The 72,089-nt window shown below is 38.3% G+C and overlaps 1 long non-coding RNA gene and 1 pseudogene across 3 annotated transcripts; one reads left to right on the top strand and one right to left on the bottom strand.

Annotated features, from left to right (window-relative positions):
- Window positions 1-4,483: 4,483 nt before the first annotated feature.
- Window positions 4,484-4,561, top strand: LOC148006629 (U4 spliceosomal RNA; annotated as a pseudogene).
- A 35,313-nt stretch (window positions 4,562-39,874) lies between these two features.
- Window positions 39,875-65,620, bottom strand: LOC120100662 (uncharacterized). Of its 3 annotated transcripts, XR_015670240.1 has the most exons (10): window positions 65,414-65,604; window positions 62,573-62,661; window positions 60,898-60,915; window positions 60,665-60,780; window positions 59,671-59,714; window positions 59,307-59,554; window positions 57,462-57,504; window positions 54,100-54,183; window positions 42,134-42,274; window positions 39,875-40,118 (listed from the first exon to the last, which is right to left on the bottom strand). It is a non-coding gene; the product is annotated as an uncharacterized LOC120100662 (long non-coding RNA). The 3 variants fall into 3 exon arrangements; XR_015670241.1 differs by lacking the exon at window positions 57,462-57,504 and having other exon boundaries at window positions 65,414-65,620; XR_015670239.1 differs by lacking the exons at window positions 59,307-59,554; window positions 59,671-59,714; window positions 60,665-60,780; ... (1 more) ...; window positions 62,573-62,661; window positions 65,414-65,604 and having other exon boundaries at window positions 57,462-57,654.
- Between the last annotated feature and the right edge of the window lie 6,469 nt (window positions 65,621-72,089).

The raw sequence follows: 72,089 nt of genomic DNA, 5'->3' as shown, positions 1-72,089 counted from the left end.
TGGATCAAGGATCACCACATGAAACCAGATACACTGAATCTAAAGGAAGAAAAAGTGGAAAAGACCTTTGAACTCATTGACACAAGGGGAAATTTCCTAAACAGAACTCCAATGGCTCAAGCTCTGAGATCAAAAACTGATAGATGGGACCTCATGAAACTAGAAAGCTTCTGTAAGGTAAAGGACATAGTCAATAAGACAAATCAGCAACCTACAGATTGGGGGGAAAAAAAACTTCACTAACCCTACACCTGATAAAGGACTAATATCCAAACTGTAGAAAGAACTCAAGAAGCTCACCACCACGAAAAAAAAATCAAAAACTGGGGTATAGAACTAAAGAGAGACTTACCACAGTGGAATATCAAATGGTTGAGAAGAACCTAAAGAAATGTTCAAAGTCCTTAGCGATCAGAGAAATGCAAATCAAAACAATGCTGAGATTCCACCTCTCACCAGTCAGAATGGTTAAGAACCTCAGAGGACAACACATGTTGGCAAGGATGTGGAGAAAGAGGAATACTCCTTTGTTGCTGGTGTGATTGCAAACTGGTACAACCACTCTGGAAATCAATTTGGAAATAATTCTACTTAAATACCTAGCAATACCACTCTGGGGAATATACCCAAAAGATGCCCCACAAGGCCACAGATGCAAGTGTTCTACTATGTTCATAGCAGCCTTGTTTGTGATAGTCAGAAGCTGGAACCAACCCAAATGTTCCACATCAAAAAAAAATGGATACAGAAAATGTGATTCATTTACACAATAGAATACTACTCAGCTATTAAGAGCAAGGACATCTTGAGTTTTGCAGGCAAATGGATGGAGCCAGAAAATTTTATCCTGAGTGAGGTAACAAGAACCCAAAAGGACATGCATGGTATACATTCTCTAATAAGTGGATATTAGCCAAAAATGTACAGAATACCTAAAATACAGTCCACAGAGCTCAAAAAGGTCAACAAGCTCAAGGGCCCAATTGTGGATGCCTCAGCCCCTCCTGGGATGGAGAAGAAAGCAATCACAAGGGGGAGGGAGGCATACGGAAAGGAAAAGGGACAAGGGAGTTGAGAAGGGAACATCATTTGGTATTGGGTAGTGGGAAGGGCCTTTAGCCCTGAGGGCCAGCAGTAAGAATATAAACAAGTGACCTCATCAGGTACAAGGTTGGGAGGACCCTTCAGACTATACCAGAGACCTGGAGGCTAAGAGACTCTCAGGATTCAAAAGGGAGTAGGCAGGAAAAGATACAAAAAGAAAAAAATGAGTCTAGTGTGAGCTTTTGAAACTTCAAAGCCTACCTCTAATGACATACCTCCTCCAACAAGCTTATGTCTCCTCCAACAAAGCCACATCTCAACTCTTTCAAACAATTCTATTAATTAATTCTATTAATGAGACTCAAGCCTTCATGAGAGATCTTGTGTGAGACACTCTCATTCAAACCATCACAAGAAGTAAATTTAATAATTTGATTATTAATATTTTATACCTAGTTGATTATGTCTATTTCATTTAAATTTTGTAGGATTTCTAGAGAATTCATTAAGCCATTGATCACTCATATTTTTATTCTTTTCATAGTTGCTATTTCTTTTTTTCACTTGATTGCATGTTTTCCAAACAGAAATATCACCTATTATTTATTCTATTGCATACTTTTTGTTTGCCTTATGCTGAGTTTTCATCTATTTTCAATATTTTTAATAATATTTAATTGATTTGTAGAATGTATTCTATGTTAAGATACATTTAAGTCTAAATTTATTCTTGACAGCTTAAGCCCCATTATTTGATTTAAAATAATCAAAGTGTCCATTTTTCTGACTTGTGGGAAATACTATCTTAATCAGATACTGCTATGTGGGTACTGATAATGCCTTTCATTCATGTCTGAACCTTCTGCTCTCTTCTATTCATTTTTCCACATTAGTACATTGTCAATGTATTTTGGTCTTTGAAGTATCATAATTTATTTTAAAAGTTTAATAAGTTATAATCCTTTGTTTCAAATCTTTTTTGACTTATTGACGTTTACTAGTTGAATTTTAAGACCATTTTGTTTAACTCTTTACTAATGATAGTAGTTCCCTTAGACACAGAGATTACTTTTTAAAGAAAAAATGGGTAAGGAAATTCAGGGCATAAAATTAAAAGGGGGTCTGTTAGATGGAGGGGTCTGGCAAGAGGAGTTAAGGAGTAGGAAGAGTGAGAGGGGGTTGAATAAGAACCAAGTATGTTCTTAGTAACAAATGAAATGTATTATGTTGTATGGAGACTATAAGAACTGATTAAAGTCAGGTAGTGGTGGTACATGCTTGTAATCCTAGCATTCAGAAGTTAGAAGCAGGTGCATCTCTAAGAGTTTGAGGTCTAGAGGCGAATGCCAGCAGCAAACCACTGAACTGAGAATAGGTCCCCTATTGAAGGAATCAGAGAAAGAACTGGAAGAGCTTGAAGGGGCTCGAGACCCCAAAAGTACAACAATGCCAAGCAACCAGAGCTTCCAGGGACTAAGCCACTACCTAAAGACTATACATGGACTGACCCTGGACTCTGACCCCATAGGTAGCAATGAATATCCTAGTAAGAGCACCAGTGGAAGGGGAAGCCCTGGGTCCTGCTAAGACTGAACCCACAGTGAACTAGTCTATGGGGGGAGGGCGGCAATGGGGGGAGGGTTGGGATGGGAACACACATAAGGAAGGGGAGGGGGGAGGGGGATGTTTGCCCGGAAACCGGGAAAGGGAATAACACTCGAAATGTATATAAGAAATACTCAAGTTAATAAAAAAAAAAAAAAAAAAAACAAATGCACACTCACACACACACATACATGCATGCACACAAATGCACACTCACACACCCACACACACTGCAAAAAGAAAATTAAAGAGTCAGGTAAACGAAGTTTCTTCAGAAATATCTGAGGGAATAAACATGTTTGTTTGTATTACTTTTCATGTAAAAGTTACTCTGTAGGCAAAGATATAAATACCTCAGCTGTGAACAAAGACAAAGGGAGATAGTCACATAGAAATTGTAAATGGCTTATGTTTTTGAAGAATAGATAATTAGAAATATGTAGGGTAGACCAGCAGGCTTCCTTGAATATTTGTGAAAGGGATCCTCTAGTTCTTTTCCACAGGCAATAATGAGGCACATCTTTAGTTCCTCAGTGAGCCATGGGCTTTTTACTCTTTATGACATGAACAAGCCTTATGCCCACAGCTGCCATCAACACTCATGGAGGCTCACACAAGACCTGTTCCCAGGGAGAGGAAGCATGTCATTCTGTCCCCACCAGAGCCATATCAGTCTAAACCTAAAGGAGGTTTAAAAGTATTAACCTTCAGTTAAGACCATAAATATTAAACACACACACACACACACACACACACACACACACACACACAGAGAGATACACATATACCTCTAATTAAGATGGTTCAATGAAATTATGTTTTAAGGTATATATTTGCATGTGTGCCTGTGTTTGTGTGTGTATACATAATATATTATATAATATATATATATCATATGATGTATATATAATGTGTGCCCACAAATACACATACTGATAACATTGTGATTGAACTATATGTGTTTACATGCACCACTAATAAATAGATTTGCCCTAAAACAAGGGCTGTCTTGTTTTGCCTTAAAAAAAAAAAAAAAAAAAAAAAAAAAAAAAAAAAAGAGTTTGAGGTCAGCCTGGTCTACAGCAAGTTCCAGGATAGTCAAGGCTACACAGAGAAACCCTGTCATGAAAAAAATCTTTAAAGAAAGAGTAAACTGAGTTCATTAAAAACTATATTGCTTTACTTTACCCAAACTTTAACATGTTTATCTCTGGTGAAAATATTGCTCTCCAACAGTATTTTTTATATAATTTATGCCACTTTTTAGGGTCTTTTTCTTTTACATGCATTTGCTCATTGAATAATTAATACATTATATACTAGGGTCACGATAAGACTGATGTTCATGAGATATCAGTGGCTAAGCATCAGTGTCCAGTAAAAATACCATATCAGCTACATTTGTAACTGAGAACTACCCTAAAATGCAAAAGAAACATGGAATTGATTTTAATAATGTATTTTATTTTGTAAATGTTTCAAAAGCAATTTTAATATGAAATTTTTAGTCTTTTATCTATGTACTGTAATTCAATGTGTACTTCATGACTATAGAAATCTTAATTGATGTCACATTTTAATTTGACAAAAACCACATGTAGTTAATGGATTTCCTATTGACTATTGCAGGACTAGGAAATTTTGTCATCAGTATCAATTTATTAATTGAAGATTTTTTAGTGGTGTGGCATTGTAGATCTATAAATGGATCTAAAATATAATCTTAAACCAAAAATTTTAAAATAATGAATTAGAAAGTATACTACCTAACAAGAAAATAAAAAATAAGGGAGCCTAATTAAAGACTGTGAAGGGCCACTTTAAATTGTGATGGAGCTTTGCGCAGTGGCAGTATCGTAGCCAATGAGGTTTATCTGAGGCGCGATTATTGCTAATTGAAAACTTTTAAATTGTGATGGAGAATCAAAATGACTCAGAACAAAAACTCAAGAGATAGGACACGGTGGAGAGGATGTGGATCAAGGGGAACACTGCTTCATTGCTGGTGGGAGTGCAAACTTGTCTCGGCCAGTTGTCCTGTCCTGCAGGACAATCAAAGAGGGTGCAGAGGGTAACTTGAAGAGAATGGGGGACAAGAGACATGAAGAAGGACGCCAAGACAAGAGTCTGATCAAGGTGATAATTTTATTTTTTCCCAAGGCTGAATTTATACCATAACAGAGGTAACAGAGAGATGGGGAAAGTGGGAAACATTTACTCAGGCCGAGGACACAGCTCTTGTGGTCAGGCAATCGGCTGACATCAACAGGATGTCAGAAAGGTCATATCATTAGGCATCCTGACCACCACAAGTTTGTCATATCATTAGGCAACCTGACTACCAGATGTTGGTTTCTCAAAAAGGTTACAGGTTTGTCATATCATTAGTCAGCAGGATGTTGGTTTCTCAGAAAGGTTACAGGTCATATCATTGGGCATCCTGACATCAGATGTATTTCTCAGCAAGGTCACAACTTTGTCATATCATTATTCATCTTGACCACCAGATTTGTATTAGTCTTCTGCAGCTGTCTGGGGATTTTCCATGAACTCAGTCATACTTAGCTCTAGCTATACTACTAACGTCAATAATGGAGGGTTTTAAGGGCATCGCTCCCAACACAAACTTGAACAAACACTTTGGAAATCAAGTTGGCAGTTTCTCAAAAAACTAGGAATAATTCTACCTCATGACCTAGCTATACTACTCCTGGACATATGTTCCTACATCTCACAAAAACACTTGTTCAACTATGTTCACAGCAGCTTAATTTGTAATAGCTAGAAACTTGAACAATCTAGCTCACCTGAAGAATAAATAAAGAAAATATAGTATATCTACATAATTCTATTCAGCTATTAAGAACAAAAGACATTATGAATTTTGCAGACAAATGGATGAAACTTGAGAATATCATCCTGAGTATGGTAACCCAGTCCCAAAAGGATATGCATGGTATGTGCTCACTTATAAGTGGATATTAACCATAAAATACAGGAACCATGCTACATTCTCCCGAACCAAAGAGAATAAGCAAGAAGGAAGATAAAAAGGAAGATGTTTGAATCTCACTTAAAAGTGGGAAAATAGTTAAGTGAGTCAGATGGAGTAAAGGAACTGGGGGTGAGGGGCAGAAGCAATAGGGGGGATGTGGGGTTCTGATTCAGGTATGTGGAGGGAAAGGAGGGACAGCTACTTGGTCATGAAAATGAATAGAAATATGCAACCGAGAGTGGTGAGGAGGTGGGAGGCATCTCCAGGATGAGATAAAGATCTGAGATAAGGGAGGTGCCCAAGAATCATGTGGTGATCTTAGCTATGACTCACAAAATTGAGGATACAGAATTTGAAAATGCAACCTCATGTAGTCAGGTCACAGTGAAGCAATAGACACCAACCGACCCACAAAACTTTCAACCAAAATTTATCCAGTCTACTAGAAATATAGGCACAGTGGGCAGAATACAGACTTGTCCCAAAGGCAACCACCAATCCTTGACACTATTACTCATACTGTTATGATTGCTGACAGGAGCCTGTTGTCCTCTTAGAGGCTCCAGACAGCAGCTAACTCAGACAATACAGGCACTCACAAGCAGTGGATGGAGCTTGGGGACTCTTATGGAAGGAGGGAAGGAAGGATTGCAGTCCCAAAGTGGATAGGAACTCCACAGGAAGACCAACAAATGACCTATACCCTAGGGGTTCTCAGAGTCTGAACCACTAACCAAGGAACAACCATGGGCTAGGCCTCCCTTCTCATGTGTAGCAAATGTTTGGATTACGTGGGTCCTGAAACATTGGAGGTGGGGGCTATCATAAAAGTTGTTGTCTGTCTGTGGGATATGTTCTACCGGTGGGGCTGCTTTGTATGGCCTCAGTGGGAAAAGAAGTTCCTAGACTCACAGACACTTGAAGTGCCAGGTGGGGTATTATGCAGGAGGATTCATTTACTCAGAGTAGAAAGGAGGGGAAATGGGGGAAGGATTGTGGAACTGGGCTCCTGGGGTGGGAGCAGTGAACAGGATGGAAAGTAAATAAGTAAAAATTTAAATTAAATTAAAAAAAGATGTGATGGAGAAAAGAGAAATCTGAGATGTGAAGTTAAAAAGAGAGATTTGAAAAATTGGGGCTGATGGGTGAGGTGTTGCTTCTACATGAGAATGGGTTTCCAATCTTATAGAGTTGTATCTTCATAAAATACTTTTTTTCTATGAATGTTTACTTACATGCAACCAGAAGAGGGCATCAGATATCCTAGACCTGGAGTTGCATGTGTGAAGATTTCTGTGGGTGCTAAGAATGAAATGAAACCTCGGCCCAACCAATTCTCTTGACTGCTGAGACACCTATCCAGATCCTACAATTATCCCTTGAGTAAAGAAGTAGACAGGACTGAAAACAGGCAAGCATTAAAGAAATAATGATTAGATAATCACCATGTTAAATTAAATGCCTAACAAATTCAGACACCTAAGAAAATTAGTTATTATTTAATAACCTTTAACTTATTTCCAGTATTTAATTGATAGCTCCAGAAATATTTTCTATTAGCAAAATTTTGAGTACCATTTTTGTTTTATAAAAGTATACAACCCTCCTTTTTTCTCTTCTTCATCCTCCCCCCTTCATTACAAAACAGTTTTTATATAGTACCTTTTAATTATGAGTCCTCCTGGCTCAAACCTATGTAGGCCCTGTGCATACTGCCACAGTCTCTGTGAGTTCATGTGTGCATCAGTCCTATTGCATCTAGAAAACAATGTTTTCTTGGAGTCTCCTCTATTCCTGCCCTGTCTCAAGCTTCCCATGCCCTTTCTTCCCTCTTCCTCTGATCCTCCTCCCCCCTCTTATTTCCTGTCTATGTTTTAGTCACTTCTATTATACCTAAGCTCCACAAGTATTAGAGCTTCCTTTTACTCAGTATTTATTTTAGTTATTTTTGTGTTGCAGAATCAAAACACATGACATAAACAACATAAGGAAGGAAAGATTAATTTTTTGCTCATGGTTTCAGAACATTGTGCTTCCCAAGGATCCTGTGCTGATTTATTCTCTTTTCCCTTCAACTTTGTTTCTTTTTCTTTTCTATTTTTGCATACTATGAAATAGAAGGAAAACGTAACTTGCAAACAAACATAAGGGCAGAAAGTATGAGTATGGAGTTCACAAGTGAAGACATAAGATATGCATATAAGTAGAAATTGCCTCATTTGTCTTTCTTATTTTAAACCAATATTTACTACAGTGTATGTGTAATGTAATGGTTGTATTCATGCTAATGACATCTAGAAGTGAAGCAGGGACTCAAGCCTGAAAGGTGAATCTTACAGTAACATCTCTTTAGTGTTTGTCTTTCCGTTTCTGTCCCACAGGTTATTTTCCTTTTAAAAGTTTATATTCTCTATATTTTAAATAAAATTGTAATAATATGAAACTTTTAAAATTAAAACCTAAACTTCTGCTTTTGGAATTCAAATTTCTTTTATTTTAATCATTCAAAGTATTACATCACGCTTCTGGTTTCTGTGTGTGCTGATCTGGGACTGACCCTGTGCCACTGTTCTCTGGGTCTGGATTCTACCAGGAAAGAGCTGATCTTCCAGGAATGCTCACACACGTGGGAGCACAGGTGAAGCCACCACTTCTGTTCAGAGTCATGTGCCCAAAGCCCTCAAGGAGGAGTCTGCGATAGGATCCTTCCCTTTTCTGTCTATGCCTGGAGCTGACCCTGTGCTACAGCTCCCACCTGGAGAGAGCTGGTCTCCCAGGAGTGCTAACACACAGTCTTACAGGAGGGTCAAGCCACTTTCCCAGACAGCAAGACCAAATAACACTAGACATAACCAGATGGCAAGAAGCAAGTTCAAGAACTTAAGCAACAAAAACCAAGGCCACTGGGCAACTTGAGAATCCAGTTCCCAGCAAGTCTTGGATATCCCAACACACTAGAAAAGCAAGATTCTGATTTAAAATCACATCTCATGATGATGTTAGAGGACATTAAAAAGGATATAAATAACTCCCTTAAAGAAATACAGGATAACACAGGTAAACAGGTAGAAGCTCTTGAAGAGGAACCATAAAAAATCCCTTAAAGGAATCAGAGAAAGAACTGGAAGAGCTTGAAGGGGCTCGAGACCCCATATGTACAACAATGCCAAGCAACCAGAGCTTCCAGGGACTAAGCCACTACCTAAATACATGGACTGACCCTGGACTCTGACCTCATAGGTAGCAATGAATATCCTAGTAAGAGCACCAGTGGAAGGGGAAGCCCTGGGTCCTGCTAAGACTGAACCCCCAGTGAAATAGATTGTTGGGGGGAGGGCGGCAATGGGGGGAGGATGGGGAGGGGAACACCCATAAGGAAGGGGAGGGGGAGGGATTAGGGGGATGTTTGCCCGGAAACCGGAAAAGGGAATAACACTCGAAATGTATATAAGAAATACTCAAGTTAATAAAAAAAAAAGAAAGAAAAAAGAAAATTACTCAATAAAATCCCTTAAAGAATTACAGAAAAATATAACTAAAAGGTGAAGGAATTGAACAAAATCATTCAGGATCTGAACATGGAAATAGAAACAATAAAAAAAAAATCACAAAGGGAGATAATCTTGGAGATAGAAAACCTAGAAAAGAGATCAGGAGTCATAGATGAAAGGATCATCAGCAGAAAAAGAGATAGAAAAGAGAATCTCAGAGGCAGACAATACCATAGAAAACATTGAAACAAGTGTCCAAGAAAATTCAAAACGCAAAAAGATCCTAACCCAAAACATCCAAGAAATCCAGGACACAGTGAAAAGGTCAAACCGAAGGATCATAGGTATAGAAGAGAGCAAAGATTCCCAATGTAAAGAATCATTAAATATCTTCAAAAAATTTATAGAAGAAAACTTCCCTAGCCTAAAGAGACACTCACAGCAAACAAGAAGCCTACAGAACTCCAAACAGATTGAACCAGAAGAAGAAATTCCTCCTGTCATATAATGCACTAAACACTGAAGGAATATTAAAAGCAGAAAGGGAAAAACATCAAGTAATATATAAAGGCAGATCTATCAGAATTACACAAGACTTCTAAAAAGAGACGAAAAATCTCTAAGAACAAAAATAATAGGAAGTAAGAAATATTTTCCTTAATATCTCTTAGCATCAATGAACTTAATTCCCCAATAAAAAAGACTAACAGACTGCATACAGAAACAGGATCCTGTATTTTGCTGCATACAAGAAACACACCTCAGTAATAAAACCAGACACTTCTTCAGAGTAAAAGGCTGGGAAAAATTTTTCAAAGCAATTGGTCCCAAGTAATAAGCAGAAGTAGATATTCTAATGTCAAATAAAATTAATTTTCAACCACAAGTTATCGAAGAAGATAAGGGATGATACTTCACTTTTCAAGGGAAAAATCCACCAAGATGAATTCTCAATTCTGAATATCTATGCTCCAAAGGCGAGGGCAACCAAATCCATTCATAAAAGAAATGTTACTAAAGCTCAAAAAACACATTGCACTTCACACAATAATAGTGGATGACTTCAACACCACTCAGCAATGGACTGATCATGGAAAGAGAAACTAAATAGAGACACAGTGAAAATAACAGATGCTATAAACCAAATGGATTTAACAAATATGTGTGGAACATGTATTCCTCAAAAAATGCATATACATTCTCCTCAGCACCTCATGGTCCTTCTCCAAAACTGACCATATAATCAGTCACAAAACTGGCCTCAACAGATACACAATGATTGAAATAATCCCATGTATCCTATAAGATCACCATGGACTAAGGCCGGTCTTCAATAACAACAAAAATGACAGAAAGACCACCTACACATAAAAGCTGTACAACACTCTACTTCACAATAACTTGGTCAAGGAAGAAATAAAGAAAGAAATTAAAGACTTTTTAGAATTTAATGAAAATGAAGGCACAACATACCCAAACTTATGGGACACAATGAAAGCAGTGCTAAGAGGAAAAATCATACCTCTGAGTGCCTCCAAAGAGAAACTGAAGACAGCATGTACTAGCAGCTTCATAGCACATCTAAAAGCTCTAGAATAAAAAGAAGCAAATACACCCACGAGGATTAGGCAACAGAAAATAATCAAACTCAGGGCTGAAATCAACCAGGTAGAAACAGAAAGATCTATACAAAGAATCAACAAAACCAAGAGCTGGTTCTTTGAGAAAATCAACAAGATAGAAAAACCCTTGGCTAGACTAATCAGTGGGGACAGAAAGAATATCCAAATTAACAAAATCAGAAATGAAAAGGGAAATATAACAACAGAAACTGAGGAAATTAAGAAAATCATCAGATCCTACTACAAAATCCTATACTCAACAAAACTGGAAAATCTGGATGAAATGGACAATTTTCTAGAGAGATACCATGTACCAAAGTTAAATCATCTTCTGATAAACCATCTAAATAGACCCATAACCCCTAAGGAAATAGAAGAAGTCATTAAAATTCTCTCAACAAAAGAGCCCAAGACCAAATGGGTTTAGTGCTGAATTGTACCAAACCATCATAGGAGACCTATTAACAATATTTTCTAAATTATTCCACAAAATAGAAATGGAAGGAACACTACCCAATTCACCACAAAGACCCAACAAAGAAAGAGAACTTCAGAACTATTTCTCTTATGAATATCAATGCAAAAATACTCAATAAAATTCTTTCAATATGAATCTAAAAACACATCAAAATGATCAACCATCATGATCAAGTGGGCTTTATCCCAGGATGCAAAGATGTTTCAATATACAGAAATCCATCCATGTAATTCACTATACAAACAAACTCAAAGAAAAAAACCATAGGACCATCTGATTAGATGCTGAGAAAGCATTTGACACAATTCACAGTCCATCATGACAAAAGACTTAGAAAGATTTGGAATGCAGGCCCATACCTAAACATAGTACAAGCAATATACAGCAAACCAGTAGCCAACAGTAAATTAAATGGTGAGAAACTTGAAACAATCCCACTAAAATCAAGGACTAGAAGAGTTGCCCACTCTCTCCTTACCTATTTAATATAGTACTTCAAGTCCTAGCCAGAGCAATCAGACAACAAAAAGAGGTCAAAGGGATATGAATTGGAAAAAAAGAAGTCAAAATATTTGCAGATGATATGATTGTATACTTAAGTGACCCCAAAAGATCCAGTAGAGAAGATCCAGTACACTGAAACTAATAGAAGAGAAAGTGGGGAAGAGCTTGAAACACATGGGTACAAAGGAAAATTTCCTGGAAAGATTGCCAATGGCTTATGCTCTAAGATCAAGAATCGACAAATGGGACCTTATAAAATTGCAAAGCTTCTGTAAGGAGAAGAACATTGTCAATATAACAAAAGAGCAGCCAATATATTGGGGAACGATCTTTACCAATCCTATATCTGAAAGAGGGCTAATATTCAACATATACAAAAAACTCAAGAAGTTAGACTCTGGAGAATCAAATAATCCTGTTAAAAATGGGATATAGAGCTAAACAAAGAATTGTCGCTGATGAATATCGAATGGCCAAGAAACACCTAAAGAAATGTTCAACATCCTTAGACATCAGGAAAATGTCAATCAAAACAATATTGAGATTTCACCTCACACTAATCAGAATGGCTAAGATCAAAAACTCAGGTGACAGGAGATACTGGTGAGGATGTGGAGAATGAGGCACACTCCTCCATTTTTGGTGGGACTGCAAGCTGGTACAACCACTCTGGAATCAGTCTGGAGTCTCCTCAAAAAATTGGACATAATACTACCTAAGGACCTAACTGTACCACTTCTAGGCAGATACCCAAATGATGCTCCAGTATACAGCAAAGACACATGCTTCACTGTGTTCATAACAGTATCAGTTATAATAGCCATAAGATGTATAGAATCCAGATGTCCTTTAACAAAGGAATGTGTACAGAAAATGTGATACATTTACACAATAGAATACTACTTACCAAATAAAAATGACTACATGAAATTCTTAGACGAATAGATGGAACTAGAAAATATAATGCTGTACGAAGTAACCTAATCACAAAAGAACAGACATGGTATGCACTCACTAATAAGCAGACATTAGCCCCAAAACTCAGAACACCCGAGATACAATTTCCAAACCTCATGAAGCTCAAGAAGAAGGAATACCAAAGTGTGGATGCTTCAGATCTTCTTAGATGGGGGAATAAAAATACCAAAGAGGGAAATATGGAGATGAAGTATGGAGCAGAGACTAAGGAAAATGCCAATCAGAGAATGCCCCACCTGGGGATCCACCCCATAAACAGACAGCAAACCCAGACACTATTGCACTTATAAAGAAGTGCATGCTGACAAGAGCCTGATATAGCTGTTTCCTGAGAGGCTCTGCCAGAGCCTGACACCTACAATGGTGGATGCTGGCTGCCAACCATTGAATTGGGCTCCCCATATAGAGGAGTTAGAGAAAGGACTGAAGGAGATGAAGGTTTGCAACGCCATAGGAAAAACAACAATATCAACCAAGCAGACCTTACTGAGCTCCCAGGGACTACACTACCATCCCTAGAGTACACAGGGACGGATGTATGGCTCCATCTATATATGTAGCAGAGGATGTCTTTGTTGGGCATCAATGGGAGAGGCCCTTTGTCCTGTCAAGTCCTGATGCCCCAGTGTAGGGGAATATCAGGGTGTGAAGATGGGAGTGAGTGAGTGGGTAAGTGAGGGAGCACCCTCTAGAAGCAGGGGGAGCAGGGATGGGAGAGCAGGTTTCTGGAGGAGAAACTGGGAAAGGATAGCATTTAAAATGTAAATAAAAATATTCAATAAAAAGGAATGTTTAAAAAGTTATATTAAAGTACTTATTTATGATATTCAGTTATTGAAAATATGACTAACGATAACGCTAGTAGTGATGTCAATTGCCCATGGTATATTTGTACCTCGATGTATACATTGGGTCATGTAGTATGTCAAGTATTATTGCATACATAGTAGGCACTGGGCTCTATTTTCAGCTTGAGGCTTCAGTGATTTTAGCATTTGAATTGAAAATGTCTCTGTGGACTCATTTATTTAATGCTTCCCACCCTGCTGGTGACACTTTCCAGGAAGGTTTTGGAAACTTTAAGAGATAAGTCCTAGGTAAAAGAAGTAGGTGTTTGTCCTTGCCTCCTTCCTGTCTCTCTCTGCTGCTGTCTGCTATTGTTTTGAAAGTAAGTTTCTTGTGCCCAGAGTAATGCAATTTAGAGGATCAGGGCTTTGAATCCCAGAGTGGATTCTATTGCACACTCAGTTTGGAAAATGTTGAGTTAATAAAATTTTGGTCCTTTAAATGTTTGTCTTCCTCGGGTAAATCAGATTCAAACTCTGTCCTTGTCTTCTCATCAAGAACAAAAGTGCAGTAATTTTCCTCAAAATATTTGTATATTTTATATGACATTGGAGTGATAATCATGATTTGGTGACTGGTGACATGACTTTAGGTATTTCTGTCACCTGTATATTATACGTTCATTATCCTATTTGGTTATGATCTTCATATAGGGATTTCAATCTTAAGTAATTCTCCGAAGAGGCAAAAGCTGTGCTCAGCAAGCATCTCTCTCTCTCTCTCTCTGTCTCTCTCTCTCTCTCTCTCTCTCTGTCTCTCTCTCTCTTGCTCTCTCTCTCTCTCGCTCTCTCTCTCTCTGTGTGTATGTGTGTGCATGTGTGTGTGTGTGCGTGTGTGCGTGCGCATGTGCCTACGTGTATGTGTGTATATGCATGTACATATGTGTATATGCATGTACCTGTGTGTATTTCTGTGTTGTACATAATGCATGTGTGAGCATGAGCTTACGTGTGTAGATGCAACCCCGAAACAAGATTATTCAGAATGCCATATCTCTTTCAAAAACTGTTTTTAAAATAAAATCTGTTTCTTTTTTGGATATTTTTAGTTGCATTTCAAATGTTATCCCCTTTTCCAGTTTCCCATCCATAAACTCCTATCCCCTAACCCCTTCCCCTTCTTCTATGAGGATGTTCTCCCTCCCCAACCACCCACCTCTTCCTGACTCTCCACCCTGACATTACTTTACAGTGGGACACCAAGCCTTGACAGGACCAAGGGCTTCTTCTCCCATTGGTGTCCAACAAGGCCATCCTGGGCTACATATACAGCTGGATCTATGGGTCTGCCCATGTGTACTCTTTGGGTAATGGTTTAGTCCCTAGGAGTTTTGGTTGCTTGGTATTGTTGTTCATATGGGGTTGCAAACCCCTTCAGCTCCTTCAGTCCTCTCTTTAACTTTTCCAATGGGGACCCACTTCTCAGTTCAATGGTTAGCTGTAAGCATTTGCCTCTGTATTTGTTATGCTCTAGTTGAGCCTCTCAGGAGACAAATGAAAGACCTCCGGAGAGGACCTTTCCCTCATGAGGAGACCCCAAGCACCCAATGACCGAGCCGAGGCCACTCGGATGCAATCAGCAAGAGGGTTTATTGGAAAACACAGGTACCTGCGGGCACACAGTCTCTTCGGAGGACTTGCGCGCCCAGCAGCTCCAGCATGGGGCTTTTATAGGGTTTGGGGAAGCAGAAGCGGGTGTACAGAAGCAGATGCATAGTTATGGGGATTGGTGGATTTAAACGAGGCATATAGACATGTTCACATATGATTGGTTATTTCACATGATGAGGTAATAAGGTATAGCTACACACATTGGCAGGTTTGAATCATATTCGAATGAGGTTGTAACATGGTAAAAGAGTACGTGCGGGCTGGGACGTCCTGAATGTCGGGGGCTAGGGGCTTATCCCTTCCTGCCAGATCCTGTTATTCCTAGTCTGTTCTGTATTCCTTTCCTTTTATGGTCTGTTAGTTTTAACGGTGACTCGGCCCTAGGTATCTGGGCGTGCCTGGGCTCGTTCAAGCCTGTTGCAGCTCTGAGTTAAGACTCATGGGGTGGGTCTTTCACAACTATATCAGGCTGCTGTCAGCATGCACTTCTTGGCATCAGCAATATTGTCTGGATTTGGTGACTGTATATGTATGGGCTGAATCCCCAGGTGGGGCAGTCTCTGGATGGCCTTTCCTTTAGTCTCTGCTCCAAACTTTGTCTCCATATTTTCTCCTATGAATAGTTTTGTTCCCCCTTCTAAGGACTGAAGCATCCTCACTTTGGTTGTCCTTCTTCCTGAGTTTCATGTGGTCTGTGGATTGTATCTTGGGTAATCTGAGCTTTTGAGCTAATATCCATTTATCAGTGAGTACATACCGTGTGTGTATGTGTGTGTGTGTGTGTGTGTGTGTGTGTGTGTGTGCGTGTGTGTGTGTGTGTTTTGATGGCTAATATCCAATATATACAAAGAACTCAAGAAGTTAGAGTCTAGAGAGTCAAATAACCCTATTAAAAATGGGATACAGAGCTAAACAGAGTTCTCAACTGAGTAAGCTTGAATGACCGAGATGCACCTAAAGAAATGTTCAACATCCTTAGACATCAGGGAAATACAAATCCAAATCACCCCGAGATTCCACCTCACACCAGTCAGAATGGTTAAGATCAAAAACAGAGGTGACGGGAGATACTGATGAGGAGATGGAGAATGAGGGACACTCCTCCACTGTTGGTGGAACTGCAATCACTGTGGAAATCAGCCTGGAGGTTCCTCAGAAAATTGGACATAGTATTACCTGAGGACCCAGCTGTACCACTCCTGGGCATACACCCAAAAGAGGCCCCAACATATAACAAAGACACGTACTCCACTCTGTTCATAGCAGCCTTATTTATAATAGCCAGAAGCTGGAAAGAACCTAGATGCCCTTCAACAGAGGAATGGATACAGAAAATGTGGTACATCTACACAGTGGAATATTACTCAGCTATCAAAAACAATGACTTCATGACATTCATAGGCAAATGGATGGAACTAGAAAATATCATCCTGAGTGAGGTAATACAATTACCAATAAACACACATGATATAAAATCTGTTTCTTAAAAAAGTAAGTTTCAATAAGAAAAAGATTACCATTTGCTCTGTAAATTACCTAATGTGATTTCTTAAGTATAATAGATACTTAAATAGAGGTGGTTTTCTTTTTTTTTTTTTTTTCTGTGACCTCAGGCATATTTTTTAGCTGTTCACTGTCTCAATGTCTACCCCCTAAAATTCAAGAGCAATAAAGACGTGCTGTTCAATTTAACTGAACAGAATAGTTATTTTTAGGATAAAACATAAAAAGAGAGATATTGAAAAGTTTTCTCTCAACTCTGCCTAGAGGTTTGCATTATTGTCAGTGCAAGTTGTATGCACAGGAGATGTTATCCTCCAACCAAGCTTGCCAAGAGGTTAAGTAGGAAGCTGGACTCGGATACCTATTTAGGCAGAAATAGTCAGTAAGAAAGTGCGTGCTCATATGAACCCAGAAAGGTGTGTAGAGTTTATAAATGAAGGTGGGAAGAAAGGTGATGGAAAATCTTGGCCAGGAAACATTTGCAGATCCTCTGTTAACTGGACACCGATTTTAGCTATGTTTGCAAACTTTGTTTCCCCCGAATCTCCTCAAAAGTGACTCTAGTCCTGTGTAGACATACCTCACGGGATATGTGTGAGGGAGACATCTTGTGAAATTTCACATTTTTTTCTTTTCAATATGGATGGATTTGATATTTTGAGAAGACAGGTAGTAAATATGGAAAAGAAAAACACGTATCCAGTATTTGTTATAATAGAAGTTAATATATTCAATTTTTTCACTTACACTTTAGAGACAGTTACTATTCTACATTTTTTACCTATTATTTTCTTTTTTGTAAAAAAATAAAAATAATTCTTAACATCATCATATTTTGTAAAATATATTAAGTAAATTTTTAAAAAATTAAATTAACTAAACAAAAACAATTAATTATTTTTCTCATTTGTATACATTTGTTCTTTTTCTGGATCTGAAATTGAATACTGTCAACACCACCAGAGAATCATTCCTCCACATAGTTGTGTAAAGAAGCAGAAGATGGAGGGAGTAGATATAGGGGCTTTCTAGATTCAAAGCTTTATTTTATTTTACTATGTGTCATCTTGTAAAAATTCTGTATCTTAACTTTAAAAGAAAGATATTGATGCAAGATTTAGAGTGGATTGGGGGGAAAATTTGGAGAGACAGGAGGATTGGGGGAAATTTATGGCTGAAACAGACTCTGAGTGAAAATTTAGAGTACATGGCCAGCATGTGTTGTGGTTCCTTTCTTCCAGGGAGGAAATGACACTATAGATTCCCAGGGATGCTGAAACCACATGCAAAAAAGGATGGGCAAATTTGTCATTCAGAATTTATGAAGGATATTTTTTCTTCTCACTGACTAAAAAGAACAAATCAAACACTAGGTTTCCAATTCTGAAAATTAGTAGACTCTGGAGAGCCAATTAAACATTATTCCCCTATCTCGACTCTGTTTTAACATCCTTCTTTATTGCATACTGTTTCTTTCGCTCACAAGGCAGGTAGATGGTGTTATCAGGCTAATTTGGGGACAGTTATCATTATAATGTAATTTTTTGCAATTATGTGGTAGACCAGGTGGCAAGACAGCATGGCTTTGCATTGCCAAGGTGCAAAACAAATTCAGTGTTCAATCAACCTGAGAGAGAAAGGACAATTCTCATTTGCATAAACATGTAGCCACGGAAACGAGATGCACAGAGGTATAAGGGGAAAGAGACCTATTTTACATGATGTGCATAGAATATTTGACAGTTTAGATTGGAGGCGTCATTGATGTGGGTTGGAATGGTACGGTTGGTTGCCATGGATATGGTTTTCCCTACTGGCAGTGCAGAGATTGGCAGGGATGGATGCTGAAAAAAAAAAAAGAAAGAAAGAAAAAAAAAAAAGCCTAAACCACTGCACACTCTGGCAGCCTCATTCTTTTCTTTTGTTGAAAAGCTATGTATCGTTTCTGCACTAATGACAGCTCATCAAGTATGCAGTGTAATCTAGAAACACTGATATTTCTGTAATAAATCATTCATGTATAATATATATGCATTTATACATTCTATGCACATATATATGTGGTGATCTACATGTATATATTTGGAATAACATGTATGCAGATTAATAAAAGATTAGATTCAGAAAAAAATATTTACTCTTTTCTATTTAATATTAATTTGGTAACTCCTTATATCTAAGGATTTCTTAAATAAGATAAGCAATATATAAATGAACTGAATTATTCTTTTGCTTAGGGAAAGAGGATTGCACAGATGCTTTTGTGGATGTGGCAAACAATGAAAGGAGAAAGGAGTAGCTTGTCCCTGCAGCCCCGTCTCTGCTTATTTGACCCTTATAGCCACTGTATTGCTGTGTTATAATAGGAAAATGGTGTTCATCCATGAGAAAACAAGGCCATTTTTATTTCCTTTGTAGGACTTAGCACAACATTTACCATAATATAAAGCCAAACAGACCATTTATGCTGCATTTCAGAACAGCTGAAAGTACTTGGATTTCTTTTTGTGAAAGCTCACTCATTCATTATCCTTCTTTCATACACTTACTAGGAACCCTGCCTTTATTAAAGATTGCAGGGATGTCTTTTGTCTTTAAGAAGTCATTCACTAACATATTATGTGAGAAGGGTCTGAAGGCACTCGGATTGCCCAGTCCTGCAGGGTGAGAACTGAGGACCTTTGTCTGTGCTAATGGGCAGCTTTACATACAGCCATACTCGGGAGACTTGAATTCTGCTACCTGAGTTTTTATGACCTTGTGGATTTCCCCCTCAGCATCTTCCAGCCTTTGAAGGAATTTTGAGTGGCCTGGCACTTTTTTATATTGTCTGCCTGTGAAATAACTGGAAACTGAGGAGAGAGTAGCAGGCAGCAAACAGAAGGTCCCTTCTGAAGATTGTTTTCTGTGTATAATGTTTATCTTTGATATTCATACAGTCAAATTATGATAAATAATTATAAACAACTAATGTCTATTGTGTATATTTAGCAAAATAAGTAGCTGAAAGAAGAGTTAAGACAGCATTCCTTCACTTTTCAAGGCAGGTCTTTTAGACAGAAGGAAGAAAACCATATACTGAGAAGTACGGTGACCACGAATTCCAAGCTAGACTCCCTATAGTTTGACGCTCTGTACTAAGAGGAGGAAGAAAGTAGAGTGAAGAAATTTTGCATCAATATATAACTTTATTTTATACTTTTGTCGAACAGTTAACTTTTATTGCCAAAGCTATGGCATTTATATTTGTTCATTGTATTTGTTCATTCTTCTTTGTAATGTAAGACATACTAGAGGGTCAGCTCCTGCTAACAACACATGCTCCTACAATCCAAAGGTCCATGAGTGCTCTCAGATCTTCCTTATGTCTCTGAGTCATCAGCTTCATTTCTGTTATGAACTAGTCAGTGACGTTCACCTTGAGAAGACCAGCTACGGTCCCACTAGTAATCTCCATTTCTGATTTATCACTCAGGGCCACTTGTCTGTTTCCATTTGTGCATTGTAGGCATCGATAAATAGTTAAATTATTTATTAAATTTTTAAAGATAAAATAAGAAATTTACATTTGCCCTGATATGTGAATTTTTTAATCTATGGCCAAACTGTAAACAGTGAGATTCAAAATGAGTTCAGAAGAGTTTAAGGAGTACGGACCTTAATGCAGAAGTCAAGAAATGTGCAAGGTCAATGCAGCTTCTCCACAGTGTCACAGGCCCCTGCCCCCACTTTGGCATTCTTTATATTTATACTTTATTGTGATTGGGTATTTTATTTAACATACTGTGGGGTTTTTTCATTTTTAGACAGGGTGTCTTTATCTTGGCTAACTTGGTTTAAAACTTTTGATCTTTCTGCCTGCCCCATTTTCCTACTTACTGGAATTACATATGGAGCCCTCGATGCCATTTTCTAGTATTTTCTAGTTTTATTTTCCACATTTCAGCTTTGCATTTGTGTCCTAATCCTTATATTGAAGAAAAATTAAGCTAAGGTTGATGCACGTTCACCACTGCCTACCATCCTTTAGACAGTTGCAGGTCTTGAGCGTGCTTCTTTGTCTTGTGTTAAACACTGAGGTGCTGTGTATAGTACAGAGCACCTCGAATGTCATTGCAGAATACTCAGAAGGAGTCAGGATGTATCATGCAAAGAAACAAAAGGTTTATAAACCTGATTTTCATTTTGAAGGTAAAAATGTTCAGCATTAAAAATCAGTTTTTAATCCTAAGGAAATAAATAAGAGCATGGTTATTTTATGAGCAGAGACCTGATTATTTCATGCTGTGAGCGTGATTCTTCAAGTGGTCAGAGGAGACTTCTGGAGAGGTCTACTTTTCTTGGGCAAGTGCACACTTGCCTCAGTCTCACTCATAAACCAGTAGAGAGTCACGTGCACTGGGCCTTAAATGTGTTCATTTCAAATGAAGCAGGAGGCCTGACTCACATACACAATTCTCAAGATTAGCATCTCTCTACCTTCACCGCTGCACATGTAGATTGGTTTGTTTCTGACACTGTGATGATTTCAATGTTGTGTTTCTTTTACGAATTTGTTTTTGTTGATTTTCACGCTATTAAGATATATTGTCTTTTGAATTTTAGTTTAGTGAATTAATAGAATACAGATTTACACCAAGTCACCTTTTCCCTCCGAAAAGAGATGTATTCCTTTCTTGGCATACAGATATCATCACTTCCTTGAAAAAGAAATAAGGCAACTGGCTGTTGTTCTTTGTGATCAGGTTTATTAACGCATGCAGAAGGCTGGAGCTCTCATTCTAGACTTGCCATTAGGCGATTAGAGAGGGACGTTTTTTCTCTCCTCGTTATTTTCTGCACTTATAGAATTATGCGCTATGATCTTCATCGGCTCTCCTTGGTTCAGGGATGTAGTAAGTAAGGCTTTCCAACTGTGGCCAGCTACAGTCTGAGGCTTTCCTCTGTGTGCTTTGGCTCAGGTGTGGTGGCATGTAGTTAGCTGGCCATGCTAGATGTCCTCTCCTGGGGCAGGGCAAGCTGATACCCAAACAGCACCACAGCTAGAAGTCGCTGCCTTAGTGGAATGAACCAATGCATGATTCCAGGAGCTAGTGACATGCATTCGTCAGTCTGCTGAGGCTCTCTCATCCTCTCCATCCAGAATCTCACACAAGAAGGACTGCCTTCTGTTTCTCAACTTTCCCATCACACAAAATAAAAACTCCTTTTGTCTTCTGTTTGAGTCCTGTCTTCCTTGAGATGCTTTAACAGTGGCATACTGAAGGGTGGGAGGCATTTGCCATTCGAAAGGAACTCAAATTCCCAATGAAGACCTTGTTCTTTGTAAAGCTTTTTTCTTCATTCTGGTAAAACCTTACTGACACAAAACTTCTAGTCACAAACTTGTCACCTAATTTCTATAGTTCATATGACACCGTATCCCTGCCACCAAATTTGCTTTCCTTTTAGACAACTTATAGGAGAAAGAAAGAAAAAAAAACAACTTTGCATTAAAAATTACTAAAAAGGGTCATGTTTTCTTTGGTTTGGTTTCTTTTTTTCTTTCTAACGGATAACCTCAATTTTTCATTTCTTGAGTCTTCAAAATTCCACATGACATTTTCTCGCTGTATCACTGGTTCACATCACCCATGATGACATCAACCCATATGCCAATATGAACTTACCCTTATCCAGTCTGCTCCATAAGACGATGCCCTTCACCATTCACATTAAATCTGAACCCCGTGTCACTGCTCCTAAGCTGCTATTTATCAATTTTTTTCATGTTGTCCTGTAACCATGCTGTGGCTTTTTTTTAAATGTCCTTATCTCGATCATTAATTTTACCTTCTGATGTAGTGGTCCTGAGTGATATGATTTACAACTTAATAAAGTGAGTTTTTAAAACATTAGATAAACTAGTAAATCAATTTTCATAAGAGTCAGCATTCTGGCATACTGAACGTAGACTTCATTTCCCTCCTTTGCCTGATTTCATCTAGGTGAACTGAATGGCACGGACGGATGCCGTGCAACAAACAATGCAGTCATGCATAATACATGGCACTTGAATTCAATTTTGATGGTTCCTCTAATGGTGTCCAGGAGAGGACAAGGTGGGAGTGGAAACCTTGATAGGTATGTTCAGGCATCTCCTTGACTTTGAAATCTGATTCCTACTGTTTTTCGACCTATTTGTTTGAGAACAAAAAGTCTCTAGTTGAACACAAATTCTATAGCAAACAGTAACTTTTCTTGTTTTTTGAAATACAAAAATATATAAGAAGCCTACTCAGATAAACTAACAGAATTAAGTTAGCATAATAAGGAATATTGGTAAATAATTGTATTCTGTTTTCTGCCTTTAGGTGGGTACTTGGCCAAATCACCTGAGGCAATGTTCACAACAACCTAAGATGGCTACTGTGTAGACAAAGAAGTAATTTGCGTCCCCTATTCATTCAGTTGCTAATTTAAGGTACTGAGTTATTTCCAGGTTTCCCTAAGTCAATCAGTTTGGCTGTGTGACTGTATAGTGGTAGATTCCAAGAAAACAAATAAAACACAATCTAATAAAATTCACATTTTTCTGTAAGCATGTGACAGTTTGGTGATTTTTTTTTTAAATTCAGCACAGAACGAATCAATCTGAGAACTTTTTCTTGTACCTGGGCAGTCCTCTCACGAGTCTTTTTCAAGGAGAAGAAACAACACTTAGAGGTTTTTCTTGTTGCTTGAGGGTGAAAAGGTGTTGCTGATATTTGGGCAACTGGCTATGTTTCCCAGGGTTGCTTCAAGCACTCAGACTCATGAGGCATGCTTCATTCAGTAACTAGAATTACAGGCACAAGCCCCAAACTCCAAGAGAGGGATTTTAAGTAGTCTATAAGTCATAGTGGGGGAAAGCCCCACCTCCCCCCACCACCGCTTACCACCTCATGCTGTAGGCAGAGCATGTTGACCAGGTTTCTGAGCTTTTTTTTTTTCTTTTTCTAATTTTGAATGTCTAGGCAAAAATATTAAATTCAAGTAAGCATTCATTATTTCGATAAAATGAAGGAATGTAACCAATGAGCTTCACATTACACAAGAGCATGTGACCATTTTTCTTGTAGTGAAAAATTCATGGAATCTGTGCTTGTTAGGGCAGCATGCTATGAAGACACAGAACAGGGAACCAAGAAGCCGTATTCACTTTTATAAGTTCCAGGACCAACTGTGGGAATAAGGGGTCTGGATACTTTATAAATCAACAATGTCAAGAATACTTGCAGGGTCAAGAACAAACAGTTCCTGAATCTCACTAAGAACCTCATTAGCATTGACCAAAATAGGACCAAATTAATGGTCCAACTGCATTTGGACCTTTTTGTATACTGGCTTCTGGGATTTGAAAAAACAATGTCTGGCATAGATAATATATTTTTCATTTTCAAAATTCAAATCTTAGTTTCAACATAACAATTATATGCATGAAGTACTTATATTAATTATTCATAGAAGTAAAGGTATATTTGACATAAAATACAGGGAATATAAGCTGATTATCTCTTCAAATTCTGATATAACAGAACAATATCACTAAAACACGAAGAACTTAATTTCAAGATAGCTCAGCAAAACTGCATGTTATTATCCACTATGTCCAGCAAACTTCTAGATGGTATGTCATGTAAGACAGTGCAAGATATGATTCACAGGCCCAAGGACAATACTCCAGCTAGGATGCAAGAACAAAAGACAAAATAGCAAATAATGCAGAACTTAGGTTTGTGGGGGGAAAAGAATGTAGAACAGAATGAGAACCTGCTAGTATACTGTGTTTTCTCCTGGGCATATTCTGTGGAACCCAAACGAGGGAGAATCTAAGCAGCACTGAAATTTAGGTTAGTTAATGAGTCTCGACACATGTACCTCTAGATTCCAAGCAGGGACAATGCAACTAGATATGTCTCTTTCTTTTAGGACAAAATGTTGTGTCTAATATTATGTATTATGTTTTTCTATTATATCCCCAGTGTTATAATATTAATACATTTTAAAATACTAGAAGTTCTAAGGGCCAAGCAGGAAATTGCATAATTTTGCTCAATGAATTAATTCATACATTTAATTAATTAATGGTAAGATTTGTTTTCTTTCTTGGAAAGTGTATTCCTTTTGAAAACTATGGATTTAAACTCACACATGCATGCACAAGTGCACACACACACACACACACACACACACACACACATCATAGTACTAGTGTGAAAAAGAAACTGAAAATAAAAACACCAAGACTTGGTCTGTTTTGGAAACTATAAATTTCGGAATGACAATTAAGACTTTAGTTGGCCCATTTAATTTGGCTATAGACGGCTTAAAGTAATGACTGTTTTCTTAGGAACTTAGCATAGGCAATAATTTTATTGTACTTTTTATAAAATCACAGTAAAGATATGCACATAGAGTACATCCTTCAACAGCATATAATCTGATCATGCCCCTGTCCTAACGTGGTTCTGGTGTTAAATTTGTTCTTTTTTTATTTTTATTAATCATTCCATTTGTTTACATTTCAAATGATATCTCACTTCCCATTTACCCCTCCACAGACTCTCCATCCCACATCTACCCTTCCCTCCCTCCCCTTTTCTCTATGAGGGTGCTCCCCCACTCACCCATCTTCTCCCATCCCACTGCTCCAGCATCCTCCTACCCTGAGGCATCAAACCTCCACAGGACCTATGGCCTCCCCTCTCATTGATGTCAGACAAGGCATAAGTGTCTGGAACCATGGGTCTCTTTCTGCACACTCCTTGGTTGGTGGTCTAGTCCCTGGGAGAACTGGGTTGACAAGCCGGTCTATATTGTTCTTCCTATGGGATTGCAATCCCCCTCAGCTCCTCCAATCCTTCTGCCAGCTCCCCTACTGGGGTAAGCTCAGTCTCATTGTTGACTCCAAGCATCTACATCTGCATTGGTCAATTGCTTGTCAAACTTCCCAAGGAACAGCCACACCAGGTTTCTGTCAACAGGTACATCTTGTCAAGGACAACAGTATCAGGTTTGGCGTCTGCAAACAGGATGGATCCCCAGGTATGGCTGTACCAGGATGGCTCTTCCTTCAGTCTCTGCTCCATTTTTGTCCCTGTTCTTTCTTTGGACAAGAACATTTTTGGGTTAAAAACTTTGAGATGGGTGGGTGGCCCCATCCCTAGACCAGGGGTTGTGCCTGTCTACTGGAGGTGGTTTCTACAGGTTCTATCTCTACCTTCTCTGCTCATTTCGGCGACAGACATCCCTGTTGTGTCCTGGAAGCTTCTCATTTCCTTGGTGTGTGGGACCCTGCAGTGGCTATCCTCAGAGCCTCATCCCCGCCTGCTACATATTTTTTTTTTCAATTTACTGACACTCTGTACCTCTCTCCCATCCCCTCCAGTTCCTGATACCGCTCTCCTTATTTCCTCCCACTTCTGTCTCCCTCCCAGGTCCTCCTCCTTCCACCTACCGCTGTCATCCTGTTCCCCACTTAATGCAGGACCGAAGCATCTAAACCCTCGTCTTCCTCCTAAGCTCTGTATGGTCTTCAGTTTATATTATGGGCATTATGAGCTTTTGGGCTAATATCCATTTGAATTTGTTCTTGAGAGGTCAGTGTTTACTATGAGAAGATTTGACAGGAAATTAATAGTATAAACTGAGGCATGTTTGTGTAGGTCCAGTCTGTCTTTTTCAGGATAAATTATATTTCCTAAAGGCTTACTTCAGAGCAAAAAGCAAGCATAAGCACCTTAACCTTTACTGATAGCATGTTGTCTATGTCCAACACCAAGCCTTTATGAAGGTTATTGATTGAGCTCTCAAGACTGTAACTAAGATATCTGCTCACACCACTTTCTGTTGAACCCAGTCTGCTGAAGAGTCTCACAGTGTCTACATGCTTAGAGTATTTTTGAAACTTCATCATTTGCTGCTTGTATCATAATGACAAAAAGAGGCATAAGAGTAAATGTTCAAATAGAATGAAGCTGATGAAAGTTGGTATTCTTGCTCTGCTGCTGTCTCCCACTGGGAACACTTGGCAAGAGCAGTGCTCAGACTTTCATGGGATTTCACTCAGGACATTTTTATCAAATTTTGTTAAAAAGTTTGGAGATCAACCTTAAATTTTGCTTTGCTGATAAGAGCAATTATGAAGGGCACATAATTAATTATAAGTCTTGCACAGTCCTGAGAGCTTCGTAGTTTTTCTTTTTCTTTTTTTATATTCACAGCCACCCTCCTCCCTAACTTACTAATGCCACTTGTACAAATCCCTTCCCTTACTACTCCCCCCTTCTCCTCAGGGACAGGCAGCCCCCCTTTGGCACAACCTCTCCCATCAGGTCTAGGCATCCTCTCTCCCACTGAGCAGTCCAAGTAGGGGGAAGGGGATTCAGTGTCAAGGAACAGAGACTGAGACAACCCCCACCCCACTTGTCACAGGAACCACCTGAACACCAAGCTTCATGTTTGCTACAGAGGTGTATGGGGCCTAGGTCCAGCTTCTGTGTGCTCTCTGGTTGACTCAGTATGGTGTCTGGTAGAGGATGAGAGATTTCTATCAAGAATGCCTTGTTCTGTGGACTGTCCTTAATTCTCAATACAGCTAAAGAGGAATTTGTTTGGAAGAGTAGTTAATTCTCAATACAGCTAAAGAGGAATTTGTTTGGAAGAGTAGTTTAGGTGGTTTTGTTGTTATTGTTTTGTGCTTTTATTTGTTTCAGATAAGATGCTGATAATTAATTTGTTTTCAAGTTTTTAAAAACATGCAAGAAGTTATTCACAGAGAACCTGTAATTAGGGCTGCCAATTCCAACTGAGTCTTGGATTGACACATTGCCCTGGTTTGGGCCACACTGCCTAAAGCAGGTAGATCCTTGCCTAGATGAAGCTGAGAGGATTTATAGATACAAGGCTTTAAATCACTGAGCATGAGAAAGCCACTCATGGGAATGAATGGTCAGCGTATAGCAAGGGCACTCCTCAGAGAATGGCCACTTCATTTTGTTACTAATGAGGCGGCAATGCCAGGCTACTGTGGATTTTACCCAAGGTGCCGGATAGGCGCTTTTTAATGAAGTCTCAAATATATTTTGCATGCTTTTACCCAGCAGCCTAACCACGCTTCAAAGTTCCCATCATTTGATTGATCTCACTCATCCTATTTGGGGGTGCGGGTATAGAGGTGGGGGAAAACATCAATAACTGGTGGGAGGCAGATTCCACCAGAAAGCAATAAACTTCAGAATTAAATAAGAATCTATTTGATAGTGTTAATTTTTCTCATTCTATGTATACAGTGCCATGACCATAACTTCCTTTGCAACAGACCACTCATTAGCTATAGCCCACAGCAGTTAATTTCCCAGCTCTTCCTCTCAGCATTTCACTTTATTTGTTTAACTGACAGGCTTTTGAAGCAAGCCTGCTAAAGCCTGCAAGAATTCCTGGCTTTTCTCCCCTTTCGTTCTTGTTATTATTAGGAATATGGACAAGATGCCAGTGTGTATACTCCATCTGAAAATTGTGCAGGATTTTCTATCTCTTGGGAAAGAATCAAATTGCTTCTTAATCGTCCAGGACTCAATTCTGTAACTATTCACAGGCAAAATTCTTGTTAGCGCCAAGGGGAGTTTTGCCCTCATTTGAGGTTATAGGATCAAGTGGTAAAGGTATTTATAGTCACCTCATTCTCTCCAGGAAAATAAGTTAAACTTGATATGTGGAAATGGCTAAATATACTGTAGCCATCTTTCTGTTTGCTTAAACAGTTTCTGCTAAAATAATCCAGTGAAAAGATTCACAGAAAGTAGAAAATAAAGTAAGTGGCAATAAGAATTTTTACTCCTGATTGTTTTCCTCCCCATTTTGCCTAACAAAATGTAAATTTCACTTGCAGGACATGGCAAAATTTAAAAAGTTACTGATTTCACAGCCAAATGAAGAGGCCATATTTTTGTGATTTTTCTCTCCTAAAACTTTTGGAAAACTAGTATTGTTATTAGCACTTTGAAAGCCAGCCACAATCAAACAGTCCTAGTTTGACATTTGCTGTCCTTAATATTATGAGTACTTCATCTCTCTGTGGTAGTTTCTGGCTCTCTCAACAGGTTTCACTTTGCTACATTTCCTTTAAAATTTTCCTTCTAAAGTGCACATAAAATAATAAAGACCATAGTTTAAGGCAAACTCTTGGCACTTCCCCAGTTGTACAACTATCGCTCTGTGGAAATGCTTGGCTCTTTGCTCTTAATTCTCTAATTTATGACTGAGTCAGGTGAATTAGTTATTCTTTGACTTCCTCTAGATAAAAATTCTGATGAGACACACAGGCCCTAAATTTTACATAAATATTAAATTTTATCTACATAATAGTGAAACTATATAAATTAAAGCCAACCAGTACATTTCCACTTTGTATACAATTCTACGGACTTGCTTATGATTTTTTCCAGTTAATAACTAGATCAGTCCCAAGAACAAAGATTTTTTTAACTCTATAAAATGGTGTTTGGCAAATGATTCTATCTCAAGACAGAAATTTATAGTTGAATTATCAGTAAAATAGACATGCTAGTCTCTATATTGAAAGGTTGCTGGAACAGTAAAGCAAGACTTCCTACTCCTTCTCCAAACTCGCTAAAGAAATGCTAGCTCTTTAGGTTATATTACATTTAAAAGTAGAGGGCAGTGAAAAACATTTACAATGACTCAGGTCTTGGTAGACTTGGATACACCACCCACACCTTGCCCTGTCAGTAGCCTATTTTCCTTCTAGCTTTAAGATTTCAGTGTTGATATGTTCAAGAATATAATGCTGTTTTGTTTTGTCACCTAATATACAAATATCCTTTCCTTAAATGACTTTAGTAAACCTGATATTTTTCAGAAGTTTATTAATACAGTTCTAGCAAATCTCTGACTTTGCTATTAATTAGATTAGCTTTTCTTCTGGTATCTGTATTAGAGGTACATAGAATTAATTTGGTTTTTTTTTTCAAGGACAAACAAATTGATTTACATGAAGAACTAGACCCTTCAGTTTTATAGCACAAAAGTCATTAGAATGATTGCCTATGCCTTTTGTATTAATAATCAAATTTACCTCTTAGTAATTTGACTAAGGAAAACAAGAAATGAAATTTGAAAGACCTCAGTGGAGTGATAATTATTTACACACTGAAATTTCCCTTAGGTTAAGAACACTATATCATCTATTCTTCTTTTTACTAGACATTTAATGTATTTACACTTCAAATATTATTCCCTTTCCAGGTTTCCCCATCTCCCACCCCCCTCCCCCTGCTTCTATGAGGATGCAATCCCTCCTAGTCACCTACTCCCACCTCAACACCCTGTCATTCCCCTACACTGGAGAAATGAGCCTTCCCAGGACCAAGGGCCTCTCCTCCTATTGATGCCAGACAATGCCATTCTCTGTGGCATATGAGGCTGAAGCCATGGATCTTCCATGTGGACTCTATGGTTGGTGGTTTAGTCCCTGGGAGTTCTGGTTAGTTGATATTACGGCTCTTAATATGGGGTTGCAAACTCCCTCAGCTACCTCAGTCCTTTCTATAAGTCCTCCATTGGAGACAGCTATATCAGGCTCCTGTCAGAATCCACCTGTTGGCATCCCCAATAGTGACTGGGCTTGGTGACTGGATGTGGGATGAATCCCCATGTGTGACAGTCTCTGGATGGCCTTTCCTTTAGTCTCTGCTCCACACTTTGTCTCCATATTTCCTCTTGGAAGTATTTTGTTTCCCCTTTTAAGAAGTACTGAAACATCCACACTTTTGTCTATCGTCTTGAGCTACATTTGGTCTGCAAGTTTTATCTTGGATATTCAGAGCTTTTGGGCTAATATCCACTATCAGTGAGTGCATACTATATGTGTTCTTTTGTGACTGTGTTACCTCACTCAGGACAGTATTTTCTAGTTCCATCCATTTGCCTATGAATTTCATGAAGTCATTGTTTTTAATGGCTGAGTAATATTCCATTGTGTAAATGTTCCACATTTTCTGTAACCATTTGTCTGTTGAAGGGCATCTGGTTTTTTCCAGCTTCTGGCTATTATAAATAAGGCTGCTGTGAAGACAGTGGAGTATGTGTCTTTGTTATATGTTGGGGCATCTTTTGGGTATATGACCAAGAGAGGTGTAGCTGGGTCCTCAGGTAGTTCAATGTCCAATTTTCTGAGGAACCTCCAGACTGATTTCCAGAATGGTTGTACCAGTCTGCAATCCCACCAACAATGGAGGAGTGTTCCTCTTTCTCCACATCCTCGCTAGCATCTGCTGTCACCTGAGTTTTTGACCTTAGCCATTCTGACTGGTGTGAGGTGGAATCTCAGGGTTGTTTTGATTTGCATTTTCCTCATGACTAAGTATATTAAACATTTCTTTAGTTGCTTCTTTGTTTAGTTCTGTACCCCATTTTTGATAGGGTTATTTGGTTCGCTGGAGTCTAACTTTGTATTCAAGATATGTCTACAATAAATAAGTCTAACTTGATTTCTTCTTTCAGTATTGTTTTTCAAAAAAAATCCTTTTATATTTTCAAGTTCCAACTATTTTCCTTTCTTAAGTATTTACTAGGATCATGTCTCCATTGGATTCCTTCCATCAAAGGAGAGCCTGATAGAAACAATAACTGTATATGCTAATATTGATCACTTGAGTATCAATTTCAACAAAATACTTCAATGAGTTAAAGCTACTGCTTCGTGCATTCCTTCAATGTTGACAGTTACCCAGGACTACCTGTGTTGTTAGAGCTGTATGTTACAGACACAAACGTGAGACAGTTTATACAGTAACAGAAAGGTTGCAATTAACTTTACTTTTCAAACCACCAAACTATCAATGATAGTTTCAAACAAAAGCACAAATGGAAAGGAGATTAAGATGAGACTACCTCACAGATGAAAAAACATGACTGGATATATCCTGAGCCAGTTATTCTGGGCTATGGGGTTAGGCAGATGAGCGATTAGCAATCAGGCAAATAACTTAGTTGTAGAAGTTAAAATGAGTGGGTTTGCTGGATGAGAGCATGAGGATATTCTGATGGCCTGCCATGAGCACCACTGTGTGCAGAAAACTTCCAAAACTTATCTCCCATATTTGCTTTAGTTATATCTGCGATGATAAATACAATGCAAAGCAAAACAAATAGCACATTCTTTGTCTCTACTGGACCCTTTGTCTTTTCTTTCCTCACTTCCTTTTCTGATTGTCCCTTCTCCACTGAGGTCTCCACACTGAGGCCGGCTACCACTCACCCAGGAGACTTCATTGTTGGGATTTTTCATCATGAGAGACAAAGATCAAGTCCAGTATCCTGAATTTCCCTTTCCTTTGTTAAGAAAAATACCATGTCTCTCCCCTGAGAGACTCACGATGTCCGGGTGAACTTGAGTCATATTGGTTCAGTCCTGGTTTATCTTCACTCCTCAAATAACTTTCCCTAGTATTCTGTTTCTGACTGTCTCCCAATAAAAGCAGTAACACAACTCCAAATCACTCATGGACATCTGGCATCTTTATTGATTTAGGGGAATTCTATACTTTCTCTATGTTTAATTTGATTATGTGGGTTATTGTTGTTGTTGCTGTTGTTATTTTCAATGTTATTGAAGGGTTTTAGATGAAGCACATTCTATTCTATAAGTCAAGATTTAACATCACTCAGTTTCTTAATTTCTGACTCCATACAGCTATAATATTTGCTTAGGCCCTGGATGATTTAATTTGGAATCCATATTTAAGGTAAAAATAACCACAAATAAAATTTAATGGCAGTTTAAGATGTTTTTAGGAATATGTACATAAATCCATCCCATAATATATTTAATTTTAAATATAATGTCTTTATTTTAAGGTCATGCATTACTCTTACTCATGTACACTTGAAAAGTTTACTGATAATTTAGCAGCTTATGTCTTTTTATAGGTGAGTTGTGTCCATTAATATTGAGAGATATTAAATACAAATGACTCTTGATTCTTGTTATATTTGTTTTTGTAAATAGCTACACGCACTTGTGGTTTTCTCCTTTTGACTTTGTTGTGGGATGCTTAGTATCTTGCCTTTTCTTTGGCATAGATATCTTCCTTGTATTGGAGTTTTCCTTCTAGAATCCTCTGTAGGCCTCATCCCAGGTATGCAAGTTGGTTCAATATACAAAAATCCACTTACATAATCTACCATATAAACAAATGGAAAGAAAAAAATCACATAGTCATCTCCTTAGGTGCAGAAAAAGCATTTGACAAAATAAAACACCCCTTCATGTTAAAAGTATTGGAGAGATCAGGAAATCAAGGCCCACACTTAAACATATTAAAACCAATTCACTGCAAACCAACAGCAATATCAAATTAAATGGAGAGATTTTTGAAGCAATTCCACTAAAATCAGGGGCAATACAAGGATGCCCACTCTCCCCATATCTATTCTGTATAATACTTGAACTGCTAGCCAAAACAATAAGACAAAACAAAACAAAAAAACAAGGGGGTACAAATTGGCAAAGAAGAATTAAAGGTATCACTATTTGCAGATGATAGGATAGTACTCATAAGCAACCCCAAAAATTCTACCAGAGAACTTCTCCAGCTGATAAATAACTTCAGCAAAGTGGCTGGATATAAAATTAACTCAAATAAATTAGTAGCTTTCCTTTATACAAATGATAAACAGGCAGAGGAAGAAATTAGGGAAACAATGCCATTCACAATAGCCACAGAGAATATAAAATATCTTAGGATAACTTTAATCAAACAAGTGAAAAATATGCATGATAAGAACTTCAAGTCTCTCAAAAAAGAAATTTTAGAAGATCTCAGAAAATGGAGAGATCTCCCATGCTCATGGATTGGGAGAATTAGCATAGTAAAAATGGCCATCCTACCAAAAGCAATATACAGATTCAATGCAATTCCCATCAAAATCCCAACACAATTCTTCAAAGAGATAGAAAGAGCAATTCTTAAATTCATCTGGAAAGGGAAAAAACCCAGAATACCGAAAACAATTCTCAACAATAAAAGAATGGTTGGGGGAATCACCATCCCTGACCTCAAGTTATACTACAGAGCAGTAGTGATAAAAACTGCATAGTTTTGGTACAGAGACTGACAGGTTGATCAAAGGAATAGAACTGAAATCAAACCACACACTTACAACACACTTGATCTTTGACAAAGGAGCCAAAAATATATAATGAACAAAGAAAAAAGGAAAGCATCCTCAATAAATGGTGCTGGTCTAACTGTCTGTATGAAGAAAAAAAAAATAAACCCATATTTGTCACTATGCACAAAGCTCAAGTCCGAGTGGATAAAAACCAGATACCCTCAATCTAATAAAAGAGAAAATGGGAAAGAGCCTTGATCTCATTGGCACCAGGAGAAATTTCCTAAACAGAACTCCAATGGCTCAGGCTCTAAGATCAAGAATTGATAAATGGGACCTCATGAAACTGGAAAGCTTCTGTAAGACAAAGAATATAGTCAATAAGACAAATCTGCAACCTACAGATTGGGAAAAAAATCTTTATTAACCCCACATCTGATAGAGGGCTAATAGCTAAAATATATAAAGAACTCAAGAAGCTAACCACCAAAAAACCCAAACAACCCAATCAAAAAATGAAGCATAGAAGTAAAGAAAGAATTCACAACAGAGAAATCTCGAACATCTGAGGAGCACCTAAAGAACTGTTAAAGCTCCTTAGTGATCAGAGAAATGCAAATCAAAACCACTCTGAGATCCCATCTTATACCAGGTGACAACACATGTTGGCAAGGATGTGGAGAAAGAGGAACACTCCTCCATTGCTGTTGGGATTGCAGACTGGTACAACCATTCTGGAAATCAATTTGGAGGTTCCTCTGAAAATTGGAAATAGACTTACCTAAAGACCCAGAAATACCACTCTTAGGAACAAACCTAAAAGATGCCCCACCATGCCCCAGGGGCACATTTTCCACTAGTTCATAGCGGCCTTATTTGTGATAATCAGAAGCTGGAAACGACCCAGATATGCCATGACGTATACATACAGAATGGATACAGAAAATGTGGTTCATTTACACAATGAAATACTACTTAGCTGTTAAGAACAAGGACATCCTCAGTTTTGCAGGCAAATGCATGGAACTAGAAAATATCATCCTGAGTGAGGTAACTCAGACCCAAAACGACAAGCATAGTCTCTTCTCACTAATAAATATTAGCCAAGAAAAAAAAGTACTCAATACCCATGCTACAATCCACAGAATTCAAAAAGGTCAACAAACTGAAGGGCCCAAGTGAGGATGCCTCAGTCCCACTTGGGAGGGAGAAGAAAGCAGCCACAAGGGAACAGGGAGGGAGAGACAGGAGAGGGTTAGTGGATGGGGATGGGGAGGGAGAGGGAAACAAGATCAGACATTGGGTGGTGGGAAAAGTCTGAAGCATTAAGGACCAGCAGAAAGGATGGAAACAGGCCACCTCAGGAGGAAAGAGGTTGGAAGGACCCTCCATAATATACCAGAGACCTGGAAATGGAGAGGCTCTCATGACTCAAAGGGGGAACCTTAGATGAAATGCCCTACAGTGGGAAGAGGGTACTCGTTGAGCCCACCTCCAGCAGAAAGACAGGGCATCAAGTGAGCAATGAGGTTGTTATCCCACAGTCAAAACTCTGACCCATAATTCTTCCAGTCTGTAAAAAATGCAGGGATAGAAATGGAGAAGGGCCTGAAGAAAAGAAGATCCAGTGACAGGCCCAAAATGGGATCCAGCTCAAGGGAAGGCCCCAAGACCCAACACGATTATTGAGGCTATAGAGAGCTCACAAAAAGGGACCTATCATGAGTGACCTCTGAAGGACCCAGAAAGCAGCTGAAAGAGTCAGATGCAGATATGTGCACCCAACCAATGAACAGAAGTTGCTGAACCCTGTGTTGAATTAGGGAAAAGCTGAAGGAAGCTGAGGAGGAAGGCAACCCTGTAGGAGGACCAGCAATCTCAATTATGCTGGACCCCAAGATCTCTCAGACACTGGATCAGCAACTAGGCACCATACACCAGCTGAGATGAGGCCCCCAAACACATGCAGCAGAGGACTCCTGGGTCTGGGTTTAGTCAGAGAAGATACACCTCACCCTTAAGAGACTGGAGGCCCGGGGTTGGGGATTTAGCTCAGTGGTAGAGCGCTTGCCTAGGAAGCGCAAGGCCCTGGGTTCGGTCCCCAGCTCCGGAAAAAAAAGAAGCAAAAAAAAAAAAAAAAAAAAAAAAGAGAGAGAGAGACTGGAGGCCCCAGGAAGTTTAGAAGTCTGGTGGGGTGTGGGAACATCCTCCTGGATACTGTGTGGGGGTTTGTTTGGGAGGATTGTATGGGGGAACAGGGAGTAAGTATGGGATGTGGAACAGTTGGAGGGTGGACTGGGAGGGGAATAAATCTTGAGTGTGAAAGTAAATAAAAAATTTAAAAAAAAAGAGTAAGTTTCTGGCTACAGCTTAGAGAAAGGAGGCTGCGACTTTCTAATGAGTGTTTCCAAGATAGGCTTGGCAACTAATTGTGAGCTTGCCTTTGGTCAACAAGCACAGACCTGGTCCTTAAACATGCTTAACACATTTAATTGCAATCCATGGTCATAACAGTATTAAATTTTATGATCAGAAATACCAAAAGACCGTTGATCTCCCTGTCAAGTGAGTAAATGCTGGCAAATTATCAAAATCTGATCTTAATAAAATTATATTAGTCACCTTGTAAGGTGTCATCTCAGAGTTACGCTGAGATCAAAGACCTGATCTGAATGTGTCAAACCAATTGCAAGATGCAAGTGGCTGTGAGTCAGAAAGAATTGACCGGCTGAGACCCTATGAGAATTTGTTGCTAAAGGAAAAATGTATTTTTTGCCCGTTATGAGTCGAGGTCCAGGCATATCCTTCTAGCGTAGTAACTGGTCACCGAGATTCAGACCTGTGTTTTATGCTGGTGCACAATTATCAACAAATAACAGTGACAACCCAGTAAATGTTTTAGGCTACAGATTAAATTGTTGAGAACACTGACCAGGTAATCCCAATGAAGCAAAATAATCCCAAAATTATTATTAGTATCATTAAACTAATTCAAGAGACATAAAAAATTCTCTGGCCTCATATTTCTTGCTGAAATAATAAAAAATAATTACTGTCTAGTCCACAGCAAAGGATAGCTTTAAGGGCATAAATTCCCTAATGCATGATGTGTCCTATAAAATACTATTCAAATCAAATATTTATTGAACAATTATTATTATAACTGCAAAATATTACGAATGCTTTTGAGGATTCTTGTGTTAATTGAAGGGGGGGAAAAGAAGGAATTCTGTGCTCTTGCTGCTGTAGAGATGTCTCAGTCGTCACGCTCATTCATACTCTTGCACGGATCCAGATTCAGTTCTCAATCCCTCCTGGCTGCTTCCCAAAAACTGTACCTCAGTTACAAAAGCTCTGACATCTTCTGACCACTACTGGTTCCTGCACCATATCATGCATATACATAGACTCAGGGAAAAACATTAATGTAAGATAAAACAATAGAGCTAAATCTAAAACAGTGTTTAAATTTTAAAAAAAATCTGTTATGAAACCATCATATCATCACTGGAGATAGCAACAAGCAATAGTCAATATATAAACAAATCAATCAATAAACAAACTAAATAAATAGATAAATAAATATAAATGTCCTAACCATATACCAAAAGGGATTGAAGTAATGAGAAAAATAGAGGCATGTAAAATGCTACAGGTTGAAGATTATTGAAAAATTCACCAGGGATGTAAGTTAGGGATGATGATCTCCTTCTAAGAGAGTGGTGCTTGAACAATGACTGAGGGCACCAAAGATGCAAAATGCTGCAAGACTAAGGGACTGTCCCAAGGTAGAAAAAAATGGTAGGGTTTAGATACAGGAGTTACACATTTTTGACTGTTACTTTAAAATCTATTTAACTATTTTTCTAAAACTAGAGTGAAATGGCAAGAAATGCACAAATCCAGCAGAAGGTGGTTACAGCAATGTTACTGAGGATTGTAACTGGGTCCAGGATTACAGCAGTACAGGTACCTGGAAGTAATCCTTTCTGAGGTATATCTCCTAGTATAGACAGCAGGATCTTCTAGTGTGTTAAATGCAGAGTATATAAACAAGAGAAACCAGGATCACTTGTAGGTTTAGGGCTTGATTCATTGGGAGAGGGTGTAGATTTGGGGCATGGAAGGCTGAGTTTGGGCTACTACACCTCCAAGTGGAAATGTTGAGCAGTCAATTAACTGTGTGAAATTAACTGTATGAATGTGGAAATCAAGAGTCTAGAAATGTAAACTTGGAAGATCAACATGTAGATAGTACTTCAAAGCATGAGATTAGAAAAGATTAAACCTCAAGGACTTAAGTAAAATGTAAGACGCTGACACATGGGTGCACTGATATTTAGTTTGCTGGACTTATTGAGGAACCAGCAGGAAATAAGAAGAAAGAGTAACTACTGACAAGAAAAGGGAATCAGGAGATGGCTGTGTACTGGGAGTACAATGAAGATCAAGGTGACCAATGTGTTGTTAAAGGTCAATGAGATAGGAATAGTGGCTAGTGGTAACACAGTTTAGTAACGTGGTGATCATGACAGAAAACAGTGTTATCTGTAGGGGCAATGGAAGATTAGGACAGCTACCTGTCCTAGGCCCAGGTCGTAGAAGAAGAAACAAACAAACAAAAACCCAGAGCCTACCAAAGGAAACTGACAGACAGCATCCCTATCAGGAAGAATCAGACTTCCATCAGAATAAGGTGAAAAGTGTTTAGAGAACAGTTTAAAGATCTAGAGATTGAGAATCTAATCCTCCTTTGATCCCTGAAGACTGTTGGAGTTCAAAGTCATGAACTGTATCTTGACAAGTTCATATACCTGTAGGTCAAGTTCAGACTTCTAAGTGCCACAACGATCTACAATTTCCCTTTCAACCCTGAGAATTAGGAAGTCTGGAGGAAGCATACTCATTGCTCTCCTTTGAATATATCTCTGTATGCTTGAATGCAGTTTGAGTATGTCCCCCCCCCCAAGGTTTCTGTGATAGAAACCTTTATAGATCCCTACAGTGACAATATTGAAGGACAGTTGAACCTTTAAGATGTAGGTCTTAGTGGCAGGTAGCTGGACAAGGGAATAGTTGGTTTGGAGGTAATGGTAATACCAAGGAATGAATTAATTCTTGAAAGAGCAGGTTGGTGCAAAGCAGAGCTAGACTCTGCAGTCAGCCATTTCTTCTGCTGCTCTACCTTGCTCTGATGAGAAGCCTAATGCCAGAGTCGAGGTAAAGTTCTGAACCTTCAAATTTATAAGGCAAATAAAATCCCTTTCATTATGGATTATCTTGTATCTGATAATTATTTAACAAAGATGTCTCTGGAGATAAGGTAAGGAATACCATAAACAGTAACTCTTTATTGTCCTCTATAAGGGAACTGAGGAATTCTCAGGAAACTACATGTAATTTCTTATGTTTGTGATCTATTAACAAGAACTAAAGACTTTAGAGAAAGTATAGTCTCAAAAAGATTTTTCATTAGCATCTCTTCAAAGAATAAGTTAGGAAGGTACCCACAAGAGAAATAAGTATGATTACCTATGCACACAAGATACATTTAATTTAGCCTCATAAAAACAGTGGGGGAGAATTAGCTATCCCATTAGGATAACAAAAGATAGCCTTGACTATTGGCTCTCAGATTTCTATGAAGCATATGTTCTGGGACTTTTCATGGTTGTTTTTTGTGTACATTTGCATGCTTACAATGTTTTTTGGTCTGTTAGAAAACAAATATTTGGTAAGAGTTACTTGTATATTCATCTAAAGCAGCTACTATGAAGGCTGCTTTTCAATTTTCATTGATTAGATAGTTTATCAATTCAATATCCTCCATACAATGATTATGGGTATTTATTCTGTATAAGGCACCAATATTTCTTTTATTATGTTTTCTATTCTCTGTCCAACATTGGTGATGAAATCTAATTTTTTTTTAAATCTTTAATTTGAGTTGTTTATATGCCAAGACTAAGTGTGAGAAAATCCCTAAATATAAAACAAGCTGAGGAAAAGATCTTTTCCATGATATGTCTGATACACAAACATTGGAGATGTAATACTTTTATTAGAGTTATTGAATATGGCTTACTATTGTTAGCAATTTATTCCAATTTACTCATTCAACCCAATCACTAAAAGCTCCGTGCCGCGATTAACGAATTCAGAAGTTTGACAGCCCTGATTTAGAAGGTTGTTTCCACAAATGTGAACACATTTAGACAAATTTCTGATTCTTCTAAGATTCTGCATCTTCATGGATTACACATGAATAATCCACTTCACAGGATTCTGAAAAAAAATTAAGATAAACACTGTGAATTCCTTCAACATAGAGTCTAAAACATGCGTTTCACTAATTACTACTACTACTACTACTACTACTACTACTACTACTACTACTACTACTACTACTATTAAATTCAAGATATAGTGGACAACGGGAAAATAAGTGAGACATGTTTTCTAATACCAAGAAGCACATGCTTCCTCGGGGAAATGCACACTCGTAGCTGCAGTGGGCAATAGAAGTATGAAAAGCAATCATGGAGGTCAAAAACCACAGAGGAGGAAGTCATAAAACAACGAGGTAAAATTTCGGGTGAGGTTTATGTAATTCTCTAGTTAAATAATTGCCACTAGCTGAGTGTCCATAAAAGTAAATCTAGCGGTTATAGGTTGATGCGACAGTAACTATAGCTACCCAGTCCAGGAATAGAGCTGTGGCACTCGTGGAAGAACTGTGACTTCAGAAAACAAATTTAAGTGGATGGAACAAGTCAAAGATATCGAACGGAGTCACATAGGAGCTGGAGAAGCATTTTAAGGCGCCAAGAGTTATGGATATAAGGAAAAGCACCCGCGTCTAGCCCCATGTATCCTTGCCTCGCTGTACCTCTAAAGGAACAGAGGCAAATCTCACCATCACAGCACTTCTCATCCCAACTGGCTACTCCACCCCTGTGGCATCGGGAGAGAATTCCACAGGAGACTGTGGGAGGGAGGATGCAGAGTGGAAACGCTTGACAGGAATGCTCTTTCTCTTTTGAAGATTTTTTTGAGATACAGTCAAGAAAGTAAATCCTTTGTGCACAGCAAGGTGATTTGAATCAAAATGAGATTCTGAGGATCACTTTCTAGTGTGTCTTATGTTGTATTTCAGAGTTGCACTCTGTAAAGACTGGTTTGTGTCCTCTAAGCCTCCCTGCCCATTAGATGTGGTTATTTTTGTCTTGGGCTCATTAAACAAAGTACTGGCAGGGTTCAGGCTCTGGCTTCTGTTGAAAGTGATTTCATCTATTGTAACCGTGTTGTGCAATGTTATAACAGTAAGCTTCTGTCAGAGCTCTGAGCTCTGAAATAGACCGGCAGGACCTCCCTTACTTTAGCCCCGAGAATGTCACCATTGTGCAGTGGTTCTGACAAGCAATGACAGGGAAACCCACAGGTGGGACTTCATCTATTTGTTCTCTCCTTGAAGAATGTAGAACAGAGTAATAGTAGCTGGAAGCTCTCGCAAAGACAGTAAATGCTCCTGGACTTAAAGCTTTATTTCAAAGACTAAAGGCAGAAAGACTGGCTGATTAGAAAAGAAAGGGAAGCCCATTTAAGATTAGAAGCAGGCTTGGCTTCTGGTTAAAGCAAAGGAGTGAGACCAGCCTAGACTGGATGAATTCCAAGTCAAGTAAGCCATCTAGACATTAAACTTAAGCTTTTCACTTGGAAGGGAGAGTTGCCCCCATGTCTCCAGTGTCTGCTGTCCTTGTAGCCCAAGGCTCACTAGTTTAAATGAAGCTTACATATACTAAGGAAATCTGGAGGGAGTTCCACTTAGGAGGAAGCCCAAAAGACTGAAATTATTAAGGCATGAACATCAGCGGAGAAGGACATCAGCCTTTTTGGCAAAAGCAGTGTAGATTAGGGGAAAGGTGGGCCCTTAATCAGCTGGAGGCAAATTTTATTATTATTTAAAATGATTCAGAGAATTAATTGTTTGGCTGCAATATCCTTTTGGATGAGAATACAGAAGCAGCTTCTCAGATATATCAATTTTATTCATAAGAAGCAATAATAGGAGGCAATTTATTTTTTTCAGACCTCTTATGCTTTCAGACATCCAATATTTATCAGCTCTTCACAGTACAAATAGTAAAAAGCACATTAAAACAAATAAGAAATGAGAGCTGAGAAAATAATAAGTCTTTTTCCCTCTGATCAAAATTAAAACTCCAGTATGACATTAGGTTTTTATAGGCTTTATTTTAATTTCAGGATATTTGAAGCTCTACCCACCCCCAAACATTTACCTTAGTAGCCAGGTGACATTTTCTCCCACTCATTCCGTATGTTTATTATGAGGATGTCCTTTGAATTGATGGAGCACAGCCCCGTTTCTTCAGCCACTGAACATGGCAGACGCCAGTATTGTCAGTATTTTCCAGTGAAATCTAGACCACGGTTCATCTAAGACAATGGAAGCAATTACATTTTTTTCCTTACAAACAATGGCATTTCTGTGCTTTCTTACTTTCCTGGAGTTGAGTATTTTTTAGGGTGTAATGATAAAATATTGTGATAGATGGCAGTTCTCTTCTCCTAACTGTACTAAAAGCAAAACACTTATTCCTAAGGAATAGTTGTGGCTTATACAAATACAATTCTTTTTTTCTTTCTTTTCAATATAGAGTAAGCCACTCTCCATTTAAAGGATCAGTCCGTGTACAATCACAGTCCCTGGTAGTCTGCCAAACACAATAGGGCATTAATTAACATGTGCTTGGGGATTCATCAACATGCACAGTGGTAGCAAGCAATTGGAGCCTTTTTCCCTCCCCTTTTCCACTCTGCGCTGACAGCATTCATGAAAGATCTACTCTAGTATGTAAATCAGTTCTTGCTAAACTCCTTGTAATGGAGTCCCTTTATTTTTCAAAGCTGTTGTCAGAGCTACTCCCATATCTTAGAAAGACACTCACTCTGTCTCTTTCTCTTGTTTAAAAATCCGACTACAGTGGGCAAAAATAACATATTTGTTTACTTGTCATGTAGACTGCACTGTAAATAAATCATCTGATAAATTACTTCCCCAATATGAGCGGAATGAGATTCATTTCCCTTAATGTTGCACCAATGGGAAGGGCAGAATTACTTTCCCTGTTAGCCCAGGGTGACTGTGTGCTGGCCTGCTAGCTTGTTTGAGTGCTGAGAGGAATACTGTGCAGCCAGCTTTTGCCACCTGGTACAAGCAGGTGAAAAACAAAATAAGAGGAGTGAATTGGATTTCAGTTAGTTCTCAGATGTTCTTTGTGCCTCTGGCTTTGCTGAGACCTGCTGACTGCACCAATTTCAGCACCTTCTGCGGGTTCTTTGTTGTAGGTTCACTTTAGACCTGGGTGGAGCACATTTGGACAATAGCAAATCCGTCCCCTTGAAGTAAAGGGTAGAATGAAAGAAACAGAAAACGGTGTCCATATCTTTACTTTAAAAGTAGAACATATGTTTCAGTTTTATCTGAGTTCTAGATAGCAAAATGATGGCTACTTTTCAAAGTAAAACAATATGTGGAAAGTGCTTAGCAAAGTACTGAAGTAAATGCCTAAGAGAGGACAGGTGAAATCATTCTAACGAGTGGAGTTAGAGGGGTCGTTGTTATCGTCTATCGTCTTTTACGACCCAGAAATCACCAGCGTTATAAAAAGTACAATGTGATTTTTACGTTTTAATCATTTCTGAGATATATCAATGAAACGCTTAGCTTGGGGAAGCAGAGGATGTGGAACGTGAGAGCTCAGTCCGGTCCTCCCAGCTGTTTCATAAGCATGCGATTTTCAAGAGCAGCTCAGAGATCATTTCTTCCCTCCCATCCTGTTCTACCATTATTTGACCTTGAGACCCAGCTTCTTTTTTGTAAAACGGAAGATGACTGTAAAAAGACGACGAGGTGACTGATGTGTGTAAAACGTTGACCGCTGCCTGCAGAAACGATGGAATGGTAGACACACAAACGAGGCGCTCCAGACCCCTTTCTCCTTTGCGGAGGCAGAGAAGGTGTTCTTTGGTTCAGGTCAGGGGAAGACGACCTCCTTTCCCCTTTGTCTAACTCACTGATGCTCTAAGAAGCTGGGCTGCAAACTCTGTTGAGCCCTCAGTGCAGTTGCTGTCTTCCACTGTACCTGGGTTATGCTCTCTCATGAGCAGTGAGAGCCAGATACCTTCACCTGACTTCATTAGGAAGGGCCCACATGATAACTTTTAATAAATACAGATTTCAAAATTTAAAATTTAAATGTTAACTGAAAAATGTGTCCTCATTAAATATACATTTTTTTCCTTACTGGAGACTTCTTGGAAAATGTTTCCAATATATAAGTATTCCTCTTATCAACAATCCCTTATAATTATTTTTAAAATAACCTTTGAAATAAAAATTTGAGAGAGTTCATATAATAGTTCCTTGAAACATGAAAATTTAGCTATAATACTGTACAGCTTGTTTTCCACTAAGAATATTTTTGTCAGTTATGAGACGTGCTGATGTTTCCATGAATTAATTCCCTTCCAGCTCTATTTATATCGTGCTTGGATTTTGAGGTTTTAAGTAAGTTTTGTTTAAGATTTGCTTTTACTCAACACAAGAAATTATAAGACGGTTTTATGATTAAATTAAATATGCTAAGTTATGGTTGAACTTGAGGTCCATGTGGGAAGGAGGTAACTTCTGGCCTCTGCAGCCTGAGCTACCGCCTGGGCTGCAGAAGGTAAGGTCAGCTCCATAAGAAAGCACTTGCAGAGGAAGACTGTCCTTCTTTTAAGACAGAATAGCGTGTGTCTATCTTTTACATTTGTTGCTGCACTTTAAGGAACATCCTTCAGTCTGAAGGACGGCTGCTCTCTATGGACACAGACCAGATATCAAAAGACGGTACCAGGATGAGGGGATGCAGACGTTTGGGCATGAAGAGTTCACCTTTAATTTTCTTTTTACTATAGAATAGGTAGGAAGTCGAGCCATGCAGAACTGCAGAAATGGAGATTATAGTGTTAACTGAAGAGATTATTTGTGGTGACAACAGAGCTGTTCGATTCAACTTTAGATAAATGCCAAGGAAACCACCTACCTGTGTGGGTGGGTTTAGAAAGAAACAGCAGAAGAAAGCCAGAGCAGAGGAATTTGAACTTTGTCCCTGCTGTTTCCATAAGAGAAGATGAATGCAGTAACCTATAGGAATTACAGTTTCCTCTAACATCAGTGTCTTTTGAGAACATGTATAGGTTAGAAATACTAGCCTGGAGAACTATATATGCTATTGTCTTCCTAATCGTCATATAGCTAATCACTTAATTTTCAAAACAAAACTATGAATCATGTACTGTTATTTTCATCTGCATTGGACAGATACCTGAACAGAAGCACTGTGTATATAGACTTCTTGCCTAGAGCTTCCCCGGATGGATAGCAGCTGAGGGATGCTGCAATTCTGAACAGTTTGGTTCCACTATGGATGCTCCCTTTGTACCCGAGAAATAGCTTGTCCAAGGAAGAAGCTAAATTTGACAGATAGGATGTTTTACAGAATCTTGTCACCATCTCAATGCCATTAGAGTATATTTCTGGCCCTAAGTGAAGCTAGGATTGATTACAGAGAACCCTTAAGTAAACAAACATCAAACCACATCAACGATAATTAACTAGTGAGGTTAAATTTTTCCAGTTAGTCTATGTTTTGTGAAAGAATGCATAACATCTAGTCAGTTAAGACTACTAGTGACATTGAATTATATATTATTTTGAGTAAGCCAGCACTGATAGAGCAAAAACTAAAGTGATTGCTATGTTTGGGGATTTTCAAAGAAATTACTATTGATGCTGTGGTGATTGTGACTTGAAATAATTATCAAGATGCCCCAGTTGTCAGTCTTGAGAAAATAAACTGCTGCATGGCTGTCTTTGCTTCTTACTGGGTTAAGAAGTTGGTTTCAGTTCCCTCTTCCCATGGATTATACAAGATTGGAAGGGGAAGAACTAACACTAGGAAAGTTTTCCTATTAAATATTAATACCAAAGAGTCCTTAATCTCCATATGTTGAGTTATGTATGTTGTGCACAAGGTAAACATGGTGTTTGAGGATCTGTCTGTGTAAAAGAAACTTTTCAGTACCAGTACATAACATACACCAAAAAGCCATTATTTTTGAAACAAAACATCACAATCTAAAACTATTTAACTCCCGGCTGCCGCTGCAGAGAGCCCCTGGGCAGCACCCCACGAGCGAACCTGAGCCTCGGGACCACAGGTAAGACCAAATTTTCTGCTGCAAGAAAGCTGCCTGGTGAGCTTGGAACACACGGAAGCAGAATTTCTCTAGGACCAGGCACGTTCTGTGTTTACCGGAAGTCCCACACCCGCGGATCCCGGCCCGCAGCAGCTCTCTGCTCCCAGACCCGGTGAGAGAGAGACCCAAACGCCTGGTCAGGTGGGCACTCCTGAGGCTGCAGAGCGGAAGAGACCACCAACACTGCTCACCCCTGCCCACATCCCTGGCCCAAGAGGAAACTGTATAAGGCCTCTGGACTCCCGTGGAGGAGGGCCCAGGAGCAGCAGGACACCTGCCTGAGACACCACCGGAACCGGAAATAAACAGACCGGATAAACAGTTCTCTGCACCCAAATCCCGTGGGAGGGAGAGCTAAACCTTCAGAGAGGCAGACAAGCCTGGGAAACCAGAAGAGACTGCTCCCTGCACACACATCTCGGACGCCAGAGGAAAAAGCCAAAGACCATCTGGAACCCTGGTGCATTGAAGCTCCCGGAAGGGGCGGCACAGGTCTTCCTGGTTGCTGCCCCTGCAGAGAGCCCCTGGGCAGCACCCCACGAGCGAACCTGAGCCTCGGGACCACAGGTAAGACCAAATTTTCTGCTGCAAGAAAGTTGCCTGGTGAACTCAAGACACAGGCCCACAGGAACAGCTGAAGACCTGTAGAGAGGAAAAACTACACGCCCGAAAGCAGAACACTCTGTCCCCATAACTGACTGAAAGAGAGGAAAACAGGTCTACAGCACTCCTGACACACAGGCTTATAGGACAGTCTAGCCACTGTCAGAAATAGCAGAACAAAGTAACACTAGAGATAATCTGATGGCGAGAGGCAAGCGCAGGAACCCAAGCAACAGAAACCAAGACTACATGCCATCATCGGAGCCCAATTCTCCCACCAAAACAAACATGGAATATTCAAACACACCAGAAAAGCAAGATCTAGTTTCAAAATCATATTTGATCATGATGCTGGAGGACTTCAAGAAAGACATGAACACACTTAGGGAAACACAGGAAAACATTAATAAACAAGTAGAAGCCTACAGAGAGGAATCGCAAAAATCCCTGAAAGAATTCCAGGAAAACACAATCAAACAGTTGAGGGAATTAAAAATGGAAATAGAAGCAATCAAGAAAGAACACATGGAAACAACCCTGGATATAGAAAACCAAAAGAAGAGACAAGGAGCTGTAGATACAAGCTTCACCAACAGAATACAAGAGATGGAAGAGAGAATCTCAGGAGCAGAAGATTCCATAGAAATCATTGACTCAACTGTCAAAGATAATGTAAAGCGGAAAAAGCTACTGGTCCAAAACATACAGGAAATCCAGGACTCAATGAGAAGATCAAACCTAAGGATAATAGGTATAGAAGAGAGTGAAGACTCCCAGCTCAAAGGACCAGTAAATATCTTCAACAAAATCATAGAAGAAAACTTCCCTAACCTAAAAAAAGAGATACCCATAGACATACAAGAAGCCCACAGAACTCCAAATAGATTGGACCAGAAAAGAAACACCTCCCGTCACATAATTGTCAAAACACCAAACGCACAAAATAAAGAAAGAATATTAAAAGCAGTAAGGGAAAAAGGTCAAGTAACATATAAAGGGAGACCTATCAGAATCACACCAGACTTCTCGCCAGAAACTATGAAGGCCAGAAGATCCTGGACTGATGTCATACAGATCCTAAGAGAACACAAATGCCAGCCCAGGTTACTGTATCCAGCAAAACTCTCAATTAACATTGATGGAGAAACCAAGATATTCCATGACAAAACCAAATTTACACAATATCTTTCTACAAATCCAGCACTACAAAGGATAATAAATGGTAAAGCCCAACATAAGGAGGCAAGCTATACCCTAGAAGAAGCAAGAAACTAATCGTCTTGGCAACAAAACAAAGAGAATGAAAGCACACAAACATAACCTCACATCCAAATATGAATATAAAGGGAAACAATAATCACTATTCCTTAGTATCTCTCAATATCAATGGCCTCAACTCCCCAATAAAAAGACATAGATTAACAAACTGGATACGCAACGAGGACCCTGCATTCTGCTGCCTACAGGAAACACACCTCAGAGACAAAGACAGACACTACCTCAGAGTGAAAGGCTGGAAAACAACTTTCCAAGCAAATGGTCAGAAGAAGCAAGCTGGAGTAGCCATTCTAATATCAAATAAAATCAATTTCTAACTAAAAGTCATCAAAAAAGATAAGGAAGGACACTTCATATTCATCAAAGGAAAAATCCACCAAGATGAACTCTCAATCCTAAATATCTATGCCCCAAATACAAGGGCACCTACATACGTAAAAGAAACGTTACTAAAGCTCAAAACACACATTGCACCTCACACAATAATAGTGGGAGATTTCAACACCCCACTCTCATCAATGGACAGATCATGGAAACAGAAATTAAACAGTGATGTCGACAGACTAAGAGAAGTCATGAGCCAAATGGACTTAACAGATATTTATAGAACATTCTATCCTAAAGCAAAAGGATATACCTTCTTCTCAGCTCCTCATGGCACTTTCTCCAAAATTGACCATATAATTGGTCGAAAAACGGGCCTCAACAGGTACAGAAAGATAGAAATAATCCCATGCGTGCTATCGGACCACCATGGCCTAAAAGTGGTCTTCAATAACAATAAGGGAAGAATGCCCACATATACGTGGAAATTGAACAATGCTCTACTCAATGATAACCTGGTCAAGGAAGAAATAAAGAAAGAAATTAAAAACTTTTTAGAATTTAATGAAAATGAAGATACAACATACCCAAACTTATGGGACACAATGAAAGCTGTGCTAAGAGGAAAACTCATAGCACTGAGTGCCTGCAGAAAGAAACAGGAAAGAGCATATGTCAGCAGCTTGACAGCACACCTAAAAGCTCTAGAACAAAAAGAAGCAAATACACCCAGGAGGAGTAGAAGGCAGGAAATAATCAAACTCAGAGCTGAAATCAACCAAGTAGAAACAAAAAGGACCATAGAAAGAATCAACAGAACCAAAAGTTGGTTCTTTGAGAAAATCAACAAGATAGATAAACCCTTAGCCAGACTAACGAGAGGACACAGAGAGTGCGTCCAAATTAACAAAATCAGAAATGAAAAGGGAGACATAACTACAGATTCAGAGAAATTCAAAAAATCATCAGATCTTACTATAAAAACCTATATTCAACAAAATTTGAAACTCTTCAGGAAATGGACAATTTCCTAGACAGATACCAGGTATCGAAGTTAAATCAGGAACAGATAAACCAGTTAAACAACCCCATAACTCCTAAGGAAATAGAAGCAGTCATTAAAGGTCTCCCAACCAAAAAGAGCCCAGGTCCAGACGGGTTTAGTGCAGAATTCTATCAAACCTTCATAGATGACCTCATACCAATATTATCCAAACTATTCCACAAAATTGAAACAGATGGAGCCCTACCGAATTCCTTTTACGAAGCCACAATTACTCTTATACCTAAACCACACAAAGACACAACAAAGAAAGAGAACTTCAGACCAATTTCCCTTATGAATATCGACGCAAAAATACTCAATAAAATTCTGGCAAACCGAATACAAGAGCACATCAAAACAATCATCCACCATGATCAAGTAGGCTTCATCCCAGGCATGCAGGGATGGTTTAATATACGGAAAACCATCAACGTGATCCATTATATAAACAAACTGAAAGAACAGAACCACATGATCATTTCATTAGATGCTGAGAAAGCATTTGACAAAATTCAACACCCCTTCATGATAAAAGTCCTGGAAAGAATAGGAATTCAAGGCCCATACCTAAACATAGTAAAAGCCATATACAGCAAACCAGTTGCTAACATTAAACTAAATGGAGAGAAACTTGAAGCAATCCCACTAAAATCAGGGACTAGACAAGGCTGCCCACTCTCTCCCTACTTATTCAATATAGTTCTTGAAGTTCTAGCCAGAGCAATCAGACAACAAAAGGAGATCAAAGGGATACAGATCAGAAAAGAAGAGGTCAAAATATCACTATTTGCAGATGACATGATAGTATATTTAAGTGATCCCAAAAGTTCCACCAGAGAACTACTAAAGCTGATAAACAACTTCAGCAAAGTGGCTGGGTATAAAATTAACTCAAATAAATCAGTTGCCTTCCTCTATACAAAAGAGAAACAAGCCGAGAAAGAAATTAGGGAAACGACACCCTTCATAATAGACCCAAATAATATAAAGTACCTCGGTGTGACTTTAACCAAGCAAGTAAAAGATCTGTACAATAAGAACTTCAAGACACTGAGGAAAGAAATTGAAGAAGACCTCAGAAGATGGAAAGATCTCCCATGCTCATGGATTGGCAGGATTAATATAGTAAAAATGGCCATTTTACCAAAAGCAATCTACAGATTCAATGCAATCCCCATGAAAATACCAATCCAATTCTTCAAAGAGTTAGACAGAACAATTTGCAAATTCATCTGGAATAACAAAAAACCCAGGATAGCTAAAGCTATCCTCAACAATAAAAGGACTTCAGGGGGAATCACTATCCCTGAACTCAAGCAGTATTACAGAGCAATAGTGATAAAAACTGCATGGTATTGGTACAGGGACAGACAGATAGACCAATGGAATAGAATTGAAGACCCAGAAATGAACCCACACACCTATGGTCACTTGATTTTTGACAAAGGAGCCAAAACCATCCAATGGAAAAAAGATAGCATTTTCAGCAAATGGTGCTGGTTCAACTGGAGGTCAACATGTAGAAGAATGCAGATCGATCCATGCTTATCACCCTGTACAAAGCTTAAGTCCAAGTGGATCAAGGACCTCCACATCAAAGCAGACACACTCAAACTAATAGAAGAAAAACTAGGGAAACATCTGGAACACATGGGCACTGGAAAAAATTTCCTGAACAAAACACCAATGGCTTATGCTCTAAGATCAAGAATCGACAAATGGGATCTCATAAAACTGCAAAGCTTCTGTAAGGCAAAGGACACTGTGGTTAGGACAAAACGGCAACCAACAGATTGGGAAAAGATCTTTACCAATCCTACAACAGATAGAGGCCTTATATCCAAAATATACAAAGAACTCAAGAAGTTAGACCGCAGGGAGACAAATAACCCTATTAAAAATGGGGTTCAGAGCTAAACAAAGAATTCACAGCTGAGGAATGCTGAATGGCTGAGAAACACCTAAAGAAATGTTCAACATCTTTAGTCATAAGGGAAATGCAAATCAAAACAACCCTGAGATTTCACCTCACACCAGTGCTATTGGCTAAGATCAAAAACTCAGGTGACAGCAGATGCTGGCGAGGATGTGGAGAAAGAGGAACACTCCTCCATTGTTGGTGGGATTGCAGACTGGTAAAACCATTCTGGAAATCAGTCTGGAGGTTCCTCAGAAAATTGGACATTGAACTGCCTGAGGATCCAGCTATACCTCTCTTGGGCATATACCCAAAAGATGCCTCAACATATAAAAGAGACACGTGCTCCACTATGTTCATCGCAGCCTTATTTATAATAGCCAGAAAATGGAAAGAACCCAGATGCCCTTCAACAGAGGAATGGATACAGAAAATGTGGTACATCTACACAATGGAATATTACTCAGCTATCAAAAACAACGAGTTTATGAAATTCGTAGGCAAATGGTTGGAACTGGAAAATATCATCCTGAGTGAGCTAACCCAATCACAGAAAGACATACATGGTATGCACTCATTGATAAGTGGCTATTAGCCCAAATGCTTGAATTACCCTAGATCCCTAGAACAAACGAAACTCAAGACGGATGATCAAAATGTGAGTGCTTCACTCCTTCTTTAAATGAGGAAAAAGAATACCCTTGGCAGGGAAGGGAGAGGCAAAGATTAAAACAGAGACTTAAGGAACACCCATTTAGAGCCTGCCCCACATGTGGCCCATACATATACAGCCACCCAATTAGACAAGATGGATGAAGCAAAGAAGTGCAGACCGACAGGAGCCGGATGTAGATCGCTCCTGAGAGACACAGCCAGAATACAGCAAATACAGAGGCGAATGCCAGCAGCAAACCACTGAACTGAGAATAGGTCCCCTATTGAAGGAATCAGAGAAAGAACTGGAAGAGCTTGAAGGGGCTCGAGACCCCAAAAGTACAACAATGCCAAGCAACCAGAGCTTCCAGGGACTAAGCCACTACCTAAAGACTATACATGGACTGACCCTGGACTCTGACCCCATAGGTAGCAATGAATATCCTAGTAAGAGCACCAGTGGAAGGGGAAGCCCTGGGTCCTGCTAAGACTGAACCCCCAGTGAACTAGTCTATGGGGGGAGGGCGGCAATGGGGGGAGGGTTGGGAGGGGAACACCCATAAGGAAGGGGAGGGGGGAGGGGGATGTTTGCCCGGAAACCGGGAAAGGGACTAACACTCGAAATGTATATAAGAAATACTCAAGTTAATAAAAAAAATATGCAAAAAAAAAAAAACTATTTAACTCCCATTGTGTCCAATCATTGTTCTCTGAAAAAAGATTTTAGCCTCTGGTTAGTGATAGCACTTTAGTAAAACTAAAGGTCAGGTTTCATCACCTGAGACCTGCTTACCACAGGACAAGAAACATTGCCTCCCTTCCTCCTCCTCTATCTTACCCACACAAGTATCTGCATGCATACATGTGTGTATGCAGTCACTTGTAGAGTCAATGTTCATAAATCAGAGCTTTCCATTGACACTGAAGAAGCAATAAGTGTTAACGGAATAATTTTGCCTGCTCTTACATCTAAAGATCTAATATTCTTCTCATTTGTCTTCTTCCCTCACAAAATGGTCAAAATCATTGACAAAAAAATAACTGGCCGATTATTTTAAAATCAAATCACTTGTTATATACTAAAACTGACTGGTTTGGAGATGGTTGCGCGGCTATCCTTGGCCAATTCTGGGATGCGGCTTTCTTTGCACATCTTGCCCAGTTCTCTCTCAGGTACTCATCCCTTAGAGGGGGAGCTTCACACTCACATTTCTTATCCCTCTACCACTTGAATACATTTTGATATAAGACCTTGTCTTAATGTTTATCTAGCGTAAAGTTGCTATGTAGCCAACAGAGGACAGAGACTACTACACGAGAGTCTGGAGTTCACGGTGGCCTTCCCTGGTAATCTGGTCACTGAGGTCTTGTTGTTGAAGAGCGAATAAGTCAAGGGGAGAGTGGTTGAGGGATGATGGCATTCTGAAATTCCTCTTAACATATTTAATACTCATCTTCATAGAGTCACAATGGGCACCAAGCAAAGAACTTAAAGTGCAGTACAGAATTACACAGTTACCTTTAGACATGTATGATGGTGAAAGAAAAACATGAGTTAGATGCTATACTAAGGTTAGAGGCAGGTGACTCTAAATTACCACACCACAGACAATGACAACTGATAGGTAGCAAATAATACCACCTATATACGGACAGCACTAACTGAGTTTGGTGGGTTGTTAAAAAACAAAAAAGAAATTGGAAGGGAACATGGTAAATAGGGATATGGAGGAATTGAGGGAAAATTGTGGGAGAGATATAGTCACATTTCATTGCATAGATGTACAAAATTCTCAAAAACTTAGAAAGGAAAATACCTTAAAGCCGATAATTTCTGATCAGAAATACCAGAAACATAGCTGTGTTGAAATTTCCTTTTTAAAAACCAGCTAATTTTGAAGATGCTAGTAACAATGACCTTTGACCCTTTTTAATGACTCAATTTGTTTATCCCATTCAAAGTTTCAAGATACTCCCATTTAACTCTCTGATGATAAATGTTTTATTGCCATATTTGATTAATCATGGAATATTAAAGAATATAAGCTCGACAGAGTCTAGTCCCCCATTGACATTCAAGGGCTTTCTACTATAAGATCAAGGTTAATGAAAGTTACCTCTGCAATTCCTCAGGCACTTGTGGTTGAGCAGTTCATTTAATTTCTCTTCAGTTGGCATCCCCGAGTGGAGGACCTGCTCTGCTAGAGAAGCAGAAGACACACTCCGGATGAACTAGAAGCTAAGACACACAGCAGGTCATGTAAAATTGAAATTAACTTTTCTATTTGTCGTTTTCCTAATTAACATTATACTACCAGAATGGAATATTATTTAAATCTTTTTCACCCCATTGGAAGATTTGCTCTGCCCCAGAAAGCATGGTAGATCCAGGTGGAAATGAACTTGAGGGTCACACCTTGGCACCAAATAAGAACAAAGTAAGATTTTCTTTGCAAAGTCTACAGATTTTCACGTTTAAAAAAGGAGGCCAAGCCATGTGTGCTTTGTTGTATTTCATTTAAAAATCATATTTCAGCTTACCTCTTATTTATCCTTAATCAGTTTGTTTAGTCATCATAAATGAGAATTCTCTTCCCTCTAAGATAATGACCCCCTCAAACAAACACTAAGCTAGAGGGACCATTAATTTTATTTTATATGGAGACATAAAAAAATCATTGTACAGTGATTCTTCTTGGCTCTTTAACAGAGAATATGCCTCATTGTCAATACCTACAAAGTAATTATAAAAACACATCAAGGCCTTTGTACCCAGTTAACTGGAGCCAAAACTGGCTAAAAATATTAGGAACTACTTTTGCAAATATCTGAGGCCTTCTATTAAAGTCAGATGTCTTGGTGTCTGGATTTTCTCTCAGGCCTTACCTGCAGTCCGGGAGGTATTATGGTCAAGACTACCCCACTGCGCTGCCTCCTCCTGCAGCCCTGTGTGTACATTTCTCTGCCTTTCATCCTTCCCTATCCTGCCCTGTCCTCAGCAGCCACATTAGTTCTTGCCTGGGGCCTGTGTAGTTGCTATTGTACTGTCTTCCTGCCCTGAGTGATTCTGCAGTTTTATTTAAATGTCACTTTGTCAGGAGTGTATTTACAGGTCACCAGTGTCTACACCACTCTCTGATCCTCCTATCTTTGACTTTCTACACTTCTCTACAATATTTTAAAATTTATCACTCTACCACTACATTTAAATGAGAGACCAGTAAGGACTAGTTTTCCTGTCTGCTGTTCCTTCAGTCTTCAGATAAACATTCCTCTTATCTTAGTGGGCTCTTAAAATAGAGCTGTTGAGTGAATGGATGGATGGATGGATGGATGGATGGATGGATGGATGGATGGATGGATGGCTTATGTTTAGATTTTTTTTCTCCTAAAACCATCCTTTGGGAAGGAGTACAGCTAATAAGAACCTGGATTGTTAAGTGAGCATTTCAACTTGAAACTCAGATTGAATCTTGATTCTATTGTTCATGTACCAAGATACTGAAAGCCAGATAGATAACATCTGTTTTGTTTTGTTCTTCTAATCTGAAACATCTTTATAGAAATACTCATATTATTGAAGTATTTAAAAACAGGCCTTTGTCTAGTGTATAGCCGCTATATTCTATAGGTACCCAACTATTCAAGCCCCTTATGACATTAATCCTCTAACTCCTAAAGTATGGAAACTCATCTCATTTTACACCTATTTGATTATGCCCTTAGTGTTAGCACACACATGCCTGTACATATTCTTACACACATGCAATTGAGCATGTGGAGGGGAAAGCTTGAGGAAGCCCTCTTTCTTCATTTTGGATTTGGAGGGTGAAACTCAGGTTGTTAGCCTTGGTAGTAAGTGTTCTTACCCACTGGGCTATACTGCCAGGTTGGAACTTACAACTTCATTTTTAAAAAAAAAATAAGAAAAGACTGCTTCCAGGTATTTCTTAATTGGATGGAGGGAAAATCAACCCTGGGAATTTGGAAATCCCCCCTACTTTGTCTACCTAAGAACGTCTCCCTGGTCTTTATGCTGGTAGAGTGCTGTGTTCATTGCAAGGTTCCTTTGTCTGTCCACCCAATCGTCTAATCTCACAGCTGCTCCTCACATAACCCACCTCTGTGATGCTACCACTCTCTATGAAACCAAATTCTTTCATTTCCTAACATTCCTCCCAAACTCTCAAAACTACTGTCACTTTGCTGAAGGGCGTGTTTTAGAATCGTCTAGTTCTTGCAGGATCTCTTTATTAGCAAGTAAAACCTATCACTTCTAGAAGGATGCAAGCTTTCTGGCTGAAGTACTACATAAGGATTTTCTTCTGCATTACTGGAAATTTGACAAGTTTCTAAGGAAGGAGGAGAGTTTGCAGTTTCCACGGACTGTGTGAATGGGAAATTTGTATATAATCAAGGCTCAGACAAAATATTCCACTAATTATCTCATCCAATTGAATGCAGTCAGGATGCTAGAATATAGTGTTGTTACATGGATAAAATGTTCTTTCCTTTACTATGTGTTTCATTTTTCAGTGCACAGTAAAAACCCTACAACGAAAGTTATGAGCCAATGAGGAAGCCCTATGTTTAGTATCTGATTTTTTCATAGGTCAAAGAGATTAAATTGAAGACCATGATCCAGAATACCAGTTGTGAAACCAATTCAGAGAGTGGGAGCCCCAGGCAAGTTACCTAGCTGCTCCCTCTCCCTTCCCCAGGTAACACTGGAAGTTGCACACCCCCTTTCACTCGGGCTTTTGCATCTGTCTTTCTTCATCTAGTTTTCAAATTAGGGATGGAAACTGTACTCGTCTGGTGTTCTGCTCAGATTACAACATGCAAAGGAAGAAGGCTGCCCCTGCCAATTCCAGAGCCTGGAATTTGTAGCTCCCCTGCAGTTACAAGCTAAACTCTTTCCAAGACTCTCTCTATTTGCTCTCTAAGCAAGAACTCAGACAACTTCCAGCTATGGGAAGCACATTTTCCTTATTGACCTTGTTTCTTATGGACTCGGGTTTTCCCAAGGCAGGTTTTTGTGGATACTCAGATATTCAGCTGACCTTCAAATTCATACCACTGCATATGCAGACTCTTGTAATATGCCTTAATATTCATTTAAATCTAACTGTTCATAATGAATGCCTTGCAAACAGTATCTTCATTTTAAAAATAATTTTAAGTTAGCATACAAAATAATGGTTTATTGTGACACCTTTAATATGCATATGTCTTTATATCACTTCTTTTTATTTATAAAAATCGTAGTACCTACATAAATGGCAGTAGCCTTGTGATTTGTATTTCATACATTTCAGACAGGGAACATTGTTCAAAATAGCTATTTAATCAGTAATTATTATTTGCTATTACATTTGCATATTCCAGATCATATGTTTTAGAGCTAGTCTAGATGAACTGGGAATGAGTTTCCTAAATCCAAAGGTTATATATAAAGTTTTATCAGGGAATTCCATACCCAATCATTTATTTTCATAGATCCAGAGTGAAGCTGTGAATACCTAAGGAACATGAAGGGAGACAGAGTGAAAGTCAAGAATCAACTAAAATACTAACTGTAACTCCAATTTTGCCATACTGCCCAGTGAATTCAATCACACAACACTCTCTCTCTCTCTCTCTCTCTCTCTCTCTCTCTCTCTCTCCCTCCTTCCCTCCCTCTCCCTCCCTCTCCCTCCCTCCCCCGCCTCACACACACACACACACACACACACTCACTCACAGACACACATACACACACAGACAGACATACACACACACTCATAGACACACAGACAAACAGACAGACAGACAGACAGACAGACACACACACACACAAACACACACACACACACACACACACACACACACACACACACACACACACACACACCCTGTACCAAAAAATAAGGATTTCTGTGGCAGCACTACTCAAAGAGACAAAAAAATATGGAAAAGGATAGAAAAATGAAACAAAAGGAGCCAGGAAATAGTAGGAGGCAGGAGTAAAACATTGGGAAATAAAGGTCTACCATCCTGCAGAGGGTGCCAGGACAATAATGAGTTGTATTAGCTCTCATCTGGGGAGAGAGTAGACAAGGACGTAGATTAAATTCTATAAATGTATGGATAACAAGAAAGCTTTAATGTCACAAAAATTTAACAAAAATGACTATATTGTACTAGGTATTCCCAGCCTGACCACATGTTTTGGAGATTTAAATAAACATAAAACATTAGTAAAAGAATATTTCTTATAAAGCAGAGCTAATATAGAATTTATATAGATTTAAGAATGCTTAGCTTAGATTCTTCTGAACACGAGAATGAAGAAGACCATGAGATTTGAGGCATAATGAATTATCTAACTTTTTGGCTTCTGCAATATCTGTCACTATACTACACTGACAAGCTTATCAAATATTTTCCTTGCTAGATTGTATTTTTTTTGTTGTAGCAATTTCAACATAATTGGACGTAAATTTTGTGGGATGATGTCAACATCTCCAAGCCAAGGTACAGCTTCTAAACTAATGATATTACTCTCATGTTTAAGAAAACTGAAATGGTTTCCTTGTCAATGAAAAAGACTAGTGCCACATATGCTCAAATATGGAAGCTTATCTATTTTTATATATGAACAGAAGATATAGCTATAAGTTTATCATCTTGTTGCCCTTCCTCTTTTCCATTGTATCTGCCTACTCTAAGTTTGAGAATGGAAATGATTCAATTATTTCATGACAGATTGTATGCTATAACTGTCATAATGGCTAACTAATTGGCAATTTATTGAATAATATTTATGTGCTATTAAATGAATAGAACACATTAGATCTTGTAATCGCCTGTGTACACTATACACAACTGACCTGTTTCTCCATCAGATTAACTTGGGCTCATTTTCCAATTGTCTTAATATTATGTACAATAATCTGTCTTATCTAAAACAAACTTTTAGATGAAATTCACAATTTGTATTGTTTTTTACCCTTTGTTTCAAAGGTGTCATTAAAAAATAGAACTTATTTTCTATTTTTTAAGAGTAATAGTAACATAAGATTTATAAAGGACTATGTTTATCTTTGTTTTCATTAATTACAGCTTAACTTTGTAAAATGCAAGTGCCTATTGATTAGCTGTGAGAATGGTGGAGAGGAAATAAATTTGAATTTGTCAGTGAAACCTACAGAATGCTTTATTTGAGAACCACTCAGTCTTTTTGAACTAAACCAAGCATTTTCAACCTTATAGCATTCCTAGATACCAAGATTTATAAATAAATGACTCTTATTTTAGGCAGGCTTTAAAGCCCAAGAAATACCTTTCCATCATTTTTGCTGTGGTATATGAACAAGGCATCCTTCTGCTTTCAAGTGAAGGTAAATTTCTTCTGGGTTCTCATATAGCTCCGAAGTAATTGTAAGTATTTTTATAGCATAACATTATGCAATTTCCACTAGACTTAGCATCACAGAATCAGTATGGAGTTTCTTAACAATTTAGTTTGGTCCCCAAATGGACATGAATACAATGTATTTTTGGTGATTTCTGTATTCTTCTGATTTAGTTCTGACAGGAGAGAAAAAAAATAGAATTAAAGTTCAAGAAAAACCTTTAGTACTATAGGAAAAAATTAGATAAATTATACATGAGAGGGAAGGAACAATATTTTCTAAGATACATACCACAATCCTGAAAGATACTCTCTGGCTCAAAAATTCCCCGTGGCCTGTAAAATCACAACCAAAGTACTAGCAAACCAATCAAGTGTTGGCTTAGGTGCACACTTGATTTCCACATCCTTCTCAAGCATGCTAGGTTACACCCAGCCCAGCAACTTTCTAGCATAGATAAAAGCCTCTATCTTCCCGCCTTGATTTTTTTCTCTTACCATCTTTCTGTCTAGGATGAATAATTTCTATCATATTATTCCTGCCCATCTGTAACTGCTATCCCCAAAGAATACATCATTTCCAAGTTGTATTTAATCATGTTCTTCTTTATGGTCTTCCTTAACTCAGGTCAAACAAATCTCACTCATTGAGTTAGACAAAAAGTTTGTAACTTCCTGATCTGACTCACGGTTTTCTACCTTTTATTATTCCTGAAATTCTTATGCTTTTCCCAAGACAGTAGAAATCTTAAAGATAAAGATGTTTTATTTATTTTTATACCTTTTCATAATCCTGGTGTAATTCCTTACCAACAGTAGGAGATCAAGAAATAGTTGGTGCATTCAACTGAATTGAATTAACATTAACTCCACACAGAATTTAATAACTAAGGTTAAATGTCTTACTGTATTTATTTAAAAGACTTCTGTCTTCTTCGTTGAAGTGTATTTGGGGAAGACAAAAGTGCTAAGAAAAGTTGAAAGGCTTTGAAAATTAGCTATAAACATTTTTCAAATAATTGTGATCAAGTGTCGTGGGAATCAGATAGATGAAACAAACTAGAGTCAGCACGGTGTGTCGATAAAAGTACACATTCAAAGTGATTATGAAAAATTGCCCAGTGGATGGGTTTGGGGCTAATAATATCATAAGTTATTTAAATTGTCTACCCTGTGCAAGTCTTAAACCTTCATGTTCCACCTTGACTGAACTTGAGGTTCTTGTCAAAAGCAACCCTCCAATATGAAAAGAAAAGTTGTATAACTTCTTTAATAACACCTCATACCTCTCAGTGAGCTGTGTTCTTCCTCCGGGACAAGTGCTTTCTAATATTATATATTCCTGGTCAGTGACTTAAAAAAAACCTACCCAATTGCAGTCTGCCATTCAAAAGGAATATTTCTGCAAAGAAAACGATGTGAAAATGTAGGCATTCAAGTGAGAATTCAATCCTTCACAGTACAGAGCCTCTGTGAAGCCTTTTAAATGACCCTTTTTATCACGGTGCCATGTCTGTACCTTTCTGAATAGTGAGACCTGTAAGAAAAATAGATGTAAGTATACAAGAGGTTGAGTAATGCATTACTCATATGTACTTTGTTCTTTTTGGCAAACTGACCTTATCAAAGGAGAGAAAGCTATACATTGTGACAAGTTGAGCCTTACCAGAATGTCTGAATTAAGAGACTGAGTACTGTTATCTGGATTAAAATATAATCAGAATCAAAATCATCATCATCATCACCACCACGACCACCACCACCACCACCACCACCATCATCATCATCATCATCATCACCACCATCATTATTTTATCCTCCTAAGAAGTGAAGATACTGGGAAATTGAGTTGTGTCTAAATTAAAACCTAAGTTCTTATTAGCCATTAGAATAATTACTTTTAAAACAGTAATTAGAACAAATACTTCCCTGTTTAAATATGTTTCTTCTTTCATGTTCAAATAAAGTTATAAACTTTTTATCTTCTATATTTTACAATAAACAGTTACAAGAGGATGGTGACCTAACATTCATTACTTTATTGAAAACAATTGCTATCTTATTTTGTTTCCATTTATTATATTAAATGCAAATTTAAATTATCATATAAATATTGTACAATGATTAGAAGGGATAGGTAGTTCTTTAATAAATAAATAAGCCCCTTAGAGCTTACCTTTTTTAAAAGACACATTCCTTATGCTAATTTAAATCATTTTAGTGAGATTATTAAATCATTTCAAAAACTATTTATTCACAGGGCTAACAAAGAAATCTGCTACCTTAAAAGTAGATACAAATAATAAAATTGACCATTTCTAAATCTTTTGTGGACAACAGATAAGTTCATAAAAATTAACAAAATTATCTGGAATGGGTAAGGCCAAGGGGAAAAATGCTAACACAGCATACCAGTGTATCAAACTAGTGGCAGGTCGTTCTCAGGAAAAGAATTTCTATTGTCCAGTTACTGTGTATGCAGATTTACTAACTCTATATGTATTTGCCCAATTAATTATTCTGTTGTTCAACAATGTCAGGTAATGATCCAAGCAGCCTTGTCCTCCTCAGACACAGATGAAACTCATTCAGGAAGATAACTTATTATTCAGGAAGATAACTCCGTATTAACGAAGATAACTGTTTCTCTGCAGAAAATGATCCCAACAAACTCTAAAATTATTTTTTTCTTTTGAAATAAAGGTATCACCTTAACTATTTGTTACAATACTTTGTGAGAGAAATAATTGAATAAATGTCTTTGCAATCCTTTGGAGAAACCTGGAAGTTGGTTTCCTCTAGGCCATTCTTGCTCATAACCAACTTCCATATTAAAAAAAAAAAAAAAGCTGCTGATCAAAACTGTTCATCGTTGTCCTTAATTGGTCTGTTGGTTTGCAACAGTTATCTTCGTTAATAGGGATGAAGGTATGTTCTTCCTCTTTCAATTCCGTGTGCTATCTCTCCGTGCTGGTGAGCAGGTGACCAAGCTTAAGATGTAGATCTTAACAAGATTAACATCAAACAAAGAACTCTAGTGCAGGGAAGCACAGCAGTCTGGGTAAAACGGACTAATTAGCATTGTAATTAGCTCACCTGATGACTAAAACAAAGCTGGGCAACCCAGAAACTATCAGGAAAGGAAGACAGGTGCCGCTGCACCCCTACCCCACCGCGTGCACGCCCCCACGCACCTTGTCTCTAACTCAGGGAAGAGCCGGTCTTAACTGTCTTCACAACTCCCTTGCTCCTCAGCCTCATGATGCCAAGTTCATGCCCAGGCCTGGGAGTTAAAAGATGCGTAGAGTTTGCATGCCTGCTATTGTGACATTAAGATTTTAGTAGAGCAAAGCCTCCTTTGTATGCGTGTGAAGGGGAAGGGGAAGAAGGCATAGGCTCCCTATAACGTCACCATATTTGCTTAGTTTGTGTAAATGTTAAATGTTAATTCACATACTTCTACTCACAGACTTCTATCAACCCCATGCATAAAACACAAGTCCCTGGGTGGAGCCCGCATGCCTAAAGGGGTTTCTTTAGAATTCTATATGTAATCGTTAAGGCTTCTTGCTATTTGATATAAAATTCTGTCTAATTTTAAGCAGTTCCCCCCCCCCCAAAAAAAAACAGTTCCAAAGCTTTATCCAGAAAAGATGATGGAGAACATCAGTGGAAATCTAAGGAAAAAGAGCCATGGAGGGGAATAGTGAATGACTGTATAAGAGCTGAACCATTATAAAAAAATAAATTCTACATGAGAACACTAACAATGAAAAGACACCAACTCCTCGATGTTCAGAATAGTAAGTCTTTGTTCATTTGGTCCTTAGGATTACCCTGAAAATTAGGAAGATGCTTCAATTCTAATTTTATGGAATTAAATGACATCAGTGGACCACAAGCTTCAGACTTCTAGGCCAGCCAACATCTGTTCGTCCCTACTGGCTATGCGTGGAGTTTACTCCAAGGCCAGTGAGACACAAAACGTCTAAGATGCTTTCAATAGCCTTGGTCTATCCAAAATCCAAATGTTAATTTTAAACTTAAACTATTTAGTTCAGTTAAATTGTATCTTGATCAAGTTCTGTGTTATCTTTGGACTCAAACAAGCCTATCATGAATCAATCATTATTGAAACAAAGCTGTATCCACAAGGAAAAACATCTAAAACTACTCCAATTTAAATCTCTATAGAAGTTGAGGAAATTTCTCATACTGTCCAACCAAATCTTAAATTGTTAGGGTAAAACCTGTATCAAGTCTAAGAATATTCATATGATGCTTGTGATGAGGATAACATTTTCTGGGGGCTCCAAGATATTGCAGTGCCATTTTCTAATGCTCATGTCTATTTATCTTTAGAGGAATTAAACTCACAGAGAGAGTTGCTACAACTTAAAAGGCACATCTGTGTAATTAAAAATTTCAAAACCGAATGACACTATTCCACTGTTGCTTTTTAGAACTGCTAGTGAAAACTTGGTAAGTAGTCATGAAATGTTATTTGAAGTTCCTTTCATGACTAATCAGAGAAAATGGTTTTATTACTAACAGAAACTTAGCTTCATACCCTCTGTTTTACATACACAGCTTTAAACAAAGATACCACCAACATAAGGTTTGTGTCTATCAGAGCATTAAGTTTAAAGCAGCTTGTGTAAACATAGGGCATGATAAATGAACCATGGGGGGATACTTGGAGTACCTACAGGGAATGGAATGCAGAGGCCGATAGCAGGAGAATACAAATTTCTGCCTCTGTTTTCTCAGTGCTTCCTGTGGAAAGGATGGAAACTTCATCTGGTAAACCTGGGCTCCTGTTTAGCAACTTGATTATATGATGATATAGAAATAACTGGGCAGAAGGATTTATCAGTGGAGGATGAAGGTGAGGTTGATGATGAAAACCCTATGCTCCCCTCTCCTGGCCTTTAGATTTAAGTGTAGAAACAGAAAATGAAAAATTCCCAAACTGATTTATATTTTGAAGGCAGAAAAAAAACTTCTTAAGCACTTGAATTTACTACAGAAGGCCTACACATCAAGTTTCTAAAGAGGATAGAAGATTGTGGTCCAACAGTGTTAAGTCGAATAGGAAGTCCTGCACTTGGGAGTCATGCAGGAGGGGTCACAGGAACACTGGATAAAAGAAATAGATCAAAAGACAGATGATTCTTGCAAGTTGAGATACAAAAATATTACATCTCTATGGGGCAAATTAAATTTGCAAATTTTATAAATTATAAATAAAACTGCAATATTGTAAATATAAAATGATCGACTTAGTATTTATGCATTATTCTGTTTCCATTATTGTGTTTACCCCCTGCTTTTCTAAGACAAAGCTTCTAGGATCCCTTGAAAGTGCATTCAGTTTTACAACTGAACATCTACATCTTTGAGATGGTCTATAATTTTTGTCAGGTAAACAAAGATGCTTATGACTATCAGGGTTATGATTCGGTGTGTTGTAGCAAATTGATAACAACTTCCCAAGGAGATCTTCCTTTTGAAAATATCTCCATGAAAATAGTTCCTCACACCTTACTCACATGGAAATCACTTCCCGGCTGTCCTCCCTCTTCTTCCCCAGCCCATTCTCCAAGTGAATGTTACCACCCATTAGACTAACCATGAAATGTCTTAATCATATTTTGAAACCACTAACAAACACAACCTGATAATGCTCAATTCAGGTGACAGTCAAGTTCAGACTTCCTGTTTCATCCCTGAAATGCCTCTTCCTGGATTCTGCTGCTGATAGCTCCTGATGCTTATAGAGTGACATAACTCTACCAGGAACTCTGCTGAGTGTAAAAATAAAATAATAAAACAAAATAATCATAAAATCAAATATGAAAAGTTAAGGAAAAGAAAAAGGAAAGAAAAGGAAAAAAGTCTTCTCATATATTCTACCAAGTAGCCCTGTTACCCTCATAACCAAAGTATACTATACTGAGACTTTAAGATTAGGATATTTTCCTAGTGTACAAAGCCCTAAGTGTCATCGTATAACTCAAACCTATGAGACTTACCCCTGCAAGCATCTCCACCAGTGACACTGCCTCCTGCCTTGTTAATGCATTTCTTGCCAGGATAGACATTCTTCTTTACAGGGCTGGGAATCCCACTTTGAAACAAAGCCCGTTTCTGACGCCAAGCTTATTCTGGACTCTATTCCCCTCACTTCTTAGAAGCTGACTGAAATCTCACCTCTTTTTAATGTGTTCATTAGCTCTTCTGCCTTGGAATTCTAAGACCCACAGCATTCACTCAGTCACACCCCTTGTGTTCCTCAGATATAATTTTGCATTATGAGTTTTCTCTAATTGGACGAGAAGACATTGGTGGGCAGGGCTTTGATCTCACACTTTCCTTTTCTCATCTTTAACACATAGTTCAGTGACTTTCGTCAAGTTTGCATTCATAAAACACTTATTGAAGGAATAAATTAATATGAACTCCACAGAGTGTCATGTTTGAAAAATGATACTATAATTAGTTCTCTAGCATCCTATTATGTCTTGATAAAAGCTCCCGTAGATGTGGCGGGTGGGCTTATGAGATACTGTACCCTTACTGAAACCGACTTTCTGTGTTTTCTCACATTTCCAGAGTTAATTCTGACACACAACTACAAGAGATTATATATGTTCTTGTGTGTATGTTTGTGTGAGAGTATGAGAGAGGGAGACAGAGAGTCAGAGGGGGGGGAGATGAGGGAGAGGAAGAGAGAGAGAAAGAGAGGGGGGGCTCAATGTCAGAAGACATATGTGTCTTCCTCAATCACCCTCTACTTTGTTTCTTGATACAAAGCCTCTTGCTCAATGTAGAGCTCACAATTGACTAGATTCACTGCTCAGTGAACCCAAGGGATTCTTCTGTTTCTGACTTTCCAGGGATGTGATTGCATTCCAAATTCTCCTGTATCCACCTTTTATAAGAGTATTTTTATTTTGTGTGTTAGAGTGATCGTCTGCATGTTATGTATGTGTCCCTTCTGTGAATCTAGTGGCTACAGAAGATAGAAAAGGGATTCCTCATAATTCCCCTGAACTGAAGCTACACAGACGTAAACTACCTTGTGCAGGTGTTTGGAGCTGAATGCAGGTCCTCTGCAAGAGAAGCAAATGCTCTTAACCATGATCCATCTCCTGGCTCCATGAATCAGTTTTCCTCAAACTTACAAGGTTAGCATTTGATGGACTGAGCCTTCTTTCTAAGCCTAGCTTAATATTTGTTTGTTTGATTGTTTGATTTTTGGTTGTTCGGTTGTTTTAGACATGGTCTTACTATAGTCCTGACTGTTCTGGAACTTATTACATAGACCTGGCTAGCCAGGACTTTATCTGTCTTTACCACATCAGCACCAGGATTAAAGGCCTGTGCCAACATGCCTGGACCTCCCAGTTCATTCTCAAGAAAAGATAGACGTAGTGATGAGATATATCTTGATGCAGGTCAGAACTTTGTTTAAAGCAGGTTCAGAGTCTGCAGGGCTGTGGCAGTCCTTGGACACAGTAAGATCATTTTGTTCCTTTTCACCCTTGTTCAGCTTCTTAGTTGTGTGGCCCAGCATCTGTTGAACTGACCCATCGGCATGCTCTCAGCTGCTGGGCACCTCTCACATCAGGAACCCACCATACAAAAAGCTAACAAGACAAGAAGAGCTCTAAGACATGACTTAAAAGCCAGTCCCCTCAATCAGGCACAACCTTCTACATGTACACTGTTTTTTTTTCTCTTATACAGACAGAACACCTTGTTTCTCATTTAAAAGACATCTTATCTATCATCTATCTGTCTGTCTGTCTATCTATCTATCCTTTTGAATAAAATGCAATATGGAAGATATTTTATATAATAACCCATGCTGTAGCCATTTTGTATAATTATATTGTGTGCACATATGTGCCCACAATTTATAATGGAATGCTCTTACTGCATTAAAAATGCTTTGAAATATCTAAAAATAGCTTGCTTCAGAGCATTTCATCACACAGTGACTAACACCCAGAACTTATGTGCATGACTATGAATGACTCAACTTTCCTGTTAATAGCTTAAAATTTAAGTCTTAGATCAAGTCAGTAGCACTTCAATGCTTACAGACAGAAGGTAGATAAGGAATGCTTCAGTGGGCTTGGGGGATTCTTCCTGAGAAGTAGCAAGGACTTGGATACTGGCCTAAATGGGAAAAAGATACCTTATCTAAGAGAAAAGCCACTGGTCAGTTTCAGATGAATTTAGAATGCAAAAAATACCATGTGGTTTTTTTAAAAAAATCAACTTAAAATTCTACTTAAAAGGTATTTCACACACACACACACACACACACACACACACACAAACACACACACAGAGCTTTTAGTTAAAATTTTTAACTGTAAAGGACTAGCATGTGGAATATGAGATCTTGTCTAGAAAATGTCACTGTGGACAGAAGATTCCATACTTCAGCATTTGAGCCAAAGAATGTCCACATGGATATAAAATTCTAAGAAGAGAGAAGATTTCTAGACTCTGGACCAATCCAGGAAATGTTAAACAAAGAGCATTTGTAAAAGTTTAGTGCAATGCCGTGGTGATCGGTAGCAGTGAGGTATTTATGGGTCCCATCCTCAGACTGGAAAATGGATTTGGGGAGTTGTCAAACTGCTGGCTCCTTCCTGGCTCTTGAACAGGGGATATAAGCTTAGGAGATACCCTGGAAGGGCTTCTTATGAATGTTAACAGATATGGAAGACGTTAATAGATCCATATTATAGAAATACAAAGAAAAAAGGTTCCACTTTAAAGCCTTCAGTGTGACTGAAGATAAGAAACCTGTATATGAAATGAAACGGAGTTGTTTGTAAAACCTGGTGTGTAGGAATACATACTGAATAGTGCTAGGACAAAAGGACCAAGTCCAGTGAGGCTGGCAAAGCCAAACTTACTGGCCAGTGGGAAGGTTGTACTAGACCTTGAAGAAAGTCTGAGATCCGACGAGGCAGAAGTAAACAAGCTCTACCAGGCATTGTATCTTCTTGTTGAGGTAGCAAAATAAACAAAGGGGTAGTCCAAGAACATTCAGGTAAGGAAGGTAAAGACCACCAGGTGTGAGCAAGGGAGACTGGAGGATCTGGAACTCCATAAAATGGAATCGTCAGACAGAAAAGAGCAAAAATAAAATTTACCAAAAGCATCCATTTGAGTCCCTTTTAGTATTATATTTGATCTAGTTTGTTAGAATTGTCAACATTATTTTGACCAAAACTTATGTTTTATTTACATACCTGGTTAAATCCCATAAGTGTGTTACTAGGAACAATTTAACATGCAATTTAACAAAAGAAACATTAAGGAAAAGTCAAATAATCAAATAATACAGATAGAGAGCACAGAATAAATTTTGACTACTACTAATAACCATCAAGACACTGGGAAGAGATGTGCGAATGAGGCAGGACGACACCGGTTCATTTATTTTGCTGTTTCATACCCTCATAACCAGCGCAAGTGACATCGGCAAGGTATGCAAGTTCCATCAGTCTCACGTTCTTTACGTGCAAAGTATACTTGGCTCCTATTTTGTGAATTTGTTCTAAATATCAGTAGTAGCAAAATGTTGAGTGAGATTAGGTAGCACTGAGTAGAATAGCAGCTACTATTATTAAAATGGTCAAAATCAGTCCACAGACAATTACAGCTTCCCTTGTAAACTTCATAGACTCTCTCACAATGATTCAATTTCTCAATCAACCACCAGTAGTTTTATTGGGAATCTGAGGTCTAGCATTGTAAAAAAGAGAGACAGTTCCTACAATTTTTTCATCCTTAGTCTTAATCTAGAAATTGACTAGTAGAGAGTCTTAATTGCCTCTCTCTCTCTCTCTCTCTCTCTCTCTCTCTCTCTCTCTCTGTGTGTGTGTGTGTGTGTGTGTGTGTATGTGTGTGTCTATAAGCAAATGTTCATAATAATTTAAATTATATTTAAATTATTATGTTTACACCTAGAAAAAATTTGACAGTTTTCCCTAGGATTCTTGGAGAAAATTAACCTTCTAATTTTTAAACCTCCCTGTTATTCAAGAATGCCTTGTATCTTGAGACTGTGTGTTGTGTTAAATACAGAAGATGCTGCTGGGTGCAGGATGGCTCTCCTCCCTCAGTTTCACTGTAGAGACAGAATAGGGTGTTGCTGCAGCCTTGCTGCAAAGCCTAAAAATAAAAGAACTTAGCCCAGGAAAACTGAAAGAAAGGAACCCTCGACCTGTAATGCCTGCCTCTAAGTACAGCTTTAACTGAAGTACACCAGACCAAGGTCATTAAGAGATTTCTGTGCACCGAACATACTCCTACTCAGGAAAGGGAGGCAAGGGCACCGCTGATTTGTGTTTATGAAATTGCAAGTCATTCTTCCATAAAATACAGAAGGTCCTCCCTCCAGTATATAATGTGAATGTCAAAAGTCAATTAATTGCATTAGAAACTCCAGATTAAAAACTCAGAAATTCACAAATCTGTATCCATGTTAAAAATTCTATGTATTTATCATCTACCTATCTTCTGATACTCACTGTAAGTTGAGTAAAAAGAAAGATATAAAATGCAACATTTGTGTTAAAATTGTTTTCATCTGGATTTAACTAACTGGAATGAACTAAAATAATCTCATCAGTGAAAAAGGAAGGTTAAATTATCAAGTTTTCAATCTTTTCTTTATCAAAAATAGTTCAGTCATTGTTCAAAGTATTGATTTCTCCAATCTTACAGAAGATGCTTTGTGGACTTCTCTTCATACAGAATGAATTCAGAAGGAAAAAAATATGGACGTAAGCTTATTCCGTCTGAAATATATATACTCCGGGTTATTGCGAGTGGCTGATTTTCGTTTGCTTTTTTTAATACTTGTGACTTTTCTGCTTTTCAGTAATTCCGAGAATCAAAGATATCATTTAAAATGAGCCAAGTTGAGAAACTTACCGCTTTAAAAATTATCAGCCATACATATCCTCCATCACTATTTTCCTATCAGAAAGCTGCAAACATCTGCACTGATTACAATTAAAAACAGTGTAAAAGATTATCACTCCAATTATAGCCTCCTGTTCTAATCAAAATTCAGTCCTGTTCCCAGACAGCGACGGGCGTGACGCCCATATGCCTTTTTCTCTGCACTGGAACCTCCCTGAGTTCTGCTTGTTCTTTAATCAATGAATATGTATAGCTCTCTTGAATTTCTCTTTATCAGAAAGTAGCATCTTATGTAGATAAAATTTCAAAGCTCTTGAACTCTACTTTTTCTTTTCATTTCTATGAACCCACTTGGAGAAATGCAAAAAATAAAATAAAAAAGGCACCATACTTTGCTCAACAAAGAAGTTTCTGGCCTGCCAGGGCTTTTTAGGTTATTATTTTAGGAACCTTTCCTATGTTTGGTTTGCATATTTTTCATTGTAATATTATTTTCTCCAAAACGTAGAAAACCTTCTTGGTTTGAAGTATGCTTACATTAAATCAGTAGTTATTATATAGAAATAGACCTTTTAGTGGACAAAGTAATGCATCGTATTGTGGTGCTTTGATACACACACCACACCACTCACACACTGCCCTCCTGCTTCCCTCCTCACTCTCTTTCTCTGATGTACAAGTGAGTTCTGCTTACTTAGCGAAATAAAGGAGAGGTGCATCTGTACCAGGTATTAAAAATATCAAAAATGAACACAGTTTTTAAATTACCAGGTTTCATGAGGAAGTTATATTTAAACGTAAGCTAAAAAAAACCCAACCATTTGAAATAGTAAAATAGATAGATATAATCAGCAAACATTTCTTTAATATGTATAGAATATATAGATATAGAATATGTATATAATCAGTAGCTATTTTTTATGGTTAAGATCATATTGTCATTCAAGAAGGAGATAAAAGGAAAATAAAACTTTAAATGACATAGTTTTTCTTCTATAGTCCTTTAAAAGGAGAAAATTTAGATTTGGTGTCTTTATGCATATTTATACTATATACTATATTTGGTACATAGTTTGAGATTTAAAGAAATCTTAATTTTGAAGTACACATCTACTTTAAAATATGTGTGCCTTTGTTTAACTTACAGGATGAAAATTTACACTGACCGAGACTATAACTATGGCGAATGTAATCAATGTTAAGTCTATGATTTTTATTTCTGTCTAATGGAACCACTGGCATTGAATGTCCCAGCGTTTGTGTGCCCACGCGCACGTGCCAAAAGTGAGGAAAAATAACCAACAAAATTATTTTCTGTTGCAATATTACTTGGAATATTTGCGAGGACTGTGTGGGTTTGTTAAGTCATTTTAAGTAAGTATTTTGTTTTAATTCAAAGCCTGGACCAGCATTTGAGCACCACTCCAGTTTGTGTTTTTTATGGATCTCTAACCGCTATAAAATCTGTATTGTTCTTAAGTCATGAAGCCTTCAAAATTGCCGTTTCATGAAAAAGAATGAAAGAAAAGAAAAAAGGGGAAGAAAGAAGGAAAGGAAGAAAGAAAAGGGAAAGGCTCAGGCTCCCCCAATAGCATAAAAACACTGGTTGCTGACTGAAATCATTCAAAGATTTGTTCCACACAATTATAAGTCAACTTTTTGAGTCCCTTAAAAGACAAATTCTTAGAAACAGTAAAAATAATATTAAAATGTATGAGATTAAAAAAAAAAGAATTCTTAAGCTTTTGAAAT

Source organism: Rattus norvegicus, chromosome 2 (genome assembly GCF_021556685.1).
Source record: "Rattus norvegicus strain SHRSP/BbbUtx chromosome 2, alternate assembly SHRSP_T2T, whole genome shotgun sequence".
Taxonomy (NCBI): domain Eukaryota; kingdom Metazoa; phylum Chordata; class Mammalia; order Rodentia; family Muridae; genus Rattus; species Rattus norvegicus.
Note: the sequence above shows the minus strand (reverse complement) of the source record. Positions and strands in the feature narration are given on the sequence as shown.